This window comes from Theobroma cacao, chromosome 10, assembly GCF_053813885.1.
Source record: "Theobroma cacao isolate CCN51 chromosome 10, ASM5381388v1, whole genome shotgun sequence".
Classification (NCBI taxonomy): domain Eukaryota; kingdom Viridiplantae; phylum Streptophyta; class Magnoliopsida; order Malvales; family Malvaceae; genus Theobroma; species Theobroma cacao.
In genome coordinates, this window is record NC_142648.1 from 23,719,732 (window position 1) to 23,780,101 (window position 60,370).

At 32.5% G+C, this 60,370-nt stretch overlaps 4 protein-coding genes across 4 annotated transcripts; all 4 read right to left on the bottom strand.

Annotated features, from left to right (window-relative positions):
- Positions 1 to 24,670: 24,670 nt before the first annotated feature.
- LOC108663716 (uncharacterized) lies at positions 24,671 to 25,839 on the bottom strand. The gene is made up of 2 exons (XM_018129028.2): positions 25,306 to 25,839; positions 24,671 to 25,228 (listed from the first exon to the last, which is right to left on the bottom strand). The coding sequence occupies exons 1-2, from the start codon at positions 25,822 to 25,824 to the stop codon at positions 24,950 to 24,952; spliced, it is 798 nt and encodes a 265-aa protein (XP_017984517.1). The 5' UTR covers positions 25,825 to 25,839; the 3' UTR covers positions 24,671 to 24,949.
- A 3,218-nt stretch (positions 25,840 to 29,057) lies between these two features.
- On the bottom strand, positions 29,058 to 29,567 carry LOC18587024 (NAC domain-containing protein 101-like). The gene has a single exon (XM_018128862.2). The coding sequence runs from the start codon at positions 29,565 to 29,567 to the stop codon at positions 29,058 to 29,060; it is 510 nt and encodes a 169-aa protein (XP_017984351.2).
- A 1,865-nt stretch (positions 29,568 to 31,432) lies between these two features.
- Positions 31,433 to 41,969, bottom strand: TERT (telomerase reverse transcriptase). Its single transcript, XM_018128687.2, has 12 exons — positions 41,594 to 41,969; positions 41,409 to 41,486; positions 40,557 to 40,622; positions 40,315 to 40,459; positions 38,623 to 38,951; positions 37,932 to 38,058; positions 37,622 to 37,766; positions 36,897 to 37,035; positions 35,395 to 36,615; positions 32,665 to 33,233; positions 32,000 to 32,272; positions 31,433 to 31,782 (listed from the first exon to the last, which is right to left on the bottom strand). The coding sequence occupies exons 1-12, from the start codon at positions 41,900 to 41,902 to the stop codon at positions 31,509 to 31,511; spliced, it is 3,675 nt and encodes a 1,224-aa protein (XP_017984176.2). The 5' UTR covers positions 41,903 to 41,969; the 3' UTR covers positions 31,433 to 31,508.
- Positions 41,970 to 44,233: 2,264 nt separating this feature from the next.
- Positions 44,234 to 46,084, bottom strand: LOC18587028 (Nascent polypeptide-associated complex (NAC), alpha subunit family protein). The gene is made up of 4 exons (XM_007010675.3): positions 45,925 to 46,084; positions 45,746 to 45,836; positions 44,859 to 44,992; positions 44,234 to 44,760 (listed from the first exon to the last, which is right to left on the bottom strand). Exons 1-4 carry the CDS (start codon positions 45,991 to 45,993, stop codon positions 44,428 to 44,430), a joined length of 627 nt encoding a protein of 208 aa, XP_007010737.3. The 5' UTR covers positions 45,994 to 46,084; the 3' UTR covers positions 44,234 to 44,427.
- Positions 46,085 to 60,370: the final 14,286 nt, after the last annotated feature.

Genomic DNA, 60,370 nt, shown 5'->3' on the forward strand with positions numbered 1-60,370 from the left:
GTAAATGGAAGTGACTCAAGAGATATATGAATGACTAATCTCATTAATTCTTTTCATTTTCTTTCTATTTTCCCACCCTCTTTCATGTTCCCACTTTCCATGAATACTATATAACAAAGAAGAGTATGTTACTTTTGTCATTACTTTTCTCATGATAGTTTGGTTATCAAATTTCTACAACCTTGGGTATTGCTTTGCTTTTGCTTGTGCTTCAAAACTTGCATAGACACAATGCCTATATACTAGTTTTGCAGCATGCACCAGCCATAAGACGACAAAACCCCGTTTATAAATGTACAAAATTTTTATTATTTTTCATTTTAAGTCAAGGAGATATCCAAGCAAAATGTCATTAATATCAGCCAATACTATATAACAAAGAAGAATATGTTACTTTTTTCATTTTTAATTAATTTCAGTTATACTATTAAAAATATTTTTTTACTTATGAATAGAGTCCTTATTTTAATTTGTTAGACTAAAGCAGCCTCTAAGAGATCATACACTGAGTTTTAAATGACACTACATTATGCCAAGAAAAGTAGAAAGTTGCCTTCTAGGTAGTTGAGAGATGAAAGTGTTATATTAGGAAAAGTGAGTAAATTGTAGTTGTGAAATAATTAAATAAACATATTCTTTGAGTAGGGATTTGAGGTCATGTAGATAGTGTTAAAATTTCACAAGTTAATAATAATAATTATTAAGAAGCAGTTAAATGAATGTTAATAAGATGACTTTCATTATGGAGCCTCATAAATGATTTTTATATTGTTTTGTGTCTTTTGGTTACCAAATATCTAGAACGATTGGTTTTGCATTAAATGTTGCAGTAAAAAGCATAAGATGACAAGTAGCCGGTAGATACAAAATTTTCATTTTTTTTTTATTTCCAAGTAAATGGAAGTTGTGTGCATATATATCTAAATACCATATAAAAAGTGACTCAAGAGATATGTGAATGACAAATTCTCATTATTTCTTTTCATTTTCTTTCTACTTTTTCACTCTATTTCATGTTCCCACTTTCCATTAATATCAGTCAATATTATATAACAAAGAAGAGTGTGTTACCTTCTTCATTAATGAGCCTCATAAATGACTTAATTTTATATATTGTTTTGCGACTTTGGTTACCAAATTTCTAAAACGATTGATTTTGCATTGAATGTTGTAGTAGATAGCATAAGATGACAAGAAGTTAGTAGACAGGGGCGGAGCTAACCAATTTTTGTTCAGAGGGCCAAAGACGAAGAAAAATAAAGGTAAAAAATTTTTAAAACTAATACATTGCATTTAAATAACAATCAAAAGATTCATAATAGATAATAATTTTATATAACATATAAATTAAAAGGCATAAGAAAGAAAAACTTACAAAAAAGTTATGCTCGACAATATTTTCTAGATTCATAAAATATAATGCATAAAATATAAATAGGTAAATACTATATATAAAATTTCACAAAATAGTTAAATAATATGAATAGAAAGAAAAAGATAAAAGAAAACTTTACCTTATCCAAGTTCATAAGATAATAAATCTCTCTTTTAAAGAATGTAGTCTATTTCAGTAGTTAATTATATAAAAGAGAGTAAAGAAAAATAAAAGAACAAAAGAGAAGAGAAAGAGAAAAAGGAAAAGAGGGAATAAGAGGTGTGAGTAAACTTAAATAAGGGTAAGGTTGATTAGAGTTTGTAGAGTTATTTTATTATTTATTATTTATATTAATTATTAAACAAAAAAATTATTTTGAGGAGCATTAAAAATATATAATAAATAAAATGCTTCAAAATTTTTAGGGAGGCGACAGCCTCCATAAATATACTACTCTTCAAAATTATTAAAAATAAATATAATAATTAAAATTTTTTAAAATTTTTGGAGGGGCAATGCCCCCCCATACCAATACCACCCTCCGCCCCTACCTGTAGATCCAAAATTTTCATTTACTTTTTTATGTCCAAGTAAATTGAATGCTGCAGTAGACAACATAAGATGACAAGAAGCCGGTAGATACAAAATTTTCATTTATTTTTTATTTCCAAGTAATTAAATAGAAGTTGTGTGCATATATATATATATATACACACACACACCAATAAAGGGCCCTTTCTTTGTTGCAATGTGTTTCTTTCTTGGTTTCGTTTGCTTTTATTACTTATTTTGATTTTGCAAAAGCAAAAGAAAAGATGTATGTGGATAGAAATGAAACTTAATAATTATAATTAATTTAAACAAAAATAAAAGTTTTTAGAAGATAAATTTCATGATTTTATGTTTATATAGAACAATTAATTACTTTTTGGTCTGTGTTATATTTTTAGCTATTTATTTTTGATTGTTTTTAGCTATAATTGATTTTTCTTTTTATAATTAGCTCTTTTTTTACAACAATTTTTTTGGAAGCAATAATAAAAAGAAAAAGCAAGTTAGCGAAAACAACAATCATCCGAGTTATAATATTAATGATCTATCAAGGATCATTAGTACATATTCATGATCTTTTCCTTTTATCTTTTATAAATAAGTAAATGATATTTTTTTTAGAGTGATAGTTAACGTAGTACCATGTATAATATGTATTCTTTTCTCATTTTAATATTGAATTTAACTGAAAAAATTGATCAATGTGAAGTAATTCATTTTAAAACTTGACATGAACTAGTCAGGACTAATTTCAAATTTAAATTAACCTATTGACGCGCTTGAGCCACAAATTAAACAAGAAAAAGAAGGAGAAATTTCTAAAGTTGTGGCTAAGCTATTATGCAGTCTCCCATTGGAAATGTAAGATCCAAGTAGATACTCGATTTTAGTTACTAACTTATTATTTCTTTAAGAGTTGTTTTACGATAGCAATCATGCTATACAGAAAGTAACGAAAACAATTAGAATTAGTGAAATAGCTATATTGTGCAAACAACTGTGAAAACAACCCAGAATAAGTAGTAAAAGAAGAAAATAAATGAATGTTGATAAGATGAATTTCATTATAGAGTGTCATAAATGACATAATATAATTTTCTGTCATGTGGTTACCAAATTTCTGAAACTATTGGTTTGGTTGTGTTGTGCTTTGAATGTTGCACTACACGGCATGCGACTAGCTATAAGCTGACAAGAAGCCGGTAGGTATAAAATTTTCATTATTTTTTATTTTTAAGTAAATTCATGGCAGATCCATACAAAATTATATATGTGCATGGGAGTAGTGTATATAGTCACGGTGTTTAATAATCCTTTTTGAGTTGTTAAAATTGAAAACAAGACATAAGAAGGTTTACCAATTTTCTATGATATGCATTTATTTAAGTTAAAAAAACACACATGGATAAACATGGAAGTAATAAATGAGAAGTCGTTGGGACAAATTAAGTAGAAAGACAAGAACGACCCTATTGATAAGGCAAGCACTACTGTCGGACAAAGGGGATAAAGACTAGAGTGATTTCCACATAATCTTTGTTGATGATTATTTTTTGTTTTATAATTTTGGGGTAGTGTCAAGAGCAGTGAAGACTGCTATAAAGAGTGTTGTCTACTATTAGTTGGTTGTTTGGAAGATTTTTAATAGGCTATTCGGTAGGGTATTAGGATTTCAATATCAAGATGAACACTTCACTATTCGTAATATCTATACCTTTAAATCTTATATTCAATTTACTTTAATTTGATGTTGATCTTGTGTGGTTCCTTTAATGGTGAATCATGTTGGTGTTCTTTTCGAGTTTAACAATTCAAAATTTAAATAGAATTTATTTATGATTGTTTATAAGTAATTAATATTATAAGATAGTTTCGAACAATGCAAGATTTAATTAGACACATGGAGATTTAATTAGAATTATTTTGAATATATCCTTAGTTGATTGTGATGACGGTGAAGATTGATTCAGCTATTTATCCTTAGTTAACTATAATGACTTCAAGTTATTCTTGTCGGTGTGATCTTGTAGTACTTTATTTTGTCCAATACACTCCCGCAAAATGAAATTTAGAAACACCAATTTCTAACTACTAAAATAAACACACTTTAGCCTTATTCAAACAATCGAATTTAGTTATTGAAAAGCAAAATCCAAACTAAAACTAACTAAGCAGAAAATTTGTCTAAAAATTCAATCAACTACTAGACCTAGGATTATGATATCTCTCAATACTCCATCTGAATATTGTCTCTCTTTCTCTTAACTTATTTCAATAGATTAAGTTGCTAACCTAGAGTCTCAAATTATTTACAAGTCTTTCTCGAATTTCTCATAAAAACATCTCTCCGAATTAACTTACTGTATCTCTATATAAATTAAATTGAAGTAAGATTCATTAAGCTCATATTATAATCTAGGCTACATATGACACATAAGTATATTTCTATCCTACATGCAAATCAAACCACCTAATCAACTAAGTGCATTCGAACATATGCTATTCCATTCATGGTTTACTCAAAATTTCCTTCGTTAAGGTTTAATTTAGGTTTATAGATTGCTGTAATTGGTGGCCAATCAATTAGAAGCATTAAAAATAGAATAGAATAAATAACTTAAAATCATTAAACATAAGCAAAAAAGAAATAAATAATTCAAACTACATATTGAGTTCAATTATAGTCCTAGATAACTAATTTAGTTCCTCATAATTGCAGAAATCATCATCGAAAAAAGCTTAAACATTAAAACTAAACAAGAACATATAAAGAAATAAAAGAAGAAAAGACTATTAATTTGGCGATTGTCGATCGCAATTCTCCTTCGAATTCCTTACTTTCTTTCTAGCTTCAATGCTTCTTTTTCTTCAGAAAGCTCTTGCTTAATTAATGTTTAATTGCTGCCTAATTGATGCTTTAAAAGTGCTCTTCAAAGGTGTTTACATAGGGCTCAAGGCTAAAGCAACATAGAACTCTACAAGCGTAAGGAGTTTTCTCTTTCTAGGCTTCAATTTTGATTTTTTTTAGCTATTCTCATCGTGGGCCACTACTATGGGCTTTGGGGGTCATCAGCTCAAGTTTCTTGGGTCCAAAGCATGATTTTTAATCAGGGTGCTACAGCCTCAAGCATTGGGGGCCACGACCTTGAAGGCATTTCTTGATTTTCCATGTTCTGCTGCATTATTCCAATTTCTTCATTATTTTTACCCCTTTCTAGGATAAACTGGGAGAAGTAATAAACATGAACGTTGTATATCTGCTTCTTACTTTTCTATTGGTTCAAGAATCATGTCATTTAGACTTCTGTAGTGGGAGATGTGCTCGAAATACCACAACAAGTGCAGTGAAGGTCTACACTTAGAATTCAGTGTCAAACCCTGTTGTATAAAATAATTACAACATCATTTACATGCTCAATAGAATGTTTGCATATTTAGAAAGTTCGAGGAATCGTTAAAAGACGATATTGCCCCTAATGGTACCATTAAGTCGATTAAGCCTCGAACAAGTTCAAATAGGAATTTTAAGCTGAAATTAAGAGTTTCACAATCCAAGTATGACTCAAAATGGTAATTTGGTGTTCAATGATCAATTTGGAGTCAAATCGAAATTTTCACTATCTAAGTGCAAAATGGTCATTTACCACCTGGGGACAAAATTGGAATTTTTAAAAAAGATTTTTTTTATCCCATTTGACTTATTGGAGTATGATTTGAGGTTTAGAAGTGAAAAAATTTTTTATTTCAGTATAATTTGGAGTATAGGGGTGAAATGATAACTTTACCATCTCAAGGGCAAAACGGTAATTTTGCACCCCCAAAACATTTTTCCAGCACAAGGTCTTCACCCATCATCATTTTTGACCCTTGAATAATGTGTGGTGGAGATTTAAAGCTTAAAAGATAAGAATTTAAAAAATGGACCAATCATGGAATGCCATGTGGCAAGTCTAAATTATCATATTATTTAACTATAAAAATCAGCCCACACCACCATTTTCTCTTCATTATGGCCGGCCATAGCAAGAAAACAAAGGGGAAAGGAAGATCAAACCCTAGGTGGAAAGAAATTCAAGAGAAAAGTGTGGATTTTCAAGAAAATCAAGTGGAAAAAGGTAAAATTTCTTGATTTTAGTTTATGAACTATTTTCCCTATGCATTTTCCCTTAATTTCCATGGTTGAAAAGCATGGTTTCATAGTGAATTCATGATTGGTCAAAATGGGTATGGAGAGAGAATGATCTTGGATTGGTTTGATTTTTAGGTATGTTAGTGTTTTTAGGTGATTAATGATGTGTAGCATAAAAACAAGTGAAGAAACCACCAAAGGTTTGGTGCCCATCAATAGCCGAATTCTCTAAGTGAATAATGAGGAAGAATGGGATGTTATTCTAAGTGATTTGATTAAGAAATAGTAGTTTTTGGTGTAGGAATTAATGAATTATGGAGAGAAAATTAAGTAGGAAAAATCAGGGAGTTAGTGTACCATAGTTGGCCGAAAGTTCCAAGAAGAAAAGTGAAGATAAATTTTGCCTAATTGTGTGTTAATTAGTTGTGCTTGGTGAATTGAGGGATTAGAAAAAAAATGGAGCAAGTTGGAGTGAAATTGGACGCATTGGCCAATTTATCGGATGAAAAATCGACTTAAACCAATACCGGGTTTAGATGGCTACTCGTGCATTTTTCATTTCATATCATGCATATATATCGAGCCTAAAATAGCTTATGACTGTTAGACACAATTTAATTGGAATATGTGTCATGGATTATGGCTAGGTGGTGAGCCATTGGATACGGGTAAAGGACTGTATCCGCGGACTGAAAATAGGAGTATTTCTACTCCTAATACTGTGAGTGGACAATTTATCGTCTTAAATATCTAAAGTAATTATAGTTGTTTTATGCTTTTATTGAATGGTGAGTTTAAATTATAAAATATTATGTTTTTCAATTAAAGTGGTTTTTTAATAAAAATGAGATTTATATTGGTTTTTATATCTAATATTGTTTTGAGAAAATTGAGTAGATGGAGACTGTGTTGAATTTATGATTTTATATGCTATTGAAATTGTGGCTTATGACACTATGGTAGCATGATGGCTAAATTTTTGAGGTTGGCATGAAATATATGAACAGTTTTGGATTGGTCTCGGTAGACTGGATTAAATTTTATTCCCCATATTATGCTACTGGAAATTTTATAGGTCTAGAGGTATATTAAACGGTCACTGCAATGGTGGGGGTTTTCGTGGACTGCCTATGAGAGGGGCACGGTAACCCAATTATATATTTACCTCCAAGGGGAGATGTTGGATGAAGTATCTCCTGAGGTAAGATTTGAGTGCACCTCAAGTTCGGACCACCATGTGAGAGTGAAACTCAGCCAACACCAAGGAACGCTTGTGTGTCAGATGCAAAAACATGTTCATGGGTATGGGACATTTAATAGCCTTGGCGATCTTAGTGGGATACCTTGACGAAGGTACCCGCGAGAATGATTTTGGCAGGGGCCAAGTTTAAGAAATTCATAAGTAGGGAAATTTTGATGAAAAGAAATTGTTTGGTATAGATTGAAATGAATTTTGCATTATGAACATTATTGGGATATAATATTTTTATATTGTATCCATCTACTCGGCTTTAGATGCTTTTGATGGTAATTGTTTACTCACTGGGATTATATAATCTCACCCCTCTTCCTATCCATTTTTCAGGCTTAGGACAATTTGTTGACAGTTGATAGACGAGAATTAATCTCGGAGTTGCATCCTAGAAAGTAAGTGTTCGTAGCCCTACATCTTCTTGATCAGTTGGGGGCCCACGTGTCGCTGAAAAAGTAATTTTATGCTTTGGTTATTTGCTTTATAGTATATATTAATATAATTAACTTTTACGCTATAAGAATTATTTACCGATAGCTTTATAAAAATTATTTTACAAGAAAATAGTTTATTTTATTGAATATTTTTATTATATTCAAATGGTCAAATTTTCATTTCAAATGAATGTTTTAGATACTTAATTTATTTTTAAATCACTAAATATATATTTTCTGCTTACCTACTACATTTTTAGTAAGTTTTGATATTTTTGACGAAAAATAACGAAAATGCCCCTGTGAGCCAGAAAATAATATTTTATTGTTTTGATTTGAAAATGACTTATGATTTCTTGAAATGCGAGATTTAATAACTGTTGCTCACCGAGAGATGCGAAAGCTGATGCTAAGCCTTGCAGGGTTCCGATCGACATTCGGGGTAAAGAGTGTCTATCGGAACGTCGCAGTGGTTGTCACAGGCCCGACTGGAGTTCCAGGTCGTAACATTCAGTCTCCTGCTTCTATTAAAAGTCTTTCTTTATTTACACCTACAAAAGCACAATTTAATCAATAATAGCTACCTTAGGCACATATTCATCGATTGAACTACAAAATTAACTAAGATTAGATTGACTCAACATAATTAACTAAAAACACCTATAATTTAAGATAAAATTCAAGACCATAGCAATTTAATCTCTAAAATTAAGATCAAATAACTCTATATTATAGAGTTATCACACCTCCAAACTTAAAATTTGGCTAGTCTACAAGCAAAATGTAAAAGATAAACTTAAACAAAAGCACAAGCAATTTAAGTGATAAAATCAGCCTCAATAAACAAACCAACTAGAGACAAATAGTGCCAAATCAATTATCTCCATAATTTCCTCAAAAGTATATTCATAAATCTCCAACTCAAGCTAGATATAAATATCATTCAAATTCATGTTTCAATTAAATTGCAAGCACATTCTCAAATGGATTTTCGTATGTGTGAAATCTTTTACAAAGAACATCTTACTTATCCAGATGAGTTTATATCAATGCACAATTTCAAATTATTATTAAAACTCCATAAGTTTGCATTTCATCTCTCTGTCCACTAAGTCAAGGATCAATAGGTCTTTATTAAGCTTGTAATGTATGGTTAAGGTTAATGTATGATAAAGGATAATAATTTGGCTCAATTCACCCTAACCACATAATCATTTTAGGACCTATGTAAAGCTCTATTTTTATTATCCAAGTACACCTTTCTTCTTTTTCGTCAAACTTTTCTTTTTATTCAGCGCTTATTCTTTTCTCTTTTTTTTTCATCACAATTTCACACCCCCCAAATTTATTTCTTTGTATTGTAGATAGTGGGGTGATCTTTTTTTTCACTAATTTTTTTTTCAACTACTTTACCTTTTTCTACCTTATGCATTTAGCTTAATATATATTTCCTAAAACAATATACATACTTAGGAGTGAGGGCTGCAAAATCAGAAATTTTATTTTAAAAGCTAAGCTAATTATTATGTGGTTAAACAAAGAAAAAAGAAAAATAGGTTCGAAGTGGTATAATAGGGATGAAATATAAGAAAGTTGGCTTGAAAGGCTCAAGCAATCTAAAGATGGCCCAAATCATATCTCCAACTAAGTATTGCCAAGGACTTCGCCTCAAGAGAGAATCAAGCAAATTCTAAAATTTATGACATAATCTAAATTTTATATCAACATAAACCATCTCTAGATATGTATAAAAATTCTAAACAAAAGACATAGCCCTCAATACATAGAAATCACATCCTAAAAATGATACTAAACAAAAGAATTTAGCATGATCCAAACAATAACCTTATTTACCCAGAGCTAAAGATACAAGGCAACTAAGTTCACATCATTGGATAAGAAAATCATAAAAAATTTTGGCATTAATTACTCTAGATCCTAAAATTTTCAAGCAAGCAAAAAAGGTAAATGATAAACTAATCCTAATTACTTAAATTCCAACTCAGCATGCAAATAAAATAAAATCCTATGTTCCCAAAGAATATCCATCCCCAGAAAAATAAATTTTAAACTCCACGAAATTGGAGTGCTACCAAGATAAATAATGTTTGCTGAGGTTGAAGTTTTGTCATCTGGATTACCAACCTAGCCAGAATTTGAAAAGACATTAAGAACAAGCTTAGGTTCACTCTTTATGAATGGGCCATAAAACATAATACCCTTTAAGTATTTAAGTCGTCTCTTAAGAGATGTTTAATGTTGTTGAGCTGGTTTATGCATGAATTGTGAAAGAACTTGTTAACAGTATAACTAATGTCAGGTTTTGTAATGGACAATCATTGTAAAGCACCAACTATTCTTTTGAATTTAGAAGGATCAGTTGCAGCAGAGCCATCCTGTAGTCTTAAGCTGAAAAAAGTGGAACATGGTGTGCTGGATTATTTTGCATTAGACATATATGTTCTTTGTAAAATGTCATTGATATATTTGTGTTGAGTCAAAAAAAGACCTTTGGATTGAGTATTTACTTCAACACCCAAAAAGTACTTCAATCGGCCCAAGTCTTTAAGAGAAAAATTGCTTTACAAGGTTTACACAAACTATGATAAAAAAGAATTTTCATTGCCTGTTAGAATTATATCATTTATATATACCAGCATGAAGATAGTAACATGGTCTTTGTGGAAGATAAATAGTGAGGTGTCAACAATTGAATTTTGAAAGCCATAAGATAATAGAAATGAGCTTAGAGCTCTATATCATAATCAAGGAGCTTGCTTAAGACCATAAATGGATTTCTTTAACTTTAAAACATAGCTAAGGTGTGTTTTGTTTGCAGGAAAAAGTGGTCGGTTCATGTATATTTCTTCAATAAGATCATGCATCGTTAACATCTACTTAATGGAGGGGTCATTATTTGGATAATGCCAAGCATGATACCAATCTGACTGTGACTGGTTTGACAACTAGGCTAAAGGTGTTCGTGTAATCAACTTTAGGCCTTTGATTAAAACCTTTAGCCACTAATCTAGCTTTATATTTGGAAATTAAACGATCAAGATGTCTTTTGATTTTAAAGATCTATTTGCATCCTATAATAAGTCTATTGATAAAGGGAGGAACAAGTTTCGAAGTACGATATGCATTCAGAGCCTTGAGTTCTTCAAGCATTGCCTATTTTTGCCAAGGGTCTTTAATTGCATGAGTGGCACTGGTAGGTTTAATAGCTTGAGGAAAGGGATGTTTAGTAACCATGTTTTTCTATTTAGTTTAAGGATATTGTTCTATGACCTAGTAACCATAGGATGAGTTTTTTGTGAAATAGGATTGAAACAATGTCTATTGAGCTAAAAAATGAAGGTTGAAGTGAAAAAGATACTTGATTTAATGAGGATGATGAAAGTGATTGAGTACATAAGTCTGCCACTTGTGGAGGAGCAATGTGAACTAATGTTGCTAATGGGTTATTGCAGAAATTGTTGGAAAAACAAAATATGGCACACAAGTAGGAAAGTCAGAATCTGTTAAGGAAATGGGAGATATGGCAAACAAATTCTTATCAATATGTTAGACACCGGAGAAAGGAAACTAAAACTCATCAAATAAAACAGGTCTTGATGTAAATATCTTGTGAGTGACATTATCTTTGCATAAGTAAGCACTATGGTGTTTGGGATATCCTATGAAGACACAAGGTTTGGGTTTTTTTTTTTAGCTATGCTTGGCATATGGATTAAACCATGGATAACAGAGATAGCTAAACACTTTCAGTTTATGGTAATTTGGTTGTTGTTTAAAAAGAGTTTCATAAGGACTTTTACCAATTAAAACTGAAGAATGCATAATCAGTTCAATAGGTGGACAACAACACTGAATGCATAGGACCAATATTAAAGTGGCATGGAAGCTTGATAAAGAAGGGGGAAGCCAGTTTCCATTATACTTGTTGTCGAATTTTTCACACAAGTGCACATTATCACAAATAAGTAATATAGTAGAAGTAGAGCATCGTTCTCATAAGAATTTGTTCCTAAATTTTTACGAAGTACTAAAATTTAATAACAAACCAATCTTATTTAAGTAACCAAAATTTGTAAAAGATTAATTAAAATAAACACTAAATTAACTATAAGAAATTAAATATATTTGAGAAAGACAATAAACTAAATACCTAAGATTATGGATTCATCCAACACTTCATCTGACACTAGCTTCTCTTATTATTTATCTTTCTTGGGTGATTTTACTAACCTAGAATCCAAAGCTACGTACAAGCCTCCATCAAAATACTTGCACGAATACCTAACTTAATTAGTTCACTATATGTTTATAGGAATCAATTAAATTAAGTCCATAAAGCTAGTGTTCTAATTTGGCTATATATGGCAATTGGCGTATGTCTACCTGAACAGCGAATCAAATCACCTAAGTGACGTGAACATATACTATTCAAACCTTAGTCCAATCTAAAATCTCTCTGTCTAGTTTCAATTAGATGCATACATTAATTAATTGTTGATCAGGCAATTAAAGGTATTAAGAACATATTTGAGTATGCAAAACTATATCCATTCATGATAAATAAAAGAGAAACTAATATAAAACTACATGTTGGAATCCATCATAATCCTAGAAAAATAAATTAGTTCATCATATCTAAATAAAACATTATCCAAAGAAATTTAGCCATGAATTCAAGTAAAAGAAAATAAGAATAACACAAAAGAGAGAAATAAACTAATATTGAAGCTTTGTTGATCTCGAATCTTTCTCAATTGTTCTTGTTCTCTTGCTTGATTTTTAGCTCCAAATCTCCAGAAAAGCTACTGTCATTCCTCCTCTTGAATGTTCTGAAAAAAGCTCCCTAAATAAGCTCCAAAAGACCTAATTTCCAAAATCTCGCAAAACACTAAATTTTTGAAAAGTCGTTTGGCACCGCGGCATTGCCTTTCTTGGCATCGTAGCATTGTGGTTGTATTCTAGCGCCACAACGGCTTGGTCTCAGGAATTTGTATGGTGCACTCCATTTGTCCAGTGCCACAGCCATGTTCTTCCCAGTGCTGCAGCCCTAACTTCCTCAGCACCACAGCCTTGAGTAACTCAAGGCCATGGCTTCCAATCAACATGCTGCCTTGTGCAGACTAAAATCATCCAACATCTTCCAATGCAATTTTCACCGTGATCTATTCTGAATTGGATCAAATGGTAAACATGAAAGTTGTAATCCATTCTTTTAGATTTCCAATGGATCAAAAATCTCATCAATTGGACTTCCATAGCTCAAGTTACCCTTGAAATATTGCAGCATGTACGAATGAAGCCATCACCATAATTTTGTGATTTTAAATCAAATGAACCTTTCTCATCAAAAATCCTAAAAAAGCAATGAGAGAAATCAACACTAACTATTCTTAAAGTAAATTAAAGCAAAATAAAGTAAAATTAAACTCAAATAACTTAAATTAACTACTCAACATGTAATTTAACTTAAACTAGAAAAACACCTAAAATGCTAAAATTAAAATCTAAAGTCTCAAAGATTTAATTACTTAAGCCTCTAAAATGTGTCAAAATTACTCTACATAATCGAGTTATTAATACTTTTGTGTTATGGTGCATATGGAAAGGTCTGAAGGTGTTGAATATCAGAAGAATTAAGACAGGACTTCAGTGTTTCATTTTTTCCTCCACAGTCTAAGTAAATGGAAATAATAGAGGAACAAAACTAGTTTTCCACCACTGATTTAAACTTAGGAAACAAAACTAAACCAGAAAAGAAGAAAGAAAGTAGTAGTGGCAACACAAATGAAGGGGAAGAAGACTAGCTTAGAGATAAGAAAGGGAAGAGAAATAAGATTTTAAGGTATTGGGGTATATATGGAGTCAAAAGATACCGTTTAGGAGAAAAAATTATGAGGGAGGAAGCAGGCAAGTTAGCCAAGAAAGATCCATTTGGTGGGGAAAAAACCAAACCAAGATCAGCTCAAGGCCCAATTTTGGACAAATTTGAACTAAACCCAGAATGTCAAAATGGCTATTTTTATTGGAAGTGCAAGAGCCTTTTTTGCATGGACTTCCTAACTTGACCTATGTCTTAAATCCTATTCAAAAATGTTTTATTCAACTTATATTTGCTATTCATGGTTGATGTCAATGTCAAAGTTACCTTCGGCTACAGAAGCATTTGCTTTGGGTATGGAAGCATAAGTCAGTTTTTGGTATCGGAAGTATGCTGATTCTTGAAGTTGTTGGTTTCATTTTTGATATGATGTTCGCACATTGAAAATCACTGTTATTGGATCATTAATACTATTAATCATCATGTTTGCAATTATAAAGTAAAAGATCAACTTCTGTTATGGATGGATCACATGTGCGACTTGGGCTCAATTTACATTAGAAGAGTGTATGCAATTTGTGTTATTTCTTGCTCTTATCATAATATCTATCATTCAAGTGGGATTTCAAGAAGACCACAAAAACTTAAATTATCTACTATCTAATGTATCTTAGTTGGTAAGTCTAACGGTAGCGTTCTTTCACTTCACTAGCAAACATAAACCACTTTCCTACATCGATTGTTAAGGTTAAGAATACAAATTAGATGATCTTCAGTCAAAGAATATGCCTACTCCCCATGATCCAAGTACAAATTAGATGATCTTCAGTCAAGGAATACAAAATCTAAACTCAACCACGTCAAACTATCAACTATCATCATTAATAACCATACATGCAACAACTCAACTTACCACTTCCAAACTTCCCCTCCTGACATGTCTAATTCAACTGCTTATCCTTAGTTGATTGTCATGATTGTGAAGATTGCTTCAAATGCTCATCTATGGTTTATTGTGATGACTCCAACTTATCTTGTAGTAGTCTATTCTGTCCAATACAATCAGCTGCTAAAACCTTTCAATATCAAAAAATAACTTTCACAATTGCCATGACCTTTCATCTGATCTAGATATCCATGAAAGAACAACACAAAAATCTGACTCTATTGCCAATGATTTTAGACCTTTCCATGAAGAAGAAGTGAAAAATTGTAAAGCAGTTTTAATTGCAAGAACTTCTACACAGTAAGATGCAAGCTCACCAAGGACCAAAAAAAAACCTACCACATCACCCCTCCACATGTCCCATGTATACATTTTTGCCACGTGTCTACTTCATGCTTATAGTAATAGTTTTATCTAATACTATGTTATCTCTATACTCAAACAAAAAGTAAAATTAATTATTATCAATGAAAAAAATAACAATGAAAACTTCTCATCCCATCAGTTATCTTTTTATTTTTCTCTCTATCACGTTATCTTTTTTTTTATTGTTTGTATAAAGTTAAAACCAATACTCCATATACTAAGCAGTATTTTATTTAGTAGAAGAAGGAGAAGGTGGTCCAGAACTTAATGAAAACCCTTCATTTGTTGATGGTGATCCAGACAAATGGGATTGATTACAGTTTCTTCTTCGATGGCATCTTCAATTAAGGTTTTAATATCAAGAGAATCAAGGGTTATCTGTGAACTAATCTGGCAATTTAATAGAAATAATGAAAAATAAATAACGAGAAAGAGAAAAAAATGAAAAGATAAGTGATAGGATGAGGAGTTTTTAATTTTATATTTTTTATTGACAATGATTAATTTAACTCTTTATTTGGATAAAGAGATATGACAAAAATTTATACGTGAAGCATGGAAGAAGGCATAAACAAGGGGCAGAGGATTTTAATTTGTTCTTTCGTTTTACTATGGAACAATTATTTTTATTGAAGAAAACAGGCAACCGCAGCTGCAATTGACGGACCAGAGCCTTAAGAAAGCTCTTTTCTTTTGGATTTAATAATTTTAGTTAATTTTAACCTGGTTAATGAATAAAATGATAAATCTGCTAATGGATGACTTTTGTTCTCTTCCTTACTAGTCTATAGATGACAGACAAAACAGAACAATTTTTAAAAATATATATAACGATTTATATAAAAAAAATATATTCACAATATCATTGAAAAAAATTAAAAAATTAATTGAATCTAAGAACAATTGCTGTTAAGTACTAAAATATTAGGATATTACTCATCAATTTCCTCTTTCTTTTTTTTTTGAATGGCAGGGTCATTTTATTGGAAATTAATTTGCTTATTGGATTTGTTTCTGTGTTTTTCACTTGTTAAATTTTTTAGATCGACATTTATATTCAAAATCAATTGATTATAAATAAGAGGTCCTTATTATATTTATATACTCAAGATACCCCTAATTTAACATATGTGAGATTTCTTTTATCTTCAACTAGTACTCCTTCTCAACTGTAGGAATCATAAACCTATCATATGACATGAATCAATGGAGAAGGGCCCAACAGATGAAGCAATGGTAGCTTGGAGTTTCTCACAAATGACATGAATATCAACTTCAATTGATCAATGAGGTGCCGTTACAAAGAAGGATCTTGTAGTTGCTCTCAAACAAACTCAATAAGCCTCCGGTTTTGTTCCTTAGGAAATTCAGCAATTTTAGAGCTTAGAAAATCATAATCTTCAAGTTTGTATTTCCTTTGTGTTAAATATAAACCCTATGAAGGAAGAGCAATTGCTATTACAAGGAAATATTTCAAGTCACCAAGATCTTTAAAATTTTACTATACAAAAAAATATATCTCCTAAAAAAATATGACTAAAACTTAATTTTTTTGTAGTGTATAAAAAATATTTCAATAAGATATTTTATACTTTCTTGTTCATTTTTTTTCATGTTGCTTTTTTATGATTTTGTTTATACCCTTTTTATATTTTATATTTTTCATTCTTTACTTTTCTTAAAAGTCTCATAGTTATTTTTCACTGGGGAAAATTTAAGGAAATTGTCACTCGCAACTTTCTTAAAAATTCCATTTAAGAGATTTTTCTAAATAATTTTATATTTTTACTAATATAAACTATGCCTCTTACCTTTAAGAGATTAGCAAAATTGAAATAAAATAAAAACTATGCCTCTTACCTTTAGATCACCTTGATTGTTTAATATAAAGTTAAATACTATAGAAAATTAGAATAAGGTTTTTACCTTTCCAAATGATATCTCAATCAAATGGATTCCTTTTGACTCTGAAAAATGTGAACACCTTCTTGCTCCTCTTGCTTTACTTCGCTTCTAAAGCTACTATCTCATCGTCTTGTGTACTAGGTAGCTTTCATGTTGACAGTGCCTTTTGGAATCAATGTTTTGGCCGAGAACATTGTGTTAGAATCTCTGTTCCATAGACATACCACTCTTTGTTCAATTCAGTAAGCTACTCGTGGTAAGAAGTTGCTGGTTTCTTCATTTCCTCAATGAACATTACTAGTAATCAGGATATGGAAAGAAGGGTATATTCTTTAAAGCATGACCGGTTGTTTGCTGTCAATCAGAATTAAGAATGCTTGACTTGAACTTGTGCTTTTTGTCACTTGCTAGAATCAAATTAGTAAGATTTACAAATATACATGTAACATTGTAATTTAGATATACAAATTTAGTAATTCATATGACTGAAACTGATAACCGAAATATCAACATGTCAAAACTGATTCATTTCATTGCTCCACTCTTTAGGCAGTTAAAATCAACCAAGAAAAATTTTGGTAGAGTAAACATGAAAAAGTCAATTTTAACCAAGTAAAAGATGAGGTAAAATATAAATTATAACTTTATTAATTGATGAATCAAGATTGAGAGTGATATAAACTTGAATTTGTGTACTGCAACAAACAACCTTATATACATGCAAAAAATCTGATCAATTTCTTTCTATATTTGCCATTTCTTACAATTTTAGAGTCCGGTGGATCTATATGCAAAAAATCCCCAATACTTAGATAAGAAACCTATTGGACAAATAAGGAAAAATAATCTATATGCAGAACCACAATGAACCATATTTAGCTAATGAGTTCTTCATCCATGTATCCTATAACTTGCTACTAATTTAGTTTTTGCTACCTGTTTGTTTTAAAGTAACTCCTGAACAACAAATTGTATTCTAGAATACCTTAAAGAGATTGTCCAAGAGGAAAGGTTTTCATTTTCCATTTTTGTTTTTGGAAAGTAGTAGTAGAGATTATTTATAGGAGGTAGGAAGAATTGAAACTCATAGATCAAGACATAAATATTCGAAACCATACAACATGCCATTGCTCCGAATGAACTCTTCAATACAATATTAAAGAATAATTGTTGGAAGAGGTAACGAAAAAGAGACCAAAAACAGAGCAAATAAAGAGAAAGTTGTTGTGCTTTTATTTCTTCTGATGTTCAATGATAAAAAAACAAGCAAATAGTGCCTATATATATACAGACTTGCATTTAACAAACAAAACAAAATATTCAGTCAAAAACAACCTACTACTTTTTTGACTTACTTAAATAAAGGAAACAAACTAACAAACCAGAGAAATACTCGGTCAAACTTTGAATCATATCTCAACACTCCCACTTGATTCAAAGTTACAAACTCGCATTTGCTTTCTGAAGTTCTCATGCTTTTCCAGCGGAAGCGCCTTTGTCAGTATATCAGCAACTTGTTCTTTTATATTGCAAGACTTTAACACAATTTCTCCATTGGTAACAAGACTCCGAATGAAGTGATAACGAACATCAATATGCTTTGTTCTGTTATGATAGGCTTGATTCTTTGTCATTGCAATAGCTGATGTGCTGTCACAGTAGATCTCTGTTGCTCCAACTTGCTTTTGATTAAAATCAGCAAGAAGTCTCCTTAGCCAAACTACTTGACAGGCTGATGCTATTGCTGCATATATTCGGCCTCTGATGTTGATAAAGCTACCACCTCTTGCTTCTTTGAACTCCATGAAATTGCTCCTAACCCAAGATTGAACAAAAAACCAGATATGCTTTTTCTATCAACCATGCAACCTACATGATCACTATCAGTGAAACCTATCAATTTGAAATTTGATACCTTGGAGTACCAAATTCCCAACTCTGCAGTTTCTGCTACATATCTTAAAATTCTCTTTGCAGCTCCAAGATGATTGCTTCGGTTATGCGTAAATCTGGACACAATTCCAACCGAGAAAGCAACATCCAGTCTAGTATGGGACAAATAGTTTAATCCTCCGACAAGACTCCTAAAATATGTTGCATTCACAAATTCAGCATTATCATCTTGACTCAATTTTTCATTCACATTCATGGGTGTAGCTTCTACTTTGCAGTTCACCGTACTAAACTTCTTCAAAAGATCCATTGCATATTTTCTTTGTGAAATAAAGATCCCATCAGAACCTTGTTTCACTTCAAGACCAAGAAAGTAATGCAATAAGCCTAAATCTGTCATTTCAAATTTCTTCATCATGCAAGACTTAAACTCAGCAATAATAAACTCACTAGAACCCATATAAATCATATCATCAACGTAGAGACATACCACCAGAAATTCATTTTTACCATTCTTCTTCAAATAAAGTGTAGGCTCATTTTCACTTCTTTCGAATCCATTTTCCTAAAAATAAGAATCAATTTTGAAGTACCATGCCCATGGTGCTTGCTTTAAGCCATAAAGCGCCTTCTTCAACCTGTAAACATTATCTTCATTGCCATTAACTATAAAACCTTCAGGCTGTGAGACATAAACTTCTTCTTCCAAGTCACCGTTCAAAAAAGCAGATTTAACATCAAATTGGTACATTGGCCAGTTTAATTAAGCAGCTAAGGCTAAAAAGGTTCTCACCGTTTCATAGCGTGCAACTAGAGAAAAAGTTTCATAAAAGTCAATTCCTTGCTGTTGGGAATAACCCTTTACAACTAGCCTTGCCTTGTGTTTTTGGATACTCCCATTTGCATGATACTTGGTTCTAAACACCCATTTGAGCCCAATAGCATTCTTTCCTTCTGGCAAGTCTACCAAATCCCAGGTCTGATTTTTCTGAATAGCCAACAGCTCCTCTTCCATAGCTTTGCACCATTCGTTCTTTTTTGCAACTTCTTCAAAGCAAATAGGATCTGAAACAAGCAAAGCAAAGGTGCAAGAATCATAAATTTCCTGCAAGGATCTGAATTTCCTTGGAGGAGTTTCACTTGATGAACTTGAAGATGATGATTCATTGCTTGTAGGAGGAGATGGATTACTACTTCTAGGAGTACTGGAGCTAGAAATTGTTGGTGCAGTATTATCTTCTAACACTTGAATATGTTGCTCTTTATTTTCTTTATTCCAAATCCATCTTGCATCTTCATTAAACACTACATCCTTGCTGATGGTAATCTTGCCACTAATAGGGTTATAGAGCTTATATGCTTTGGATTGAGAACAATAACCAACATAGACATATTTCTCAGATTTTTCATCAAATTTACTAGAGTGAGTTTTAACCAAAGCATAAGCTATACAACCAAAAACTTTTAAATGGCTTACCCTTGGTCTTCTACCTGTCCAAGCCTCAAATGGTGTTTGATTACAAACAGCTCTTGTAGGAGACAAATTGAGAAGGTATACCGCTATTGCGATAGCTTCTACCCAAAAATAAATAGGAAGACCTTTTGCTTGCATCATACTTTTGGCCATCTCCACCACAGTTCAGTTCTTTCTGTCAGCTATACCGTTCTGTTCTGGTGTGTGTGGTGTTGTAAGCTCCCTGCAAATCCCATTTTCCTCACAAAAAATGTTAAAATCAGTTAAGACAAATTCACCTCCTTTATCTGTTCGCAATGTCTTTATTAAAAGACCACTTTTTCTTTCCACAAGTGCTTTGAATTTCCTGAATCTATCAAAAGCTTTAGACTTCTTTTCCAAAAAATAAACCCAACTCATACGACTGTAATCATCTGTAAATAACAGAAAATATCGACTACCACCAAGAGATTCAATGTTCATAGGCCCACACAAATCTGCATGCACTAACTCAAGACACTTAGAGACTCTCCAAGCCTTTCCTATGGGAAAAGGTTTTTTGTTTTGTTTTCTATAAACACAACCTTCACAAAAGCCAAGATTCTCAAGTTTTGGTAAGCCAAAATCCATTTATTTTTTACTTAACAGCTTTAACCCATTAATATTTAAGTGCCCATAACGTAAATGCCACAATCTAGTCTCACTATCACCATTAGCAACCATAGCATAATTCTCAATCATTGAAACTTCCAATGGAAACATTTTATTTTTAGCCATTAGGACTTTAGCAATGATTTGCCCGGATTTTTTTATCTTTAATAGTGCAAAAACCATTATCAAACAAAATTGAGTATCCACTAATCATCAATTGCCCAATGCTAAGCAAATTATGAGATAAATCAAGAACAAGCATCACATCTTGTAAAATCTTATCATTACCTTGACTGGTATTAATGCTGATGGTACCTCTGCCTTCAACTCGAATCTTCTTGCTGTCTCCTAACGTCACATCTGTTTTATTGGACTCATCAAGCTCCTTGAATAATGACCTTGTTCCAGACATATGATTGGAACAACCGCTGTCCAAAAACCAAACATCGTTAGACTGCTCTTTCTCACAAAAAAAAGCCATGAACAGTTTACTTTCTTCATCTGGCTTCTCTACAAAAAATTTAAATGTTTAATTTTCATAAAAATAATGTTTTATTTGATATAATTGATTTGTTATATTAAATCTCACACATTTTCATCAATATTTTTATCTTTTTTTTTTACTTTTATAATTTTTTACATTAATTCTTACGGCTTTATGTTAAGGTTTTTCAACTACTAATTTTCACCATAATTATTTTTATCTTTACTATTATTCATGCATAGATTAAAATTGATAAACCGTAAAATACTTTAAATTCAAGAATAAAAATTTAAATGTTTTATTTCGTAAAAAATTATATTTATTTATTATAATTGACTTATTATGTTAAAACTCTTACATTTACATCAATATTTTAATAATTCTTTTTCCTCCTTTATAATTTTTTATATTAATTCTCACTGTTTTACATAAAATTTTTCAAGTATTAATTTTCATCATTTTTATCTTTACTATTATTCATTCATACATTAAAATTTGTAAGCCATAAAACACTTTAAACTCAAGAATAATAATTTAAATATTTACTTTCCTTAAAAATTATGTTTGTTTGACATAATTGACTTATTACGTTAAATCTCACGCATTTATGTTAATACTTTGACAATTCTTATTTCACTTTCGTAGTGTTTTATGTCAATTCTTATGGTTTTACATCAAGACTTTTCAACTACTAATTTTCACCATAATTCTTTATAGTCTTACTATTATTAATGCATAGGTTAAAATGGTAAGCCATACAATACTTTAAACTCAAGAATAAAAATTTAAATGTTTAATTTTCCCATAAATTATGTTTATTTGAAATAATTGACTTGTTACATTAAATCTCACACATTTACATTAATATTTTGACAATTCTTTTTCCACTTTTATAATTTTTTATATTAATTCTTACTGTTTTACGTCAAAGCTTTTCAACAATTAATTTTCACCATAATTATCTTTATCTTAACCATTATTCATTCATAGATTGAAATTTGTAATTCGTAAAACACTTTAAACTTGACAATAAAAATTTAAATGTTTAATTTTCTCAAAAAATTATGTTTATTTGACATAATTGACTTGTTACGTTAAATCTCACACATTTACAATTAATACTTTGACAATCTTTGTTCTATATTTATAATGTTTTATGTTAATTCTTACGATTTTACATTAAGACTTTTCAACTACTAATTTTTACCATAATTCTTTATATCCTTACAATTATTCATGCATAGATTAAAATTGCTAAGCCGTAAAACACTTTAAATTTGAGAATAAAAATTTAAGTGTTTAATTTCCCATAAAATTATGTTTTAAATTATCTAGTGTGAGTTAATGGGTTGAGCATAAGGTCAACACACAAATCCTAATAAGTAACATTCCACGTCATCTACTATATGGCAATAACAAATGCTTTGTTTTTTTCTTATTGTTCTTGTCATTTTATAAGTCTATTAAGCCATTTTCTCTTTTTTAGTCTTTTTTTATATTGGTACTGAGTAAAAACACCTAGGTTTTGTTTATGTGTGCTCAGTTGGTTTTACAATCCCTAGGTCACACATGAACCAAGGAATATTTTTTATATCTGTAGGAGGCATATATATTAAAAAGGGAATGAAAATAGTGTGAGTCGATTCTCCAAAATTTCTCTTTTGTTTAGCTCTGTTTTTCGCTTTCCTCTCTCTGAAAATTTTCTAAGTCTGTTTCCTATGATTTCTCTCAAAATCTCTACAATATGGTATCAATTATGGCAAGAAAATTTAGAACTTCAAATTTTCATTTTAGGTGCTAATAGTATCTAAAAGTGATATCTATATTCTATGTACAAAATTTAACCAAGATCATTAACAGTGAAAAGTGTATCATAATTTTTAATTAAAACAATCATTTAAACAAACCAGGTTCCTAAATGTAGCACAACCAGCAACAAGCTATTTTCTTGGTTGATGGTATCTAAATGACATGTTTAAATTGGATGATCAGAATTACATGAAAAAACCCTTTTATTATTCTATATTACGATGAAACTGAAATTACAAAGAGTCATATTAGGTGGGCATGGCTCCATTTCAGAGGATACACTGAACTTTTACTTATAACAAACACACACACTAAGCAAGGATATGCTTTGATCATAGCAGGCGTAAGACTGCTGGCTGTCAAATTTATTGCAATAGTAGCATAGTAGTAGTAGTGCAGCAATGCGGGCAGTGCACAATATTATATAGTTATTTTTGACAGCCTCACCCCGCAGTTTGATGAGCAAGCAAAGCCAGCTTATGCTTGCGGTGGTGGCTCCTCATCAGTTTTTGCTTCTGCTGGTGACTCCGTCTCAGGGTTTGCCTTCGAAAGTGTCGCCGTCATTATGGGCATAGAGCTGGTGGGAAAATAGAAAGATTGTTAACCGGTTAAAGCTTGAAGTGGTGGAAAATAGAAACTCTTTAATCAGTTAAGCAAGACAGTTAACTGGCTAAAGCTTTGCTGGGAAAAAAAATTATGTTTGAAGAAAGCAGCTGACAGGTGGCAAAATGACATGGTTTTATATTTTGTTTATTTCTTTAAAGTATGAAACGCTTGTCTAATGTGTCGTTTAGCAAGTGCTTTGTTTTTCTCTTATTGTTCTTTTTTTTTTTGAAAACTTTTTTCCTTATTGTTCTTGTCATTTTGTAAGGCTATTAAGCCATTTTCTTTTCTTTTTTTCCTTTTTTGTCTTTTTTAGATTGTTACTGAGCAAAAACACCTAGGTTTTGTTTCTGTGTGCTCAGCCTGTTTTTAGAACCCCTAGGTCACATATGAACTAGGGAATATTTTGCATATCTGTAGGAGGCATATATATCAAAAAGGGAATGAAAATAGTGTGAGTCAATTCTCTAAAATTTCTCTCCTCTTTTGCTCTGTTTTTTGTTTTTCTCTCTTTGAAAAACTTTCTAAGTTTGTTTCCTATAATTTCTCTCAAAATCTCTACAATATGGTATCAATTATGAAAGACAAAATTTAGAACTTCAAATTTTCATTTATGGGCGTTAATGGTATCTAAAAGTAATATCTATATTCTATGTACAAAATTTAACCAAGATCATGAACAGTGAAAAGCTTATCATAATTTCTAATTAAAACAATCATTTAAACAAATCAGGTTCCTAAAATGTAGCACAACCAGCAACAAGCTATTTTATTGGCTGATGGTATCTAAGTGACATGTTTAAATTGGCCAGCCTTAATTAAGTAACAAGTTCACACTTAAGGATATGCTGTTGTATAATTTATAGTTGATCTCCTATGGCTACGGATAATTTGATCATCATATTCTTATTTTAGTCTTATAGTAATAGTTTTGAAGAGTCCAAGAGATGTAGGTGGACTAAGCATTACGTGATCAGAATTAGATAATAAAAACCTTTTATTATACTATATTACGATGAAACTAAAATTACAAAGAGTCATATTACACTGAACTTTTACTTATAACAAACACACACACTAAGCACGGATATGCTTCGAACGTAGCAGTGTTAAGTCTGCTGGCTGTCAAATTTATTGCAATAGTACTATAGTAGTAGTAGCAGTAGTAGTGCAGCAATGCCGGCAGTGCACAATATTATTTAGTTATTTTTGACAGCCTCACGCCGCTGTTTGATGAGCAAGCAAAGCCAGCTTATGCTTATGGTGCTGACGGCTCAACAGTTGTTGGTTCTGCTGGCGGCTCAACAGTAGTTGGTTCTGCTGGCGGCTCAACAGTTGTTGGTTCTGCTGGTGCCTCCGTCTCAGGGTTTGCCTTCGAAAGTGTTGCCGTCATTATTGGCGTAGAGCTGGTTTGATCAATTACAACATCTGACGAGTATCCAAATTCATTACAGCTGCTTTCATCGTCAGATTTGGCAAGACTTTCTCTGATTTCATTCCAACCAACAACGTCGCCTTTAAAGATCTTAGTATAGACCTGCAATTGATAGATTAATGGTGTGAGTTGGTTTTAATTGTTTTATTGTATGTTACGGATGCAATACAACGCAATACCTTGTTGAGTTCATTTTTTGAGTTGCTCCAGGCAATTATCCACTTGTATTCTCCTCCTCCGAATACGTACTCAAGACCCCCACTTGAACCTATAACTGAACCTCCAAATGCGTCGTGCTTAAACTTAGGCGTCCCTTTATCTAGGATTTGTCTTGGGAGGTCCTTTGCATTCATATCTAACCCTTCCCAAAAGGTCTTGTCATCCAGCTTTAGCTCTCCGCCAGAGAAGTTCCTAAGGTTGCAGTCTGTGGATTCTGGAACATCCGTTGCAAATTGTATTGGATAGGCAGCCATGATAGTTTTGACTCTTTTGCTACTTTCCCGATTTCTATCAAGTAATTGGCATGGTGTGGACACCAGGACACCAGTTTCGTATCGCACTGCTGGATTGGATTTGGCAGCCATGATAGTTTTGTGATGTGTTTTGGTTACCAAATTTCTACGAAGCTGCTGGCACCCTGATAGTGGAACACCCGCTGCATATTGTACTGCTAGTGCTATTGCAGGAATGGTAGCCATGATAGGTTTGGTTATCAAATTTCTACAATCTTGGCTATTGCTTTGCTTTTGCTTGTGCTCCCAAACTTGCATATACACAATGCTTATATACTAGTTTGCAGGCATACAGGTTAGAGTTAGGTGAAGCTGTTTTACAAATGATAAAGTCATGAAGTGCATATGATTTGGCGTTATGGGTTTTGAATTATTGTTTTTGGCTCACATGTCCCATATTCAGATATGTTAAGTACACCTGCCTGCTAATATTAAATAATTAAATATGACCAAGACGAATGATTCTCTAGCACTGCTTTTGTCAAATGTGCATGTGAGTGCTAGAGCACCTATATATCCCTATTGTACTCTATAGAAAGCATAAACTTATCGTCTATAGAGTAACCAATAAAAAAACTGTACAATCAAAGATCGAAATATATCAAGACAGTGTCAATCTTATCAAGTTAACACCAAGCAGTAAGCAACTCTGATCCGTACCAATTTTATCCAATGCAACTACCTCATCAAATTTCTTCAAACACAGTCAATAATCCAAAAACTTGAAAGGCCTCCAATCCGAATTAACATTTTAGAAAACAGCAATGTTGGACAGTAATCTAATGCAGTAGTCACAGCTTTGCATAAACATAATGTTTATTACTAATCTAATCCAGCAAAACAATTGCATGTAATTCGAACAATAAATAATACCTAGTCAACAGGCCCATTTGTATTTAATTGGAACAATTTCTAGCATATTTTACCAGCTCGCAAGATGTGAAAATGTCATGAAATCCAGGAAGACGCATGGTTTGGAGGCGCTCTGGCCAATTAATTGAATATTTAAATCTTGTTCGTGGGGTTTAAAATTTATATTGTAGGTTTGTAGAATAATAATAATATTAATGTTACTACTTTTGACACCTCGTTTTGTTTGTCTTAATTTTCAATGAACTTCTACAGAATTATTTTAAAAAAACATTGATTTCAATGCATTTTACATTAAAAATTTTTAATTTATTTTATAAAATTGATGTTTTACATTTTTTTAATTTCAAAGATTATCATATGTGCAGTGTACAAGTTATTAATTAATTAATAATGCAATTAGATTCTTTAGGTGTCTACTAACTAGGATGAATATTTATTAATTCATATGTGCAATACACAGAGAAACCCTGCCTTTGTGCAAGTGGCTTAAAGTCTTGCTACTTGTTTCCACCCCCTAACATTAACCATGAGCAAGCACACACATGCTTGTCAATTGCTTTGTATATTTATATATGTACGTTTCTTTATAATTATCAATCTGTAATCTTACAATCGAAATGGATTCTTGGTGAGGATCTTTTACAAATACAGATCATGGGAAGGTGGTGGATGTGGATAGGATATATATTAGTCATCTGTAATAGTTCAATCAAACGAATATCTGTAATAGTTCAATGCCCTGATTCTTCACGCTTTCGTTAAAAGGGAGGGAAGCACTCCCTACCGGGCATATGCTTCAAGCTGCTGGCAAAGCAGATGACCATGGTCTAAGCAGGATAACAAAAGCAAGCTGCAGAAGCAGATATATACAACCAACACAAAATGGTGTTGGCAACAAGAGAACAACCAAGTGCTCAATCAGCCAAAGTTACTTCCATGGCTGCTGCTTGGCCAGAATCACACGAGAAGAGTATCAAATGCATCAGTACATACCATCTCTGCTCTGCTGCTGCCTTCGTTTCTCTTCCATGGAAGTGCCTTCAACGATTGTGATAAAGACAGCTATATACAGGAAGAAAAGATTTACAAATGTCCCCATTTTGTTTGGTGGTCTAGCAAGTAAGATAGAAGAGAATAGAATTGCTCCAAAAAGAAGATAAGTTGATTCTCATTTATGATGGAAAATCTCTGTCATATAACTTTTTATAAAAAAATAGGCATGTCTACCAATTAGACTATGCTTTCCACTAAGCTTAGTTAATTTCCATCAACTTCAATGTGAGAAAACACTACTAGGGCTACCACTTTGAAGCGAATTCTACATCATGAGAGGTTCTCACTATGAACATGATGAGAAGTAGCTATTTTTGAGCAGCAGAGCAATGGTGATGCATATTGCTGATTGCATCTCAACTAGAGAATCACCTGAAAAACCAATAAAAGGCAAGACTTTAACGCCTAAGGTTTAAGAATGCTTACTTATGTATGTAGTTTCTATCATGTGTAATTAGTAAGATGACAAACCCATTGCTCATGCTCCATGGCATCTCTAGGAGCCTACTGCCTACTATTATCAATTAATAACTGTATTATACAATTACATTATTCTCAGTTACTAATAAGTACAATCAACATCATTTACAGCATCCGCCATCTTTACCTTTGTGATGGTGGGTTTACTCCACATAGGCGGCCAAAGTGATATGATCAAGTCATGAAGTGCATATGATTTGGCGTTATGGTTTTTGAATTATTGTTTTTGGCTCACATGTCCCATATTCAGCTATGTTAAGTACACCTGCCTGCTAATATTAAATTATTAAATATGACCAAGACGGATGATTCTCTAGCGCTGCTTTTGTCAAATGTGTATGTGAGTGCTAGAGTACCTATCTATCCCTATTGTACTCTATAGAAAGTGTAAACATTATCGTTCATAGAGTAACCAATAAAAAAAATGTGCAATCAAGATCAAAATATATCAAGACAATGTCAATCTTATCAAGTTAACAGCAAGCAGTAAGCAATTCTGATCAGTGCCAATTTTATCCAATGCATCTACTTCATCAAATTTCTTTAAACACAGTCAATAATCCAAAAACTTGAAAGGCCTCCAATCCGAATTAACATTTTAGAAAACGGTAATGTTGGACAGTAATCTAATGCAGTAGTCACAGCTTTGCATAAACATAATGTTTATTACTAATCTAATCCAGCAAAACAATTGTATGTAATTCGAACAATAAATAATACCTAGTCAACAGACCCATTTGTATTTAATTGGAACAATTTCTAGCATATTTTACCAGCTCGCACCCTTGCAAGTTGTGAAAATGTCATGAAATCCAAGAAGATCCATATGATTTGCAGGAAAATCCATTGAAACCTTAAGAAAAGATAGCAGAATTCTACGGAGAGAGATACATGACTTTAATTGCAATCATATTATAAATTGAAATATATATTACAACTTGAATTTAAATCTCTAACAAATAATAAACCCTAACTCTTACATTGAATCTCTAGTAAATACTAAACCCTAACTCTCATGTAATCAGCTTTCTTCTTTTCTCAGCTTTTTTCTCCTCACGATCATTCTTTCTCAGTCGACAAAGCACGTAACCTTGATCATTCTCAGGTACCAAATTCGTATTCAAACTATACTCATGCATGATCCACTGACCAACTTGTTGCGGCACTCCACCCTCATATCGGAACCTTCTCTTGAACCCCAAAGGCTGTGTTGCTGACAATTGAGAATATATTGGCTTACCCGAATCTTCACCCATCCACGTACCAGTACCAACAGAACGGTTGATCCTTGAACCGTTTTGAGATTTCTTCTTTAACTTAGTGAAGAAGTAGAGATCCTCATCGGATTGAAGGTTACACCCACCATGCAAATCCCATATTTCCCAAGGTTCTTTCTCTCCATATAAGTCAAAATCCTTGATTTGGACTTGATCAAGATGCAGCATAGACTTGCTAGTGACTTTGCTGAAGAGATAGCACATCATCGACCGGTCAGAAGGCTTAAAGCCGAATCCCACGAACATGGCAGCAGCAGTATTGTCGATGGATGATTGCGGAAGGGAAAGCAAAAGATTTACACAGTGCTTAGTAAGAAGAGTGCAAGAAAGGAAAACTTGGAGGTTGAGATGTTAGAGAATGATGATGTGAAATTTCAGTGGGAAAGTGGAAGCACTCAAAGCCGTAGGAACGTGTTTGAATACAACATGGTGTCTACAAAAGCGGTGGAAGTTTAATTTGAAAGAGAATTCTGAAGAAGGGAGGAGTCTTCCAAACGTAGATTCCCATTAAAGGACACACTTGTGGACAGCAAGGACAAGAAAACTACAAATGTAGAGTTACTGTTGATGAGTTGCTAATCTTATATTTTACGAAGTAGAAAAGCATAGATTATTAACAATTTTCTAAAATTAATAGAAATTAATACTTACGTAGGTGGAAATATTAATCTTCTATGTTAATATTGTAAACCTTTTGCCTTTCAAAAAAAATTGTACACCTTTGGGAAAAGACATAAATTAAGAATAGGGTTAAATTAATTTATCAATTTAACTACAACAATTCCTATATGAGGATTTTCATCAGTTATGAACAACTTTTGTTTTTATGAATAATAAAATTGTTAGAATGATAATTTAATATAATAATAATAATTTTGTTTCCTTTTTGTTCCAAAAAGAAGTCTACAGATATTATTAAAAGATAAAAATTTCCAATTTTAAACAGATCCTAAGCATCCACCTTTTGAACTCACTTTGCTTCTGTTGTAACTAGAAATTAATTGAATATAGTCTTGTTAACCCTTTTTAAATTTTAATACTCCAATGGTTTTAAATTATTTGCATCAATCAATGTGGAGGTAAATCCACTGAAACCCTAACAAAAGAATGCAGAATTTTACAGCTCCAGGGAGACATGGCTTTAATTGCAACCATTTTGTAAATTGAAATATCCATTACAACTCGAATTTAAATGTCTAACAAATACTAAACCCTAGCTCTCATTTGATCAACTCTCTTCTTTTCTCAACTTTTTTCTCCTCACCATCATTCTTCCTTATTCGGCAAAGCACATAACCATGATCATTCTCGAACACCAATTAAGTATCCAAACTATACTCATGCATGATCCACTAACCTACTTATTGCGACACTCCATCCTCATATCACAACCTTTTCTTGAACCCCGAGGACTGTACTGCTGACAATCAAGAATATGTAATTGACTTGCTTGAATCTTCACTCATCCATGTATCAATGCCAACAAAATAATTGATTCTTGAACCGTTTTGAGATTTCTTCTCTAACTTGGTGAAAAAAATAAAGATCGTCACCGGATTGAAGATTACACCCACCATATAAATCCCATATTTCCCAAATTCTTTCTCTCCGTACAAGTCAAAAAATCCTTGATTAGGTTTTGATTAAGATGCAGCATGGACTTGCCAGTAACTTTGCTCAAGAGGTAGCACATTAGCGCAACATCACAAGGCTCAAACAAAAGTCATGAAGTGCATATGATATCGGTCTTTGTTTTCTAATTATTGTTTTTGGCTCACATGTCCCATATTCAGATATGTTAAGTATACCTGCCTGCTAATATTATATATTTAAACCCAGTCGGATAATTCTCTAGCACTGCTATTGTCAAATGTCTAACCTATCCCGCTGTACTCTATAGAAAGCTAAACATTATCATTTATACAGTAACCACTAGAAGAAAAAATGTCCAAACAAAATAAAAAATAGATCAAGACAACCCCAATCTTATCAAATTAAAACAACATAAGATCAAGATCAAGATTCATGCTCGACCTAACATTTGTTATCCCCGTAATTCCATTTTCACATTCTATTTGTCAGATGTATATATGAATGATGAAACTTGAATATAACCCTTTTAAAGCAGTACAATAACATTAAGGTAATGTGAGAAACAAAAGCAAGAGGATCAATATCACCTTCCCATCAGTACTCTATTTTCCATAAGGAAGAGGAATGTGATCTTTTAACTGCATATCTTAATTCAGATGACTCATTCCCTGTAATTCTATGAGCAAAATACTTACACCTTAGCATAGACAGCAAAGCCCTATGCCTTGACTGTTTCCTCTTTAATACCTCGATATACGCATTTAATCCAAGCCATACAACTTCTTCCTTCATCAGTTTCAGAACAGGAGACAAGCCTGAACCCAGACGAATAGAACCCATTCTTTTGCCTATCAGCCTCTGCATATACCTGAGATATGGCAGTATAATTGGCAAAAATAAAGTTAAAAGAGTAAATGTGATACTAAATTATTAATAAACAATTTCCAAGGAGACTTCTTATAGAGATGTCGAGTAGTTATTAGCTTCAGGCAGCTAACATCCAGAAAATGAATAAAAATGATTTTAAGTGGATCATCTCTTAATGCACCAGCCAATTGCAAGATAACAAAGATCTGAATCCATACCTGAAGGATCTTTCAATGATTTTCAAACAATATCTTCTAAAAGGTTTGAAAATGTCTGATATTTCGGAGACATAACGATGGAACTTCATTGCAGACAACACAAAAGCTTGATAGATGTTCAATCTGACAACAGATGCGGAATTGATATTTAAATCAAAGAATAGGGGATGGCACCTAGGTCTCATGAAGCCACACAGCTTCTTTTTTAGATAATTACCCGGTTTACCTTGCCAGCGAATAGTAAGAGTGGAACTTAAGTGGTTGTCCAAATACCTGTTAACAAGATTGCACTCATTCAGGAAAAACTTTAAAAAAGTTCTGCTGTCTTTCCCTGGTTCTGTTGGGGATAATTAACAAGGAATAAAAAGGAACAGAGTTTTTTGGGGATGGATCAGGCCATAAGTTGTTCTTTATTTCATTTAATACATAATTTAGAATTATTTGGATGTCATACCATAGGATATACCATTTGCGATGTTCAAAGATGATTTACATAATAAAAAATGCACAAACTGAAAGCAATTTATGGTCAGGAACTGTAGCATCTAAAGTAGTGAGAGCTTTACATAAACATAGTGTTGTTTACTAATCCAGCAAAACAAGCATCAGGAAGGAAGCCAAACTCATTACTTACATTTCTAATAAAAACCATACAAGAAACTGACCTTGTATAATCACCCTGAATTTCTAAAGAGCAACAGTTTATGAGCAAACCACTCCATCGAAGAAATGAAGTTCCATCATCAACCACATAAATCCTATTTGATAAAAGCCCAGCTTGATGTTCGATGTCAAAATTTAGACAGAATTTTTCCTCATTCATGTAGCAGTTATAATCTGGAAATCCTTGACGCAACATGGACAAGAAACCACTAGCTTGCTCTTTCGAAGTTGATATGAAAAGAAAATCATCAATAAATCTTAGAAGCAAATAAGTAGGGGGAAAGATAACTGCATCCTCACTGGAATTCCGAGCATCTGAGGCATCAGAAAAAACATGTCTTGCGGATAAATCTTCAGCAGCAGGTTCAAAAGTTTTCTCAAGATATGGGAAGATCTCATGCTTTTCCATATACCCATAATATAATGAGCAAAGCAGAGATGACAGCACACTTCCTTGAGGTATCCCCATTCCTTGCAAGTAAAACTTCTTATCCAATTGAAGCACATTACGCTTTACATGCTCATATAGGTTAGAAAACAGCTCTTCCTTTTTAAGAAGCCTGCTGCACCCCTGAAACATTTTCCCAAACGAAGTCCCATATCAAAAAATAAGGTTAGGCTAAGCTTTCCATACATTCATATATAGACACACATATACTTATATATTTATATATGCCTTTCAAAAAAACTTATATATTTATATACATATGTACAAACAAACACGTGCACACACACACACACACACACACACACACACACACTCACACTCACATACACAGATGTGTGTGTGTCTCAAGAATTTAATAATTATTTGCTAGCATTCCTTGTTCACAGTTTTAGCCACCCTCCTTTGTCCCTTCCACAAGTAGTTTGATAGAATACATTTTCCCATTTGACAGGTAATGGGAGAGATTCCACCACCAAACTATTCAGCAGACAAGGAAAGCATAAGTGAAATTAAAGAGCAAGAAAGGGGGAGGCAGGGTACCCTATAATCATCGGTGCATCAACAATTAGGTGCCTTGTATAGCATCATTCAAGAGGTTCAGCAGGTCTCTAGAAGTAATAATATAGAAAACTGTCAAGCAAACCATAGTTATAAGGCCAAGAGACCGTTGTCAAGCAGCAATTTTTATGGCCTTATATAGGTAAAGAGGTTGCATGGGCTATGCAGTCCAAATAAGCCAAAAAGATAAAATGTGCTCAATTAGGTAGCAAGGAGTTTGATGGTCCAACTGTATAGATAGGAAGGGCAGATGAGGAGAAATAGAGAATTAATAGCAAATAACTAAGTTTTAATTTTGAATAACACCATTTAAGACTCCTCATGTGTAAGCCCAATACTAATAAGCAAAACAGATGGACACATGTGAATAACAAATATGGGACAAGAAATAAGAAAAAGAGGCAAAAAGGAATTGTGTCTCCATACATATTAAGTATCTTACCTAAAATCAATTCATAATTGCTGAAAGGGATAAACTTAGATATAAAGCCACGACCACAAACTTAATCAATTTGAAATCACACCATTTAACAAATCATAAATAATATTAAATTGCTATTGAGCCCATAAAATACAAGATTAATATAATAAGTCCCTAAATTATACAATTTTTCTATCTAGATCATCTTCCCTTGCATACAGTCTGCATAGCATACCCAAGTTCTAACTTTCTCAACAGATTTTCATGACATCAATACTTTTAAAAGTATTTGGTAATTTTTTCATACAGTTTAAAACCCAGGTCTATCTCCAATTCTAACTCAATGCCTTGCCACTTCAACTACAATTCTTTTTGATATAAAACAGAATAAATGGAAATGAAGGAAATACATTAATGAGCTAAAAGCAATTCAGAGGGCAAGACCAAGGTTGTCTACTTTTTCTGAGAGAAAAGCTTGTCTGCCATAGCAGGCAAAGATTTCTAGCATAGCCAGGCTTGTACTAGTAAAGGTTCTGGCCCTAGCTTGGCCAAATATGATTTATGACCCATATATCTGTTTATTAATCTCCTTTTTCCACTTTCCTTCTCTAAATGAAAACAAGAGTAAACCGTAAGTACCTGTCATTTCTTTCCAAAACTTTTGTGAGCTCAACCTACATGCCCTTTGTACCAAAGGCAAGTTAAAATAATGTCATGGTATCTTCTCAAGCCACTAACGGTAAGTGATATTGCATTATACACCCCTTTTAAAATTAATCATACATTTGCAGGATGGATTACTGTTTCCCACTCCAGCGTGGCAAGTGCCAAGGACAGATTCAGATTTGACATGACTTGAGTATGCAAAACTAAAAACCATGAACTGGAAATAAATAAATAAAAAAAGGAATTCTACATGCATTTCAGAGTAAAACAAAGTTATAAGATACCAAGGAAGCTTCTCACGTCAGCAAAATCAGCAACAGCATGCAGAGAAGAAAAACAATGAAAGGCTGATCTACAACAGTATGGAAAGTGCTTAGCGAAATGAAACAGATCGCATTATATCTGAACTGGCAAGCGCATCAAGAATGAAACAGCAATTGAGGGAGGAGGTATATTGAAATACAGTTGATAATAACAATCAAAGGGTAACAAGAAACCCGTGAGCAAAAATGACAGATGATAGCAGAAATCTTTTCTCTTTTCAATCTACGGAGACCTAATCCAGCAGAAAGAAAGGAGAAAAGATTCAACAGCAACAAAACATAAATGACCCATCAAGAGCAACAAAAAACAGGTTACCTGATTAACAAGAATGCTAGACAATGAGCGAACTGGGACAGAAGACATTAACTTTGAACCCGTGTTGACAGTCTCATCAACCAAAATGAGATTCTCATAATCCCATAAACATCTGCTTGAACAGCCAACTTGACGAATTTGCTGTAAATGATATTCATCTTTCATTATGACATCTTCCATTATGCTAAGCAGCTTATCCTGATCAATAGAATCAAATGCTTTTGAAACATCAGCAACCACAACAAATAGACCAGGCACAGTTGTTGATACATTCTTTAGAGTGGTTAGAAATGGACATAACTTTCTATAGACATCATTATAATCAAAAACCGATGACCCCAACTTCTCTGGTTCTTTCAACAGCAAACCTTTTAGAACGGCATGTGTACCACGAAGAACAGAGTTAACAGATTTAAAGCGTTTGGACTTAACTTTACTAGAACATGCTTTTAAACTTCTGTGCATCCAAGAACATTTATGTTTTGAACAGGATCCTCCTTCCATCATTCTTGAGGATGCTTTAAGATTTGCCAGCATTCTTACTCCATTTTGTTTTGGACAAAGCCTCAACCTTGAGAAACCAAATGGTCTTTTGTCTATTATTTCTCTAACAGCAGCCTCATCCAATTCAAGATAGCTCCGATCTTTCAAGCAAGTGATGGCATGATCTGTCAACTTCTCCCAAACTGGCTTTCGATAATAAAAAACATCTTGTTTCCCATGCTCACTTTCAGTGACATAGAAGTTGGCTTGCACCAATGGCACCACTAGAGAAGAAAAGAACCAAAAAATCCAGTTGACAAATAGTTTATGCTTAATATCATGTATACTAAAACTTGCTTCACTGAATTTCTTCTGCCCTGTGCCATTCTTTGGCACCTGTCCATTCAAGCAGCATGAAGTACGGTTATTCGATAAAAAGGGGAAATCAGAGCGTTTTAACTGATGCATGCACTGCTTCATAGAGAACTTCTCAAATCTTCGCAGCCGAATAAATTTGAAAATATTTCTCCTTAGTATTCTCCAGTTAAAAGGAGTTCCCAGCAAATCTGGAGGAACTATACTTCTACAAACAGCCCATATAAATGCCCCTACCTGACTTTGTAAGCAATAAGGCTTGGTCGACTCAAGCCGCGCATTATCAGCTTCCAGAATTTTGTTGTATTCTTTGGCACCAACACCATGAGATTCCTTGAGCACTCTTTTGTCCAATACATTGCTCTGAAATAGAAAAACTTTGAAGTCAACTTTTTAGAAACATCTTGCATACTTAGAGAAAAAGAAAATTTTGTACTACCGTAAACACCAGATGTTTGCAAATTCATCTAAAAATAGTACAACCACCATAAAATTTGGACATTTGCACAATCTTCCCACATAGCACCATTACAGGTAAGGCTTGAAAATAGAAAAGACAAGTGGCAAAACATACACCTAAGCATTTCAGAGGATGGCTCTTGCAGCTTCAAACACCATATATGAGTCTCACAAGTAATACTAACCTCAACTATTGTGCTTGATTTTCCCATAGCCTTTTGATTGAAAGATGATAGTGGACAATACTTCTCCAACAATTTCGAAGACTTGCAACGTCTACTTCTGCGTATAAGCATCTTCAGCAACTTAAGAAAGGAGTGATACCTGGTGAACCGAAAATACAAAAACCATTTTACAAAATAGCTTTATTGCATAAATTATGGTCAAAATACAATTTTTAACATTATTTAATATATTTATATAGGTTTAACATTTTAAGATTAAAAACTGAACATTACAAATATATAATGACCATAATTTTCATCTTTAACATTTTTGAGCTAATTGACAAGGGCCACACAGGTTTGAATACAATGTGTGTGTGTGCGTGTGTATGTATATAAAGGACTTCAAAGATCCCCTTGACTGCTCTGACAGCATTCCATTTACCTTAGCCCTTTCTGCAGCGTTAGTATACCTAGTCAACAGACCTATTTGTATATAATTGGAACAATTTCTAGCATTGTTGATCAATTCCGTTGAAAACATACCTACCATATAGATTTTGCACAATGAGAACACATGCTCCACAGCATGTAAAAATAAGATAGTGAATCACAGAGCCAACAAGTAACCAGCTTAAGCAATACCCTAAAGATGCTTCTGCCAAATCACTCCCTCCATTAACAATACCACAAAATTAATAGAACATCGCAACCCTAGAGTAACAAATCTGTAGGATGCAACTTACAGGCAAGAAGATCCAACGAGACAAAAGTCACTGTCATGGGAGCATGGCGTTGATTGACCACTTACATTTGCATCAGACAAACAAAATATATTCTCCATGAGATGCTTTGAGCTTGAAAATTTTGGCACTAAGGTATTTAGTAAATCTTTATATTATTAAGGTGACAAAATCCTTAAAGCCAAAGAGGGGCAAAATTACCTAATAACATTATAAATATGAAGTCACAACTGTATGACGATGGCTACCTTACACAAAATTGAAGAAAAAAAAAAAACACATTCGCTACCTTTCAAAATCTATAAAAGGATACGTTCTTGTGGAAGAACAGATGAAGAACATTCCAAATTATAGAACATAGATTTCCTGTTAATCTCATTCCAATGGGAGAATAATTGGGGAGCTTTCAGCATCAAATAACAAGAACATTGAACTGGCATCTGCATAACAAAATAAAAGAAACTGTGAAGGCAATATGCAAATGTCAATCAAGGCAATGACAAGAGGTCACAAATTTTGCAATTTGAGTTTCTAAACTTCTCATCCACTTGTATTAAGCCAAGTACTAAAAGATATGAAACAGAACTGACAAGACTTCCTTTGCTTGCTTACACCTGCTCTGGTGTTTTCTTAAATGCCACATTTGATTTTTCACAAGTCTAAAGTGTCATTAATTTAATGTTGGAGGGCACTGAAGTCCTTTTTAAGCAAGTAAAGAAAGCAAAACTACCAAAATCCGTGATCTGCAACAGCTGCTACATCTTTTCCTCTACAAAAACTTGTTATGTTTCAGGTAGTATCTAAAGTTTTGCTCAAATCCAAACACTAAGATTTCTTTCCAAATAAAATATACTAGCATTAATGCATCTCTCTCTTACAAACATCGTATACACTACATGACATGGCATGATTTTATAAATAAAATATACCTGCATTAGTCAAACATTATGCAGGAAAATATAGTTATTGGGTTCTTAGAATAAACAACTACTGAAGAAAATTACCTGACTCATGTTGGAGGGGGACTTGAGATTCCCAGGTAAGCAACTTTCATCAGAAAAAATGGCTCTGGAGATGGTCTCATGTCTGCACTCTGGAATATTTAGTTGTCTGTGCCTCTTCTGGCGTTTCCAATCAAAAGGTCTATAAAACTTTTTATGCTTTTCTGCAGTCTGACTTGAGCTTCTTTGAAGCTCTCCATTTGAAGACTTAGCAACAGCTTCTTGAATTCTGGAACCAGCACAATAAATGTCATAACTGGAAAGGGAACTACATTGCTGCCTCTTTGTCACTGAAATGCTATTATCAGTTCTCTTCCTTTTCTTTCCGGCTCCTGAGAAAATTTTCTGACGTAAGGACCATTCAATCAAAATTTAGCAGGTGAGACAACACAAACAGGCAACAAGGCCAAAAAAAAAATTGGAAGAAGAAAAGAAAAGAAAATGAAAGGGACAAAAATTGGCACAAGAGAGAAATATAAAACCTAATAGTACTACAAAAGATATCAAGTGAACAAAGGACTGATTAATTCCATTAAGTCGTTCCTTTATCAAAGAACAACTCTGCTTATCAAATGATTGAACAAACGGATCCAACTGACCAAGATCAATGTGTGTCAACAAATATATCATGTTCACTCGATGTCTCTACTAAAATCAATATTCAGGCAGTGATTGGAATAGCCAACTGGGTCTTTCTCCAGTGGCCTACATATTTTGATATAAAAATGTGGAACCACGATTGTTCAAGAGAATAGGCACAAGTCATAGAATCAACTTACAGCTCGAAGCATACAGAAACCTGAGAGATGAGGTACTCAATGCATCCTACTATAATTAGCGCACTTTAAAATGTCAATGCACATTCTTAGGGCCAGATGTGCTCAGGGGCAAACATCTGCCACCAGACTGGACATCATAACCAAACAGGTGGAAAATTAGTGCTATCTGATCATATTAAACAATTACCTGGCATGGATGACGAACTAATTGTAGGAACAAAATCTGAAAGCAGTGCATTATGGTAGGAAATTGTTATTTATCATTATGTAACCCTTTAAGAGTATTCTGCCTCGCTTAATTACTCCAAAAATGTTAAGAACTAAATCAAAGTGCAAACATAGTATTCAAAATATTACTTTCAATAAATTATAACAATTATTTTATTTTCCATCAAGTAACAATACTTATCCAGCTAACAGATTAGCTACAACCACATTGTTGTTTAATATATTGGAACATTCTCCAAGTTCATCTTTCCAGTAGTGTGTATGTGTTCCTGGACCTCATAATGTTGTTCTGATTGGAAGTACACCATAGAATTAGTATTTAATAAATTTTAATGACTATAATATCTTTCCATCAAGCAACACTATTTATAGTATATGTTCTGATTGCAGTTGACATTCACATTGGCGTTTAATATTTAGAACAAATTCTGATACATCCCTCAAGTAATGTATATGTGTTTCAGAATCCCATAATGCTGTTCTGATTGGGAGAATGCATTGATCCATATGATAGGTAGGCAAGGACCACTTGCCATAAGATTAGTTTTAATTGAAGAAACCTAATGAAACTTAGCAGAGGAATTCAAATAAAAACAGAGATTAATGTTGTAAACAAAAGTCAATAAAAGTGATATTTTATAACTATCTATGTGCACAAACACACACAATATGTTCAACTCTTGTATACCAGATTTGGGTTTTGTTTCATTGTTCGACGACTTCTTGCATAACTTATTGATAGGAGAACCTGCAACTTGAAGGTGTTTCTTGTGAGAAAGGGGCAAAAATATTGATGTATGCCATAGTAGATAAACCATGCACTCATCCCCAACCTGCCATATTCAGGAATTGCACAGAGTGCATAAAATTATTAGACCAAGAGCATGACTACTTGACAGATGGAACAACAATTTCTAAGCCTCAACATACCCTTTCAAGGAGAATATCCCAAGCTGAAGAAGTCAAAAGCTCTACAATCATGCTTGATCTTGTAAGCTGTTATGTCAATACAAAAGGTTTGCTACAAACAATTATGGAGGAAAAAAAGAAAGAAAGCCTTAAGCAAAATATTACCAAAAGCATATGTCAAATCCATATAGCCTAGCATGCTCCAGTCAAGAATCCACATACTGGTTTAATAGAACTATAACAAGTTAAGGTAATGAGAGATAATAATGCAAACAAGCACATGATAAGAACACTGCAACTATAACTGTCATTCATGGTCAAGAACTTACTTAAACTATGGTTTCCAAAAATATTTATTCTAATCTCTCACCAAGAGTACAAGCACTAGTCTAATGCTTATAATGCTTCATTTAAAAAGTAGTTTGAATGGAAAATTGAAGTAATCAAGGACTGCAATTACTTGGTTAAGATAGTCATCACTCTTCAAAATGAGAACGTTCTATATGAAAATGATAAAGGAACTGTAGACAACTTAAACCCATGATTGGGTTGAACAGGAGAAATGGAGGGTTCGGATGCTTGTGTATTGCAAAAATCAGAGAGGAAGGAGAAGGGGGAAGGGAAGGAAAGAATCAATCTCATAGTTTTACAATATTACCCTGGAAGGAAAGACTTCCCTTTCTCTCCCATTCCCTCAATTTCGAGGCATCGAAACAATAAAGGACTTCAAAGGGGAGAAAGGAAAAGATCAAGGTTCCCCTCCCTCGCCTCTCTTCCTTCTAATGATCCATCCGAACAAAAGAAAAACCTACCATCCAAACAACATGAAGATATACCAACATGAAAAGCAGCCAAAAACAAAAAAACACTTGCCTTGTTGTAACCAGTGCATATTAAATTACAAGGCTTGGGTCTTTGAAATAACATCATCTCAATAACCCTTCCCACAATCTGAAACCAAAAACAAAAGCAACCAAAAGAATCCATTAAAAGGGCTTTTCATTTAAGAAACAAAGAAAGGGGAAGAAAAAGAAAACATTTTTGAACTACACCCAGACCTGCTTTTGAGACCAATGTCGACCAGGATTAAACTCAAGGAAAGGAGCATCGTCATTAACGACGACAAAGCAATCGTGGAGAAGCTTCTTATAATCCAAAGGGTCATCGGGTCGAAGGAGAAAAGAAATGGGATCTTCACGGCATTGAAGACAAGAACGGCCTTCGCAACGGCAAGGAATTGGAAAAGGCTGAGAAGGAGGAGGAGGGATTATACAAGTAATAGTGGTGGCAAGGCTCCTTGCTTTCTCATTGAAGATCCTCCATAAAATCTTTGGTACCTTCCAGCTTCGTTTCTTCTTCCTCGCCATTTCTTCTGTTGAGTCTGGAGAGAAGGGCAGAGAGTGAGTGGCATTTCCTTGTCTCTTCTTACGAGGTTGTTTTGCTTAACTGGATACCAAAACTTTGATTTTTTTTCTCTTTCCCGCGCTCTGCATCGACAGTACAGTCCCATTGATAGTACGGTCATGACCTTTTTACAGTGTACTATTCTTCATCAAAATATCGAATTTAATTTATTTATTTATTATAATTCCTTTAAATTACTTCTTTATTTTTTAAAATTTTATTACTATTTTTTTTTTGTAAAAATTGCTAATGTGACATTCATGTTAATATAACTTTTATTAGTGATAGCGTGTCATTGACAAATCTTATAATATAATTTTTATAAATCGAATTCATATACTTTTAAAATTTATTTATATAAATTTAGATTAATATTAACAAATTTTAAAAATATAAAAATTTTAAATAAATTCCAACAAATGATTAAATTTAACATTTTGGTAAAGTATAGATACTAAATTGATAATTTGACGTTCACCCGAATATTTGACTCATTAATTGGTGTATTATCCCTTACTTAAAGAGTAGGGTTTGAATCCTCATCTTCCAATTATAAAAAAAAAAATTGATAATTTGACGTTTTATCTTCAAATAACGCATTTTCGTGAGATAAAATTTAATCAAATTTATTTAAATCATTAATATGATTTACTTTTAAAATATATATACTTTTTTGCATGTACTAGTATATGTTTAGTTTTTATTTAAAAATATTAATTGAGAAATTTTTATATTTGATGAATTTTGTAGTAAATTTTTTAAATTATAAAATTTTCAAAGAAAATATTTTAAAAAATAACATAAAAAAGAAGAAAGAACAAAAAAATTTTAAAAAATATAATTGTAAAAAGGTTTCACACTTTTTCATTTTTTAAATATTTTTCATTCTCTTTACTAAATTTAAATCATTTTAGTCAAATTAAAAATTCAAATATCTAGATCAAATATTTACGCTCGTAAATATTCTTTCAAAAATAATCTTCCTCAAAATAAAAATTTCCTCTTAGTTTTGGATCGTTAAATTTCCTTTTTGTACTCTCATGTGAACATTCTACCCGATCATTGTGCGTAAAGCCCTTACATTTTAAGATCCCTTACTTGTTTTTTTTTTTTTATAAGTGTTAGACGTGATATTTTTCTTTATCCATCTCACCTAATTTAACATTGCCCTCATCTAAAATGGATTGTTCTAATATTACTTTATCATAAGATCATTACTCTTTCCTTAAAAGATTAATTTGATAAGATGTGCAGTATCTGTGTTTATAAATTTTTTAAAATCTCTTATTTACGTGAGATTAAAATATTTGCTTACTTCTTTTGAAGTGCTTGACATGACATTTACATTCTATTCATTTTATTATTGATAGGCTATAATTGAATTAAATTAATTAAATTAATTTTTTAATCGGATGAAATTAAAGAATCTCGTAACTAATTATAAATTCAAGGAAAGATTATGTCACTAAATCATGGCGCTTAACCTCCTTACATAAACATTAACAAGAGTGGAGTAAAAACCTAAACTTACAAGCACTTCCAGGTGATCGAATAAGTAAACGATGTTACACTGACATACAGTGCTGAAATTATGCATGTCCATGGACCAGGCTTCTCACCCAACCTCACAAGCACAACCCATTTTCGATTAGGCTTGCGGTTTAGACTTCATCAGCCCCAGTCTTTGATCAAAACCAACCCCAAAATATTCTTTTACACTAAGGAGATGAATACACATATGTGAAGCTAGGCTAGATGCCGGTCCCTAAGATGCCTTTGGGACTTAGGACAGACTCCAATGATTAAGAAACTGAAACGCCAATTTTGAAACCTTCAGTTTAAACCTTGGAAAGAGGGAGGTTAGGCTCATATAATGAGATACAATTGCCTCTCATTGTAAAGCCAAACCCTGGGAAGAAGAGGTGATGTTTTATATAACAGGCAAGGGTGATCCTTAACTCGAGATGGGTATTAAAAATCTTATTCGAATATCAAACCTTGAGTATTAAAGATCTTATTCAAATACCAAACCTTATATTATCAAGCTGCATACACACAGTACCCGTATACACCCATCATAATGGGATAAAGTTTCCTTTCACACTGGAAGCCTAAAATCACATGTACCCAAATCCAGAGTAGATGGTTTGATATAATCCATATAAATGAAAAAACAAAAACAAAAAACCACCTGCTTACAAGGAAGATTTGATGAGTAGTCCATACTTGCTCAAGCTGAGAGCTGAAAAGTCATTGTAACTAACCAAAACTTGATAGGGTATAAAGTACTCCACTTATCAGAAAAAAGATTCACTCCCAAATGGTTTATACTAGTACAACAGTAACAAGAAAAGAGAAAATATAACATTAAAAATGAAATTTCAAAAACAATTAAGGAAAAAAAGGGATATCCGACCTGAAGCACACACCCTCAGCAACCAAATTAACTACTACTAGATCCATCACATAACACTAATAAACACCATTCTTAGGTTGTTAGCTCCATTATAGCAGAAACAATGTCCCCATCTGCGGCCTTGAGCGCCTTGACAGCCTTTGACCTGGAGACTCCTGCTTGTGTCATCACCAACTCAATGTCCTTGGGCTCAACTCCGGTCTCATCTACTTCTTCATCATCCTGGGCCATGGCTGATGACTCAGGTTTGGAGATCACATGGCTGAGATCAGGCGCCTTAAATTGCTCAGCAGCCTGAGTCTGCAGTTGCGAGCTCAAGTCCTCAATCTTAGCCTCTCCAAACACCACATAGGTATCTGATGTTGGGCTCTTGAAGACATCCGGTTTTGAAATGACAAATAAGATCTGAATTCAACAGTGAAATCAGTTATCAAAGTAAACACTAATAAGCAAGGCAGAGAAGAGAAGTAATGAATGATTAAAAATATAGAAAGGGCACTAACATTCTTGCTCTTCTTGACAGTGACGCGGCTAACACCAGGAATTGGCTTCATCCCAAGCTTCAACATGGCTTTGCGACTCTTCTTCTCACTTCTGCTTTGCTTTGACCTACCACTTCCATCTCCTTCCTGATGTCCTGACAATATTTACAATAGAAAAAATTGAATCTCTTAAAGACCAGTAGTGAATAAAAACTCCCAACCATCATTGAATCACTCATTTGTCTGAAGTATACTTCTCCAATTAAAATTTCTTATCATTCCCCAGATGTTAAATCATGCACCCAGTGATCCATGTAACTTGAATCGTGTTAATTTCGTAAAGCAATAAATGAATTTAGCCAACCCATAAGCAAGGACTTCATGATTGACAATAATCTGTTCATAGCTGAACATGAGATGGTATCCGAAACCATCAAAATAACCATTGGCAAAGGCCCTATATCTAGACAAGGAAAAATAAAATCTGGATTTGGCAGATTTCTGGGTTTTCATAGCACCAAATCTCTAACACAACCTAACGGAGTGCAAAAGTAGGAGTGCAATCCAAGTCAAAAACAGTATAAAGCTTGCTCTCAAGCTCCCCTACAAACCCAAGGTTCAGAAACTCAACCAGTACTAAAATACTTGAACTGGGCATGATTGATTAGTTGAACTACTCGAGCTCTACTTACCTGGAAGTCAAATTCGAGCATATCCCAAAAATCCCAAAATCGAGCTCGAGTAACTAGCGAGCCAGCTTAACTCGCTTATCTATGCATCTTAAAAAAATTTAACCATATCGCCATACATATAAACAAATACAATTTAACCAAAGAATACACCATTATTGAAAACATTTCAGCCCAAATCTAAAGATTTAAGAAATGAACAAGAATATGAAGATTCACCTTCGGCATCATCCTCATCCTTGTCGTCATCGTCATCGTCGTCCTCGTCCTCGTCATCATCTTCAACCACGGGTTGTTCAGGTTGATCGGACTGTAAACGAAAATTCAAAAAAAATAAATAAATAAAAGAAGAAATCATTATTTTAGGAACTAAAAAAGGGGAAAAACAGAAGAATTACATCAATTTTCTGTTGATCGAGATGAGTGGCGAGGATCTCTTCGATCTCTTTGTCGGTCTGAGCAGTCATTTTTGGTCGAGAGAAGGAAGCAGAAGCAGAAGCAAAAAATTAAAAAACAAAAATCGTAATAGCTCTAAGACCAAAAAACCCTAAAACCCCACGAAATGAAGCTTCTTTAATAAAGGAGCGCCGATGTACAGGTAAATTACAACTTTGACACTCTAAAGTAGTCATGCTTACCAATTTGAACTTGCTTTTTGGGCTTTATTACCTGTGAGCCCAACACTTATCTCTGGAAACTAGAAAAAGGCCCGTACGTTGCACTCAGGTGCTATACCTGTATATTATGTCGAAAGAAGGGTTGGATGATAGCTGTATAGTTATAACTACCCTTTATTAACATATATAATGACTTTCAAAATTTCAAGCAAGATCGGTAAATATGGCCAGCAATTAGATCAAACTGAATAATCTAGCATTCATATGCTATGTTCAACAATATGAAAGGTAATAATGATAGTACTTATCATTCTTTATATTCATTCCCACCTTAATAATAAAATGCATTCATCGACATGGTTTGTTAATACATTGTTAGTATTCTAAGTATATACAAAATCAAGATGATTTGTCAATATATTGTCTCATTCTAAATATATACAAAATTCACGATCTAAGTGTTCTACATAGCATGTGCCTTGATGCAAGAAAGATATGGCATTACAACATGTGGTTGGCAATCTAAATTTAGTGGCTAGTTAGTAAGCACATGTGGGCAAAAAGTTTTAATTCAAGTTTCAGTAGCATCACTGATTGGGTTTGGACTGTGACCTGCATCTATAAAGTTATAGTAAGTAATTTTAATATAGAATCCTTATTTGATTCTAGTATATACATTTGTCATACCTAGCTTTATATTTTTTGGTGGGCGATTATTCTCCCTAGCTTGTGTTGGTGTGTTTTTTAGGTGTGCAGGCTAGGAAAAGCTCTCTGACTACTTGGCTGCTTATTGGTGATGTTGGAGGTTCTTGTTTGTGTTTGTAAAAAGGGGTTCTTGTGATAGGGAGAGGAAGCATTGCAAACAAGTGAAAGGATACGCTAGAGGCGACAAAGAGGAAGATTAGAGCAGTTCCTGAAGTATTGAGTGTTGTGGCAGGTGGAAGACGATAAGAAGAGAATTAGGGAGATAATTTAGAGAAAAAAGCTCTCAAGTTGAGAATGTATTAGCTTGGAGGGAGAGAGAGAGCCCTCCAAATGAATTGTGAGGCTCTATATATAGTGCTAAAAGTAACGGTTACTCAATAATAGGCTTTAATGTGCCTAATGAATGACATTATTATGAAAAATATTAATGTGAGTAACCGTTACTGTAATTGGATGTAATAAGACTTGTTCTCAAGTAAAACGTAATAGAAAAGAGGTGTACAAGAATAGGTACAAGAAAAAAAGTTGTACGAGAATAGGTATGCTAGAACAAGGTAGGAGGGTGAAACACTTGTACTTTAGGAAAATGTTAAGAGGAAGACCTCTTAACTACCTCCATATCTGAGCCACCAAGCCAAACTCTCCAGAACATCCCAAGATGAAAGTAACTCATGAACCCTGCCACTTATTTCGAGTTGCTTTCACTGCTATCCATGTGAAGTGGTTATTCTAATAAAATTAGTAGTTCCATATGGAGTAGTGCTCTACTTATTCTTGTTGTTCTATGTTAAGTAGTGTTTCACTTATTTTAGTTGTTCTATGTGAAGTAGTGCTTCACTTGTTTTAATTATTCTGCGTGAAGTAGCACTTCACTTGTTCTAGTTGTTATATGTCAATATTATGTTGTAACATAATTTTTTAGAGAATAGGTATTAACCAAAATTGAGTATCTACAGTGTTCTTTAGATGTTAGTGGAGGTGTTGCTAATACAATTGTACTACTAAGAGTGGGAGTTGGCGATTGTTGGTCTTCCATTTCATTGTAGTCAAACATTTTGTAATTGGCAAAGCTTGCATTCACTGCTCTTAAGGTTAGACCTATAATGAATGTCTTTGTTTGTTAGATCAAGGCTTTTATAATCCAAGTAAAGTCATTTGATTGATAGTCATGAGTGCTGCAAGCTTTGTAATTGTAGCATTCACTAATTGCTTTGTTGGTTTTTCAAATGCCACTAATTTTATTTGTCCAATAGGATCTTCCACAGTAAATTGTATGCAATATCTAAAAGAGTAAATTATTATTAGAAAGTGAAATCATTAGTGGATAAGACTATTTTTCTAATTGAAGTAATATAGTGCTATTTGTATTTACAAACATGCTGTGAGACAACTTGCAAAGAATACATTATACAAACATTAAGCAAACTTCACTTTATACAGAGCATGAAAAGGATAAAAATGGTATAAATATTGAATGTAACAATTTTATACCATGACAATAAAACAATCAAAATTTATGAGACACAAAATATCAAATTAGCAACTGAAATACGAAGGAATTCATTCTTATTCATGAAATAATAAACTTTTTCATGAGTGATAAATAGCATTCATCTCTAATTGAATATCTCACATGACATCATGCATCGAGTTATATGTTGGAAATCAATGGAAGAATTGTAGGAAAACACAACAATTTCTGTTATTAACATATAAATCATGTAGAAAAAACATAATTAATATAGAAAGGTAATATATATATATAACCTAGTAATATTTAGAATAAAATATAATCTAGTAATATTTAAAATAAAAAATTACAAAAAAAGCATAAAAATGCTTTAAAGATTGAATGTAACAATTTTATACTATGACAATATAACAAAGAAAATTCACATGAGACAAAGAACATCAAATCAGTAGCTAAAATATGAAGGAAGGAAAAATTACTTTATAGTTAGCAATGCTCTATTCTGCTAATTATAATTAAAGAAGGAAATTGAAAACTACTGAAAATATTAAACAAAGAACAATAAATGATAGATAAATTAGGCGAAATTGCTATACATAGATCTACACTTATAATTAAAATGAAGCCTTAAGATAGTATAAATAAATTGGAATAAAAGGTTCATCAATAAATAACATTCATGACTTAATAACTATTATTGAAATGATTGGTCTCTATTTTAGTTCTTTAAAGTAGACTGTCTTCAATTCTTTTTTGAAAAAAAAATCTATTAAAAATATTGAAAATTCAATAGAAGAAACTAAAGTATACAAAGAGTGGCAAATATGACTAGATTGGTTTCAATTGATATATAATCTGTGCTCTTTTTAATCTAATGTCATATTTGTATATTTCAATAGAAAGTTAATCATTTTATTTTAAGAAATAAAATATTTTATACATAGGTATATATATGTATAGAATAAATAACATTCAAGACTTAATAACAACTATTGAAATGATTGGTTTTTATTTTAATTCTTTAAAGCATACGATCTTCAATTATTTTTTGAACCAATGTTTAGCATGTGCAAAGTGTTTAACCGTAAACATGAGTATAAACTAAAGAAAGCATGACACCCACACCCAATCATACACCCGTACACATCATATTGATCACTAAACATAATAATGAGACATTTAATTTGAAATGATGAAACAATAATGACAATAAATGACTATGTATGCTGTTTTCCTCAAAATAGAACACTATATAAACCACAACATAATACATCAACCATTTTGTCTAAATTAAGTCAAGAAAAAAATTAATTAGCATTTTCTTAAACATCAAAAGATCATAGAATCAAATTCAATAATTTGCATCTAATATCATATCTCTATATAATAGCAAACAAACAAAGGCAAAAAAAATACAAAGCATATTATGTAATTACATTCCAACCATTAAAAACACCACAAAAATTGTATCAGATACACATATTCACATATCACTAACATAAGAGACATTTGTTTGTGACCGTCAAGTACCTTCAGCACCAGATTCAAATAGAGCATTTACAGAATTCATTATTGAGGAAGCAGGGGTAACATGTCTAGCAAAAGCAACAACTGATGAAGGCCTCTCCGTAAATGAAGTAGATTTAGTTGTTTGAGCAGCACCACCATGTTCTTTAGTAGCAACAGCAGCACCTCCACCACCATGTTCTCCAGCAACACCACCATGTCCTAAAGTAGTAGTAGTATTAATAGGTCTTCCTTGCATACTAGTAGAAGGTCCCCTTGTAATTCTTGATGTAGACCCACTAGCAATTCTTGATGCGGACTTAGGAGTTTTTAATGAAGACTCAAATAAGGTATATAACTTCAATTTAAAATATAAAAATGTATTAGTTGCATAATTAATGTATAAGTTAAGAGACTAAATTAGTTTGTAAGGATTACTTTTCTATTATGTCCCACAAGAACCCTAAAACATGTCCTTTTATTATGACCAAGCTTTTGGTAGAGAAAGCACCTGACAATGCTCTTTCTCTTAGCACTACTAAATCTAGATGGCCCTTCCCTAGGTTCCTTTCTTCAGTTCTTCTTTGGTCTGCCAAGCATATGACAGAGCATTAGAGGATTCACTAGATCAACTTGCTCTCTGAACTTAGCCATTGTGATGTCAGGTATGGGATGAATGTAATCAATGTATGCTAGTATGAAAGTCTCCTTGTAATAGTAATTGTCATAATATTGTTGTCTATCACCCCTTTTGTTACTTATGCAAGCTACTGCATGCTTGCAAAGAATTCTTGAAATATTCCAACATCACATGAATAAGTTACCTTAGTCACCCTCAAGCTAATTGCATAAGTTCTACCATATTGAAACACATTAAACTTACTATTTGAGGCAGACATAACCTTACAAAACCTCCCACTATACTTGGAAAAATCTAATTTTTTCTTAATTTTTGGGTCACTTGGCCTTCCCATGAGCATGCCTTCTCATACCTATCATAGAACTTTTTCATTATCTTCACTCTAACTTTTTCAAATAGAATCAAAATGGGTTTGGCTCTAAAAACCCTAATCCAGTTGTTGAAGCTTTTTGCCATGTTGTTGGTTACATGGCCAGTCTTCACAGTTGGGTCCAAGGTGTGCCTTGCCCACCGTGTTAGTGGTTTTTCCATCAACCACTTATATGCATCATTTTCTACCTTTATCGTTATCATAGCTTCATTCTAATCCCACTAGTTGTAAGCTTTGACAACACTCCAGAAATTGACTTTCAACTTTAAACTTGAGAACCTCTATCTAAAATTGGTATACAAATGCCTAGCATATTTTCTCTTACTTGCATGGGGCATTACCTCTGTAAGTATGTGTTCTAAGCCCTAGCATTTAAAAATAAAGACACATTAATTAAATAGATAATAAGTTATTGAAATTAAATAATTAAATGAAAAATAGTAGTTTTAGGGTTTACTTTTTTGCCATCACATCACTACTAATGGTTTGTTGAAGTCCCCAACGACAATATTCAACAGATTCAAACCATGCCCTAGAATCACCATTCTCTAATTTTACAATAGCAAAATCAATTGGGAAAAGGCCATAATTCCCATCAATTGCAATGGTAGATAAAAAGACTTTTTCATATGGCTTTTTAAAATGGTAGCTATTAACCTCAATGAAAGGCTACCCCAATGAAAGGCCTACATCCATTATTGAAGCCTTTCCTCATAACATCAAAGGACAAGAAAAAACCTTTTGAATGTGGGGTGCATGTTGACCTCAAGCTTTTATAGCTACATTATGTCTATGCTACCAGGATTTGTATCTCTCACTATCTGTGCATACAAATGCATGTATGAATAAGACTTACCAAAAGTCCCTTCAATCTTTATGTGGACTCTTTTCTTTGCCCTATACAATTTCTTATGATGAACACTCATCCATACCTCTCTTGCAATTCATGCTGCATTAAATTATAAGACATATTGAAATCATATTCCAATTTAGCAACAAGTTTCTTAGGTATACACACATTTGCAGTAGTAGAATTGTTTTCACTCACCTTAAAACAAGTATGTTCATTCCTTACCTTCTTAGTCTTAAAGATTTTCCTATCCAAACACAAGGCTGCATGAATCATCCACTCATAACCATTTCCTTGACAGAATGCCTTGAACCTTGTTTTCTCATTTTTAGCTCTATAAAGCTTGATCCCTTCTTGGACCATGTAATCTGCCATCATCTCCATGAAGTGATAAACACTGTTAAACAACATGTTCTCTACTAGAACAGCCTTCCCATTCTCATCAGGAGCATAATGGATTTCTTTAATGGACTTATCTATCACTCTACCTTTCTTATTAAAGTAAGAAATATCTTGGTTTTCTTCCTTTACATCACTACTAATATCAGATAGACCATCATTTCTTCATGTTCCTCAACCTGAATATCATCCTTAAAATTGCCTTGAGACTGACTTCTTTCTTGCACATTTTCTGTCTCAAACATCCAATCTAAATCCTCACTAGATAAATCCCCCGTATCTGTGTCTCTAGATGTAGCACTACTTTTATGACTAACATCAACATCAATAGGACTAAAAGGTCCCCTACCTCTACCTTTACCTATACTTATACTTGAAGTAGAGGCATTAAGATCATTAGAACTAGCCTAACCTATCCTACCTCTACCAATAACTACACCAACATTCACATTCACATCAGAAGCACTAACACCACCAGCAGCATCAAGCCTCACATTTACAGAAGCAGAACATTTACGAAAGTCCATTGTATATAGGGGAATTGCTAGGATCAAGTCCAAGTAGAGATGGATTTCATTGGCACCTTCATTTAGTTAGAACAACTTCAAAACATCAACATCATTCTTCAATTCAAAAACCTCCTTTGATGTAAGGAGCCGTGAAACCCTGCCCCAACATTAGAATCATCCACCAATAATTCGAACACATAATTTGTCATCTCTATAAAGGAATATCTATTTAGATCTACGTTCCAATGGCCATCACTTCTCTATTATGATGCACCATCAAGTCATACAAGATGTTTGCCATGTTCAAACCTAAAAATCAAAATTACAATAGGTTAGTAAATCTTGAAATACTAAAGACTAACCCCATTTCATAATGCTAACCCTAAACCCCCAACCAAATTAAAACCAATTTCACACACCTCAAATTTAAAATCAATAAGGGTTTTCAAAACCTTAAACCCATTTTCTTAACTTGATCAGCTTTGAATTTGGGTGGTTTGGTGAGTAATTGGGGATTTAGGGTTATGGTTTTGTTTAAGGTACCTTAACCAAACCATAACCCTAAATCCCTAATTTCTTACCAAACTCTAAGACCGAACCTAAACCCTAACCCTAATCCTCTCCTTAACAGCTTCAAGTGAGTTTCAAGCACCAATAAAAAACCCTCACCCTAAATCCCCAAATCCTAATTGAAACCCTAATCCTAACCTTCACCCTAAATCTCTAAATCTTAATCGAAACTCTAACTAACCCTCACTCCAACAAAACAAAACCATAGTACTTACCCCAATGACAATAAAATCGATGAAATATAATTAATGAACCTTAACTTTCACTCACAGTTTGGATACTCTTGATTTGGATCGCATTTTAAAAGGTTCGAAACAATAAACTAGTTTATGGATTTTTAGTTGTAGGATGAAGCTTTTAATTGAAAGGGAAGCTTTTCATCGAAAGAAAATCTGGAAAAACCTTAAGCGATTAGTGTAAAGGTGCAACTGAAGAGTAAAAAGAAAGGGAGCAATTGAAGAGAGCAGAGAAAGGGATGAACATAGAATAGAGTGATTACGATCTTCGTAACATGCAATTAGGTCTTTCTATGCAAAAGGCATTTTAGTCGCTTCGAAATTTATTGTTAACATTGTTTACACTTTTGCGATGAATTGAATATTTTGAAAACTAATGAACTCGTATAAAATTATGAGTAAAATTTAAGAGTATTAGTATATTTTACCTTAAAATATAATATAAAAATTAACATATCAACAACAAACTCTTTTAAATTAAAATTTAATATAAAAATTGACATTTTAGTTAATATAATCTATAATTTTATTATTATTTTAAAAAAATTTACAAGTTTGGATAAAATGTGTCCAAAAGAAGTTTTTTAAAATTAGTTAAAATACTATTAACTGTTATGAATATTTTTGTGAATATCCATTTATATTATCTATATCTAGATTTGATGTAAATTAGATTATATTAGAATTTAATTCATGTAATCCCTAAGTGTTATCTTCATCTTGTAAATTCAATCTAGATAAGGGGTTACTAGTTTATCAATAGGCCCCTTCACTTCATTTGTAAAGATATATTTGAATAAAATCTTCTTATTCCCTTTAAATACTTTCTTTCCCTCTAAATACTTTTTCTTGTATTTCTCTTATAGTTGTTCTTTTCAGATTTATTTCATAACACGTTATCAGCACGATTATCTGATCTCTCAAGTTTTAGAATTATTATGTTTTCATTATCTTCAAGTTTCAAAAGGATTTCAATGATTAGGTTTTGATTTTTGGTTTTAAAAAATCCGGTAAGTGACTTGATATCTTTTTAGTATTTTCATTCTCTAAAAATCAACCTTAATATAAATTTTACTATCATGTAGTATATATTTTGTCCATTGATTGAAAAGCGAATTTGCTATTATATAGCTATTAAAGAAAAACCATGAATGTCCATTCCCTGAAGTGAATGTGACAAACGAGAAACTAATAAAAAAATTATAAATGTTTATTCCCTGAAGTAAATGTGACAACTGAGCTACGAATAAAAAAAAATATAAATCCGTCCATTCCTTAAAGTGAATGCGACATCATTTAATAATTATGGTGATAATCATGAATTCATCCATTCCTTGAAGTGAATGCAATATCTGTCACGACCCGAAACCATCCTTGAGTCCGTGACAACCATCGCGATGTCTCGATAGACACTCATCCCCCGAATACCATATCGAGACCTTGCAAGGCTTTCGTATCAGTTTCTTATCTCCCCTGTGGTTAATTGTTGCCAAATGTCGTATTTTAGAGGCTTTTAAGCCTTTTTTCTATTTAAAACAGTGAAAAAATAAATTTCACTTCACAAGGGCATTTTGGTAATTTTTCGTCAAAAATTTCAAATTCGACCAAAATGTAGTACTTAAGCGAGAAATGCATATTTCGAAATCGAAATTAAATTTGAATGTCTAAAACGTGATTTAAAATGGAATTATAACCATTTAAATAAAATAAAAATATTCGACAAAATATTCTATTATTATTTTTTTTTACAAATTAATATTTATAGAGTATTCTGAAAATGATTTTTAGTAGCGTAAAAATTAAATATATTTATACACACTATAATACGGAAAGCCAAAGTATGAAATTTAATTTACAGTGCTAGGTAGGCCCACAAATGAACAAACGTAATAAAGACAGTAAACCTACAGTTTTTGAAGTAGTATGGCCAACTATAGTTCTCGACGATGTTTGCTATCTACAAGCTAACCCGGCCTGAAATGATGGGATAAAAAAAAAGTAAGATTATAAAATCTCAGTGAGTAAACAAACACCATCTAAATAATCTAAAGGCAAGTAACGGGAGACAATTAAAAATAATTCATTTCAGCAAATTTTTCACAACACGAATATTCATTTCAACCAAATAATCAATATGGCTCGTGAATTTCTCAAAACTTGGCTCATGCCAAATCCTGTACTAGGGGACACCTGGACCAAGGGTATCCAATCGAGTCCGCCAAGGCTGTGAAAAAATTTATATAATCATAAAACTTGTTTTTATTTAAAAAAAAAAACAGCAGTTCCTTGGCGTTGACTGAGTCTCACTTCACGTTGTGGTTAACGTGAAGTGCACTCAAAAAGACCACCTTAGGAGATACCCTACGCAACTCTACGATCGAGGTGAGAATATAAAGGAGTTTACCGTGCCCCTCTAATAGGTTGGTCTACGGAACCTCGCCACTGCAGTAGCTAATCTTTAATCCATCAATTAATTAAATCTCAACGGCATAGCATGACAATTACATTACTAACCAATTTATCAAGGCAAAACGGACAGTTCATATTTTTCAACACAAGTATAAATTCAACCAATCATACCAATTTATCACAAGCCATTTAATTCAAATCATAATTTACAATAAATCACATGGTCTCCACTTACTCAAATTTTCAAATCCAACATTCTATTTTCAAATCAATTTATAAAAAATTCAATTTATTTTATAAATTCATATTTTTCTCATAAAACAAGAAATTCATCATTTAAAATAATTTTCACAAATCACAAAATTGAAAAAAAAAAACTACTCTAGATAATTCAGATGATAATAGATTTACTCATAGGTTTCAAAAGTTCAGATTTCGGGTGTACTCAGCTTAGTGATCCCCAGGCATAATTTTCTTGCCTTTGTCGAAGGGCACACCACCTTGACACAGTATAAAATCAAGGAATTTACTACGTTGGCATTAAATTGAAATAACTAATTTAGATCACTAATGCATGGTATGAAATGCAAAAGGTCTAAATTTTGCCTAAACACCGTATTGACCTATTTCGATCTTTTACCCGATAAATTGAAATACGCATCCAATTTAGCTCCAATTGATCCCATTTCTTTTTCTAATGCTTCAAATCACCAATGTCCAGCCAAATAACCCAAAAATCAGCAAAGCCACATTCATATTCCTTCTTGGAAAAATTCAGCCAAAATGGTGCATCATTGTCACAATTTTTCCTACTTGATTTTCTTTCCATAATTCATTAATTTCCATATCAAAAACCATGATTTCATAATCAAATAACCTAAAATAACATCACATTCTTCCTCACCATTGACTTGAAAATTCAGCTAAGGCTAGGTAATGGGAAAAATGAATGTTTTTCTACATATTTTGTTTACTAACATGCTAAACTAACACTAAACACTAACATATATCAAAATCAAATCAATCCAACAATTTTCTCTCTCTAGACCCATATGACCAGCCATTAAATCACCATGAAAACATGCAATTTAATCATGAAAAATAAGGAGAAATGCTTGGGAATAAGAAAACTCAAGCTTAATAGAAAAAATCTCACATTTTTCACTTAATTTCCTTGAAAATTCACACTTTTTCTTTGATTTTCTCTCTCTAGGGTTTTGTTTTTATTTTCTCTCTCTTCTTGCTGGTTTGGCCGGCCATGGGGTGGAAGATAGGCTGATTTTTGTACCTTTTAAAAAGAAAAATAATAAATTAATAAAGTCATGACATGTGACATCATGTCCTTGGCCCATTTTTAAAACTTTAAAAATTTTAATCCTTTTTATCTTCACCACACAATTAGTCAATGGTCAAAATGAGAATAAGGGAAAACCATGCACTGGACAAATGTCTTGGTGGTGGAAAATTACTGTTTTGCCCCAAAGGTGGCAAAATAATTATTTTACCCCTATGCTCTGAAAAATATCAAAAATAAATTTTTTTCACTTCTTAATCCTCAAATCATACTCCAATAAGTCAAATGGGGCCAAAAATCTTTTCTAAAAATTCTCATTTTGTCCTTAGGTGGCAAATAACCATTTTGCCCTTAAATAGTAAAAATTTTGGTTTGACTCCAAATTGATCATCGAACTCCAAATCACCATATTAAACCATTCTGGGACTTTAATATTCTTAATTTCATCTTAAATTCTCTATTTGATCTAGTTCGAGGCTTAAATCAACTCTGTTGTACCTCTAGGTACAATACTGACTTTTGTAAATTTTTTTCGGGACTCTCCTAGCATGCAAGCATGCTATCCATCACATGTATGTCATGACAAGTATTTTATAGAGTCAGGCTTGACATCTTTTTCCCTACTTGGATCAACCATATGATCCTTCTTCATGTCTGATTTCGACATCCGACTAAATATTAATATTTTAATATTATTTCATTAATAAAATATTATTTTATTCTAAAAATTTTTATCTTGTCTCTTTAGTTCCCAAAGTTCCTTATTATGCCTCAATTCGCATTCGACCAACTTTATTTATCACCATATCAAAGTATGGGGCATTTCAATATCATTTAATTATGATGACCATACTAATTTAAACTATTACTATTTTAATTATTATTTTACCACTAGAAGTGGATGGATAATTTTATCATCTAAATTTAAGAATAATTTTACCATTAGGAGTTAATAGATAATTTTACCATCAAAAGTGGATGGATGCCTTAACTCACTAAAAAATGGATAACCCATCAGAAGAGGATAACCCATCATATGTGGATAACCTACCAAAAGTGGATGTATACTTGTAACCTACCACAAATAGATGAATACTTTCAACACACCAAAAGTAGATGGATGGATAACCCATCAAGAAGTGGATGAATACTTGTAACCTAACAGAAATGGATAAATAATGAAAAGAATAAAAGGAATATAGAAAACGTATTGTCATTGATGTGGCATGAAAGATCATTGGTCACGTACCTGTTGTACGTCTTAAATTTTATCAAACATCACTGAAAATTAAAATATCTTATAATAATTTTAATCATGGCCAAATTGATATAGTACATCAAGATATTTGTTCACCTTGAAAGAGAAATTAATTACATGATTGGTAATCGAAATATTTATTATTGATTTTCTTATCCTGAAAAAGGAATTGATCATTCAATTGGTAATTGAAATATCTGAGAATGAACTTAAGAGTAATTGGTATATTTTAGTATAAATATATTATGAAGATGTTTTAATATGTTCTTATTATATGAAAATGATATGTTTTTATTATGTGTTCCAATACTATATTTAATATTCTTTTATGTTAACTTGTAATTGTATATATCTTATTTTATTGAAAAAAATATGGATATTCATATTATTGGATCCAAGATCTATGATGTAAATATATGTTTAGTAGACATTTCTATAACACACACTATATTTAAAGACAAGAAATATTTTTTCTACTTGACAGCATAAAAAAAATCAATGTCAATTCAATATCTGGTAGTAGAAGATTAATTGAAGGTTCCAGAAGAGCTAATATTTGACTACCTTGAGGAATAAAGTAATAGAGGATGTATTATTTTCTAGTAAGTCTCAAAGAAGTTTATTAAGTTTTAAAGATATTCATCTGAATAGATATCATATTGAGACAACGAATAAAAGAGACACTTAATACCTTTATATTACATCCATTATCTCAAGTAGAAAGTGTGTGTTGAAAAAAAATTACTCGCCTGGTTCTCAAAATTAAATTACAAAAATATTAGAATAATTGAAACTCATAGTAAACCAAAAGTTTACTAATGATTTTAATGTTGGGCATGATCGATTGGACCTTCCTGGATCAATAATGATGCAAAAAATGATAAAAAATTTATATGATCATTCATTGAAAAACCATAAGATTTTTCAATCTAATGAATTTTATGTACTGCTTGCTCTAAAGGCAAATAAATTATAAGACTATCACTAGTTAAAGTTAGAATTGAATTCCCTATGTGTTTGAATAATATTCAAGGTTATATGTGAATCAATACATCCACCATGTAACCCATTTAGATATTTTACGGTTTTAATCGATGCATCGACTAGATGGTCACATGCGTGCTTAGTATTAGCTTGTAATTTGGCATTTGCAACTATCTATTTGCAAGCACATTTTCTTACTTATATAATCAAGATTATTTGTCTTAACAATGCTGGTGGATTTACATCTCAAGCCTTTAATATTGCATATTAGCTGGAATAACTATTGAACGGACTGTTGCTTATAATTATACACAAAATGGTCTAGCAGAATTATTTATTAAACACTTCCAACTGATTGCAAAGCATGAAATTCAAACTCCTAATGTCTACTTGGGGGCATGCTATTTTGAATGCAATAGCATTTGTATGCATCAGGCCAAACGAGTTATTATAAATTCTCCCTATACAATTGGTTTATGGTCAAGAACCAAATATTTTCCATTTAAGCATTTTTGGATGTGCGGTATATATTTCAATTGCTCCACCACAGCGCACAAAGATGGATGCTCAAAAGAGGTTATGAATATATGTTGGATACGAATCTCCATTTGTAATTAAATATTTAGAATCATCAATAGGAGATTAATTCATGACAAAATTTCTTAATTGTCATATTGATGAAATAATTTTTCTAACATTAGGAGGAAAAAAATAAGCAGTTGGAAAAGAGAATTTCTTATAATGAATTATCATTATTTAGTTTTGATCTTTGCACAAATCAATATGAACTTGAAATTCAAAAGATAATTATTTTACAAAATATAGTAAATCAGTTGCTAGACGTATTTACTGTCCTAAAGGGAATAATTAAATCTTATATACTAGCTGTAAATGTTCTTATTAACATTGATGTCTTTGTAGGACAAGGCACGCCGAAGCGTGGAGACCAAATGGTTCCAAATATAAAATCCTCGAAAAAGAAAAGGAGCAAAATATTCAAGATGGTCAGAAGGAAGAAATACAAAC

What these genes read in the sequence shown, in the direction of transcription:
- LOC18587024 (XM_018128862.2), bottom strand. Translation starts at nt 29,567, where the DNA reads ATGTTCGTGGGATTCGGCTTTAAGCCTTCTGACCGGTCGATGATGTGC.
- LOC18587028 (XM_007010675.3), bottom strand. Translation starts at nt 45,993, where the DNA reads ATGACTGCTCAGACCGACAAAGAGATCGAAGAGATCCTCGCCACTCAT. An exon ending in GGATGAGGATGATGCCGAAG is followed by an intron (nt 44,993 to 45,745) that starts GTGAATCTTCAT and finishes AAATATTGTCAG; the next exon opens with GACATCAGGAAGGAGATGGA. An exon ending in CTGTCAAGAAGAGCAAGAAT is followed by an intron (nt 44,761 to 44,858) that starts GTTAGTGCCCTT and finishes TGTTGAATTCAG; the next exon opens with ATCTTATTTGTCATTTCAAA.
- TERT (XM_018128687.2), bottom strand. Translation starts at nt 41,902, where the DNA reads ATGGCGAGGAAGAAGAAACGAAGCTGGAAGGTACCAAAGATTTTATGG. An exon ending in GACATTGGTCTCAAAAGCAG is followed by an intron (nt 41,487 to 41,593) that starts GTCTGGGTGTAG and finishes TTTTGGTTTCAG; the next exon opens with ATTGTGGGAAGGGTTATTGA. An exon ending in AATCAAGCACAATAGTTGAG is followed by an intron (nt 36,616 to 36,896) that starts GTTAGTATTACT and finishes TTTCTATTTCAG; the next exon opens with AGCAATGTATTGGACAAAAG.
- LOC108663716 (XM_018129028.2), bottom strand. Translation starts at nt 25,824, where the DNA reads ATGGCTACCATTCCTGCAATAGCACTAGCAGTACAATATGCAGCGGGT. An exon ending in CAAAAAATGAACTCAACAAG is followed by an intron (nt 25,229 to 25,305) that starts GTATTGCGTTGT and finishes TATCAATTGCAG; the next exon opens with GTCTATACTAAGATCTTTAA.